A 69,711-nucleotide genomic window follows, 5' to 3' on the forward strand; every position below is an offset into this window, starting at 1 on the left:
CTACCAAAAGGGCAGAGGGCACAGACAACAGATTAAAGATTTAAATGCTCAGTTCCAGAGAAGGTGAAAGTAGTATTAGCATCTTCGATCGACCTCTCGTGCTGAAATAAATCCTGCTTCATTGCCATCGGGGGCAAAGATGTTGACCTGTGTGGCCGGGACAGCCACTGTGGGCAGACAATGTCTGCTGGCGGCTGGAATGTTGGTGGAAAAGTTCTCTCCCCTTTCTCCACCTTCTCTCCTCCCTCCCCATCCACATCCCTGCCATGCATAATCAGCTGCTTGTAGGGCATTAGATTTTTCATGCCATTAAACAGTTAGCTGCTCTTACCTTCAAAGAGGATATCTCTTCTTGTGAAACATGCCTGCTGCTATGGCGGCGATATACGAGTTCTTGTGGAGAGTGCTCTCCCTGTGGGGTCTTCAGTCTGCGGGTCTTCGCGCAATAAACTACCTCGTGGGTATGCCAGTGCCCCAGCTTCCCTTATTCCTCCTCTCTTCCCTAGGCAAGAGGGGGTGTACTCCAGTTCCTTGAGTGGGAAGGTAGCTCGGGGGTTCTGCATCATTGTGGACATCATCATTATCGTCATCATCAATCGTCGTCGTCGTCACTGTAAACCTTAAGTGTTCTTGCAGACATTTCCTGCAGGAACACCAGAACACCTTTCTCCATTTGTAAATCAGCTTTACAATGTATATATTGTGTTAAGCAGGCCGTGTGGCTTGAACATGGATGTAAATGTAGTCAGACCTGGTGAGTGGTCAGGCCGTGGCAAGGTTTGGTTCCACCGCTCAAGATATTAAATATATTTGGAAATTTTCTTCCTAGCAGGCTGGTCAGCTGCTGCATCTGTCTTCTTCTCGGTTTGGCGACCAGAGCTGGCAGATGGCCTCATTCAAGGAATGAATAAATAAATGAAATTCAAAACCTGGGTCATATATCTGTCTTTATGAGGATATATGAAGAATATATTTCGACAATCAAAATATTCTAGCAGTGCTGCAGGATCCGTTTCATTTTGACAACAAAAACTTGTCTAGAAAGGAAATAATCTTTATCTATGATGTAGTGGCTGCTGATGGCTGTTGTGGGGTTTCTATTATTTTCTTTGTTTTGTTTTGTTTTTGCTTTCCGGTTTTTTTATTGTTTTTGTTTTTTCTTTGTTTTTGTTTCTTTTGTTTTGTTTTTGTTTTTTTGTTGGTTTTTTGTTTTGTTTTTGTGTTGTTGTTTTTTTTTTTTGCTGTTTTGTTGCTGTTGTTTTGGTTTGTTTGGCTGGTTGGGGATTTTTTGTGTTTTTGTTTGTTGTTGTTGTTGTTTTTGTCTCTTGGGTGCGGTGGCGGTTTTGCTGGCCGATGGAGCAGACAAGAAAAAGGGTGTAAGACACCCGCTTCCCCTCACCCAAGGGGCCGAGTTTGGCCATGGTCTGGTGTTGGCACTACCTCAGGGAATAGCATCGCCTGCTTCCAACAAACAACCATTTGTTGTGTATCAGTTCTGTGTCCAGCATCGACCCCAATCCCCTTGAATTTTTTTTCTTATCTGCCTTGTCTACCCGGAGAAAAGTTTGTCCCTTTGTTATTACAGCGAGAATGATGACCTGACCCCGGAAGTTCTCTGTCATCGTGACTATTTTCCCCCTCTTCCTCTCTCTCTCCTCTTGCTCTTTCATCTGGCACAGCATGCGCCATGCAAGACCACTCGTGCGTGACAGGTGCCGGCAGTCACTCAGCCGTGACCGATGTCATGTCGTCTTTTTTCTGGGCACGCGCACTGACGACCGGCGATATTGACTTGTGGGATCGATACAAGCGATGGCAAGTGAACCTGCTGCCCTGCCCCGGAGACGCATGCGCAGTTCTGGCCTCAGCCTCGGTGCCTCGTCCTGCTGATAGTTCATGGGATGAACTTTGACTGGCATCAGACGCGAGCCTGTAGTCAGTCATCCGCAAGACTTTTTTTCACGAACTTTGTTTTTCTGGTTATTTTTTGTTCCCGTCCTCGGCACCATCCTCACTGTCCTATCCACTCAAAAGCGGCACAAAACAACAAAGAGCTAAAAAATAACAACGAAAGCAATCATGTTGAGTGGTTAAACAAGGATAACACGTGCATATCATTACTTTTTACAGAAATTACCATTACATGCCATTATTTTTACCGAGAGCTACAAGACGGGTCTTGGTCTTGTCATGAATGGGGAAACCAAGCAGAGATGCCAGAGAAAAGCTAGTTGATGCATCTAGTATCCCATGGTGCTGCAGGACAAATAGTTGTCACGCTCACTGATTCTACTTTCTCATGTTACCGACACTATAGTCTCAATCTGAATGCTTGGTAGAATCGAACCCAGGAACACAGCTAAGAGGACATGACTCGACCCTGACCTCTCTCCCCACTGTAAGAACCTCCAGGTGAGTGCAGGTGCTTCAGTAGGCTGCCAGCTCGGTCTCCCCCCACCCTCAGTCTCTACCCTCACCCCGTGTACCTGACGGCATTCTTGCAGCGCGCGGCGGTGTGTGTTTAAAAGAGGATGGTTGTGGTTGTGGTTGTGGTTGTGGTTTCACTTTTCAAGGTGTACTTTGCCAGGACAGAGCACCCTGCCCATCAGATAGTCCCTCCCAGGGTGGCGGCACTCATTACCGACTCCACAGACGATTGCGAGTTCTTCTCTTTTTTTTCTTGTTAGACCGGGGAGGTGTTGGGGTAGGGAAGGCAATCATTCCGGATGGTTTGAAGACAGCAAGGACAGCCACACAGGGTTAGCACAAGATTTAGCAGTTGAACCGCTGACTACCTGAGGTTAGTGCAGTAAACTTGTCTTGCCCACCTTGCGAGTACACCTGTCTTTTTTTTTTTTTTTGTCCTGGAGAAATGTTGCTGAGGTAGCGGCTTGACAAGTGAAGCGTCACGTGCATAATTATAATAATTATCTCTTGAATGCTGTTTCCAATTTTTCTTCTTTTTTTAAGTTTTGGTTTTCTGTTTTCTATTTCTTCTGTCTCTTGGAACCCCACTTTCATTATTTCTCCTTGTCTTTTTTTGCACTCTTCCTCTCTTTATTAGCTCGTGTAGTCTTTCTCGTTGATTAACACGCGAGAATGTATTTCTAAAACTTAATTAACTGGAATATGTTTACAGCTTGTGTGAAGGTGGCATGTGTAGCGATGCTATCACCGTGTGTTAGTGTGTGTGATTGCACTCTCACAACCCTTTCTTTTGTTTGCTAATGGACGAGCTCTCTACACCTGCACTACCTGTAGCTACATTTATAGCTAAGTACAGCTATTTAGCTCCTAGACTCCCAAGATGCAATTTCTTTTCATACACTTTAAACAGGAGTATGCAAGCGTGCACTCTCTCTCTCACACGCACACACTGTTGTAACTGCACCCAGGGTAGTCTGCCTCTACCCATCACTTATTTTTAATTCCTGTTCCCAGTGTTGCTCGTCGTTAAAGTGTTGCTCACAGGAATATTCCCAAGGTCGGTGTAAACAAAAACTGTTTTACTATTGGAAACCGCGCTGTTGAAAGACATTTAAATGTCTCGCGAAGGAACTGCTGAGCTTCACGGGTTGCAGATGACTAAGCATGCATTAAACCACGGGGATAACGAGCATCGCTGTACCCACCTCCTTCGTCATCCCTCCGACCTCGCAGACTGCACCGTGTTGCACCTGATGTGGAGGCAACGGGTCTGAGCGATCCACACACCTGAGAGAGAGGTTGGTGTGCAAGAAAAGGTGTGTAGAGATACAGACAGCCAGCCAGACAGACAGATGTGCAAGAAACAAGTGCTAAATGTTTTTCCGCGGACTAAAAGCCTTTCTCCCCCCACAAAGATCCTCCGATTAACGAGAAGGTGCGGCCCGTCTTGCGGAAACCCAAGCCCGGCAAAATCCTGCCTCTGCTGTAATTCCGGAATTACGGGTACCTGCAGCATCTGCAGGTAATTATCACCTGTTGTGTTGAAAGCCCCGAGGTCCAGACTCAAGGCTGCAGGCTGGGAGGATCGTGGAGATGATGTGTGGAGGTTCTGGAGGGTCCCGCTGGCTGAGGTTCTTCACCTCCGTCGTGCAAGAGTTCCTCGCAGACAATGAGTTTCCGCCGCTAGGGACAGTGAACCACTTGTTTGTGTCCGTACAAACTGTTTACACATCAGTACAGGATCTTTGTGATGCTGGTTTATAAGTAAACAGTTTTTGTTCTGGCGAGTGGTTCATGGCTGTAGACGAGGGTTGAGTTGCTCGGCAGTAAACTTTGTTTGTGGCTTTGTTTGTGTAAACTTTGTTTGTGGCTGTCGGGTATTGAGTGGCTTTGTAGTGGTTATGTCTGCGGTGATGTCGGGTGTTCAATAGTTTGTGGTAAAACATGAGTTTGTCCCGGTTTTCACTGGCTTGCCATCGGTAAATACACTCGAGACTGTCGAGACTCATGTCCAAGGTGAGGGTCAGGGTTTGGGTCAGCTGGCACAGTCTCCAGGCACTGATGTACAAATGTAAAGATGTTGGACTGACAGACAATGTGTAAGAACACGAGGACCACAGTCAGTGGAGCAGGGACACCCCGGTGAGGCTGAAGAGGCTGGACATCAAATCTGGTATAAATATTTGCAGAAATGACCCCTGGGTTACATCAAGTGTGAGAACCTAGGGTGTAGATAGGGATTGTTGACCAGTTACCTTGGCAACGTCTTGTTGACAAGTTACTTCTCTTGGCGACATGTTGCTTGGTCAAAGCATTGACAAGCTGATTGCTTTGATGAAGACTATTGACAAGTTGCTTCGTTTGATGAAGCCGCCATGGTCGAGCTCCTTGGCTTAGCCATCCTTCATCCTTACTTTGCTTGGCTAATCTTATTTGGTAGGTTACATGCGGACATTGCTAGAGACCCGGATGAACAGGATACACGGCACAGCATCATGCATCGCTAGACACAGAGAGGATAAGCAGGATACATGTCTACAGCACCATGCAGACATCGCTAGACACAGACAGGATAAACAGGATACACTGTACAGCACCATGCATCACTAGACAGACAGGATACACCGAGGGCGACAAGCAGACATCGCTAAACATAGCCATGATAAACTCTGGATAAACGTCTGCGGCAACATGCAGACATTCCCCACCACCACCGCCTCTCCATCCCACCCTCATCTGCCCACCCCACCCTACCCACCACCACCATCGGCGCGGAACTGGCGAGCCCGGCTTTCCGTTCCGGCGGGTGGACTAACGACTTTAACACACCGGCGGCCCGCCGCTCAGCCTCCTTTTGATTTGATGTTCAAACATGGCGGAAACGAGAGAGGTGCTTGCGCCTCAAAATATGATAACGATGTTTCAAGTCCTTCTGCTGACTTGCAACTTTTTTTTTCGTCCAATTTTTTTCTTTATTTTTGAAGCATCCGTCTCGGCGCTGGCTGTTATTTCAGATCCGTGATGGGAGTGCTGCAGCAGGGACACCGAGCGTTAGTGCGAGGTGCTTGGTATGTTGTAGGATCGTTTCCTGTCTTCCTTTCTTTTTGAGAAATTTTTTTCTTCTTCTCTTTTTTTTGGCGTGGGTTGTTTGGAAGTTCAAATTCCGGAGTATGAGCGACATTTAATGTTTGTTATTTAGAAATTTGAGGGTTTATTTGATTATGTTGATACACTCCTGGGGCTGGTTCTCGTGTCAGTCCAACGACTGATTCTTCCGCTGCTGTTAATCGTTGTTTGTCAAGCCGTTAATTACTGTCATGGCAGTGGCTCCCAGTTAGAGTAGTTTCTCTCAAAACAAGTCTGGGTAACATTTTCAAGTGTGTCGAAGAGAGGTCACGTGCTAGCTCATGCTTATAACACACATACAAACGCATGTGCATCACTTTCTGAGTGCAGAGAGTTCGCATCCTGTCTCCACTCGCTGACCTTTTCTCTCTCAAGTCATCTTGACTTTCCTCTCTCCACTTTCTACCCGGGTTGCTGGCGTCCATAAACATGACAGGCTGAGCTCGAGACACCAGGAAGGTTCGTGGCGACACCTCCAGGACCAGCGAGGCGTGGAGACCGCTCTACGTGTACTTCCGGACATGGAGGAGGGCAACTTCCGGTATCTGATTGCCTTCCCTTGTGGGTGGTGCCAGTTAACAGTGGATAAAACAGAGCTGATGGCAAACAAATTCAGTTAACGGCTCTGTTTTTGTTCTCCTGCAGTTTCGTTTTAAATATTTAGATACCGCACATACACACATGTTACGGATAAGCGCATTCACATGGGCAGTCACGTGATACAATCTCGACTATTGTTAAAGTCTTTTTAAACGATTAACGAGGTGTAACTTTTGTAATAAAATATAAAACAGTACAAGATGCTATTTCCAAAAATCTGGATGAACTATTGTCATTTCCTTTCTGAAGTGACCTCTTTCAGTTCATAGTTTTGCTTTGTTTATCTCGAGAACAGAAGGTGGGTAGTATTCACCGAAATTTGGAGAAATAGTATCTTGCCCTGATACTTTGCTCGTCCATTAGGAAAAAAACCTTACTGGTCCTTTCAAAGATCTCTCTCAACCTTAAACCATATTTATGAAGGGGTGGAGGTGAACGGGTGCTAGACACCGGAAACAGAAAAGCTGACTCGTGAGTTGACCCCGAGTTCGCCATTTTTGTCCCGGGGAAATGACTTTTTTCGCCTCCTAACTGTAGACACTGAGGGGGAATGCGACTCGTCCCAGGGGAAAGGAAATGTCAGAGTCCGAGGAACAAGACAGGACAGCGCGAGATGGCGATGCACCACCGAGACTGCGGCTAATCGATGACGAGGCTACTTCGATCCGGTGGCGCCCTCTGCAGGCCGTTTGTCTCAACAGCCAACTACTCTTGCCGTTAACACACCCAAAACTGTTTCGATGCAGAAATACTATGCTTCCATTGCTCCACGTTCGCCAGTGACTGTCTGCTGTCTACAGTAACAACCACAGACAGTGTTTATATAAGGCTACGTCTCCCACCCCGGGTTCAAAGCGCGGTACGTACACGAAGAATACACACACGGGGTGGAGTGTACCCAGACAGAAACCACCAATAGGTAGCCATGTAAACTGTCTCCAAAGCAGCAGACACTTCTGAAGAAAGCTGTTCATTGCATGTGAATGTCGACTCCCTGCACGTCAGCCACAACCTACAAGACTCACTCACCCATGGAGACAGTCAGGTCTGGAAGACATGAAGGAAGAATTAATGAGTGGTTGACCAGCGACCAACAGAGGAATAAAATTGTAATGGTAATCGATAATCAAACATCTGAGAAACAGAATTATTTCTTATTCACCATCTCAGACATGGACCTCGGTCACTGTGTGCTCTCGATGGCAAAGCATGTCGGACCGGAACTGAGGGGTCGTGAGTCACAAACTCTCCTCATCTTATGTCAGGATGATCATTAATCCTGTTTTTAATCTTGAACACCATACTCAGATTTATATCTTCATTTTAATGGCGGTTTCATTCATCAAATCACCATATTGGCTTTCTGACAATTACAATATTTGTGTCCTCATGGTCCTCCGCCAACATCGGACTGTGTTTCCTAGCCTTTGACCCCGGCTGTAATGTGTTGACCCTGCTTTGCATCAGTCGGCTGAGAGTTTCAGTTTCCGCATCAGTCGATGGGGCAGTGCTTGGAGAATGGCGGCACTTCCGGTGAGAGCGACCCAGCCGTCCTCACGTCATCTCTCTTGTCTGGGTCACTATACTTCTTGGCTTCTCGCCCTCAACAGCTCTTCCGTCGTTCTTCGTCTGCCCGATGTCACTCCTAGAAAGTTCGATCAACTTTGAGATAACTTTCTCTGAATAATTTGGCATTTCTCCATTTCAAGTGGACAGTGAATCATTCGGGATGAGCAAATCGAAAAGTTCTATTCACAAAGCAACACTCGTTTATATGACAAGAGTATTCCATGACCTTTGCCCTGTTTCTTACCTCAGTTATGGAATCTAAAAATACTTACAGGCACGTTTTATGGCTGCTGAGTACATTCTTGGCAGGAGACTGATTTAGCTCAGCCCCGGTTGGAGAGAAATTTAGCCTCGACACTATTTCTTGAGGGTGGAACAGCAGTAGTGCGAAATGCGGGTACATAGAGGATACAGAGGGTACATACAGGATACAGCGGGTACATAGAGGATATAGCGGGTACATAGAGGATACAGCGGGTACATGGAGGATACAGCGGGTACAAAGAGGATACAGCGGGTACATAGAGGATATAGCGGGTACATGGAGGATACAGGGGTACATAGAGGATACAGCGGGTACAAAGAGGATATAGCGGGTACATAGAGGATACAGCGGGTACAAAGAGGATATAGCGGGTACATAGAGGATACAGCGGGTAAACAGAGGATACAGCGAGTACACAGAGGATACAGCGGGTACATAGAGGATACAGCGGGGCTGAGTGACAGGTTCACATGAAATATTGTTCCTCTTGATGTCCCTCCCGCAGCCCTCCGTCCTCCTTGTATCCTTACACGTACATTCCCTTGTCCTCCTAGCTACACTGTTCTGTCCTGTTATATCCTACAGCTTATCCTATTGTATCCTCAAACTGTCATAACGGCCATATCCTCCTCATGTCCTAATACATTTGTAACCTATAATTTATCCTCTCATATCCTGACTGATGCTATTTATAGCACAAGGTTCATCTTCAGCTCACTGTACCGATGAGGAGAGAAAAAATATCTGGTCCACCCTCTGTGTGTCTGTCCGTGTGTCTGTCCGTGTGTGTGTGTGTGTGTGTCTGTCTGTATGTGTCCGTGTGTGTGTGTGTCCGTGTGTGTGTCTGTGTGTGTGTGTTGCTACTTTCCTGCGTGTCTACCTGTAAAAATCATATTTCCGTTATGACTTCATATCTTCCTCCCTCACTTATTTTTTCTCCTCTTCAAACTCTTCCTCCTTATCCATTCACTCACTTCTTTCATTTCGTCGCTAACTGGCTCTTCGCTAGCCTTATAACCTGGGGAACCGGTGTGGAGCCTGCTAACCGCCTGGCAGGGCAGAAAGTCCGGAACGAGTGTCTGAAGAAAGCAGGTTCTTACGTCAGCTTTGCCGAGGCGGAGCGAGGGAGGAGGACGGGGGGGATGGAGGAAGACATTAGAAACACGCGCGCTGCAGCCGCCACCGCGCGCTGTGGTGAGGAGGGAAGCGATGAAGATGTAATGAGATGACGGCGGGTGGAGGGTATGCTGCAATATTACAGTTAAATCTGGAACTATAAATCACACCATAATCTGCGACCAGCAGACGCTGTGAGCACGGAGCATGACGGGCATCTGCAACACGCACGCACGCGCGTGCATGCACAGACACACACACAAAGACCTTTTCTTCACTGTTTTTTTTTTCCTTCTTCTTTTTTCTCTCGTTCGCGCCGCGAAGTGGGGAAAATAAGAGACGAGTGGGGTTTGATGGGATGGGACGGGAGGGTCAAAGATGTTGGGGTAGGGGGATGAGGCGCAAAGTTTCGCGAGGTTGCAGGAGGATTATATTTAGCATAGTCGTCTGCATCGTCTGGTTGGTGATGTGTTCTGCGAGCGGATACAACCACTTTCTCATCCCCCCAGCGTCGTTAGGAACTGCACTTCGTGTGTGGACTTTTTGGGGGGATGGGAAGGGAGTGAGGGCTGGAGGGGAGGGGAAGTGATGGATGATGAAAGGGGAAGCGCGGATGTGGCGAGCGAGAAAAGGAGAAAGGGAGATATGGGTGTGGGGTTGGGGTAGAGGGGTCTATGCCCCTGGAGCTCACTTATGAGAGCGTGTGTGTGTCTACGTTCACCTGTACAGGTGCGTCTGTGTGTGTGTACGTTCACCTGTACAGGTGAGCCTCTGTGTGTGCGTGTGTGCCAATAGCATGGTGGGTCATTACAATGAAACTGAAATGAAAGCTTCACTGCCCTCAGCCCACACAGTCACACCACAAACATCCTGCTCACAAATGTCAAAATATTTTACTCCGACATCGCATGTTGTGATGGCGGAGAGCTGACCCTGGCTGACCCCGGCTGACCTGACTGACCTGCGACAGAACCACGTCAGGTGGTCTGACGCCAGCGTTCGTCAGGTGTGACATCTGACAAAGTCCAATGATCTGACCCCGGCTTGTTTACCTGACTGACATCTGCTAATTCAGACGATGATCTGTCATCAAGGGACTCGGTTCGTTTGTCAACAGACTTTCTGTGACAGCCCGCTGCCTTTGATCTTCCCGCTGAGCATCTCTGCGCCGGTCTGCTGCGGTGAATGTCACGTGGTTTCGTTGACAGAGGCAAAAGGATCCGATGGTGACACTAGGAGAAACTCTTATCATCGATTGTGACATTGTGATAATTTCTTTAGGTTCTTTTGCGACTATGAAGTAAGATCGGGTGGTCGATCTGTACAGTAGGACAGGTGGACAAGTCGATCGCGGTCTCGTGATAAGTTCCTTTGGGGTTGGTGATGTCAATAAACTGTTGTCTTGACCGTTGATGACGATTGAATAATTTCTATGGGTCGGTGGGGACGGGTTCTGATCTCGAGAGTGTGCTCCCTTCAGTCAATGGCGACGATAAAGTATGTTCACTGGTAGCAATACATATTTTCTGTGTCAATGGTGACAGTCCAGCCTTTCTTTAGATAGATTGCGAGAATGGCATGTTTCTTTTTTTTTTTGGCTTCACGTGGTCAACAGGATACCTTCGATGGATTACTTGGACAAGGTTCGATCCCCAACTGTTAATACATCCTGACCTGTCATCCCCTAACCTTTTCATTCAGTCAGTAGGACTTTACCCTCACTCGATTCCCATGTCCTCTCATCACTCAATCACAAATACCAAGACAATCCTTCACCTCTAAAAACACATTCTCCAGCATGAAAATAACTCACCCATAACCATCTCGATAAAAATAACGCCCTCGACCGGAAAGGTTGAAGGTGATGGAGGCAAAGTCCACCGCCGCGGTGCTAATATACATTCTCCTCTCATTGCCGGCGTGTCGGAGGAACGCATCGGGCCAGACATCCGTCCTCTCCCCCACCCCAGCCAGATACCCGCTCCTCCCGACTCCCCCCTCGGCACATGGCATCCGCAGCCAGTCATTGCGTCAGGGCTATTTATGGCACCGGGCAGGCAGAGCATGAATGGACCAGGCCCCCGCGTCTGGGAGGATGCTGCGCAAAGGGCTTTCCCGATAAGCAGCCAATCACAGCCTCGCTTCCGTACGACTCCGACACCGGCCTGCGCGGCGGATGGGCTGGGAGGCTGGAGATGCTCGACTCGTTGGGTTTTGCGAGAGGAAGCAATGGATGAGTGAGGCTGGAGTCGGCGGCAGAAGGGAGGAAGTCGTCGCAGGCTTGACCGTTGCTCCGAGTCCCGGGTCTTCGTCGTCAGTCAGTCAGCGAGCGAGACAAGTGCAGGAACCAACCTTCGGTCGGCTTCGAGTGACAGTTGGTGGGAGAGGCTGTCTGTGTTTCAAGGACGAGGGATGTTAGACTGTTGCAGCATGGGTCGCCTCAGCGAAGCTTGAACTTGGAAACCACTTGTTCTGTCGTTTGGATACTCTTACCGCCCTCAAAATTCCTCCGATTCTTTCATTATTTTGTTTTGGGATTATCTTCTCCCTCCCTCCTACAATATTTTTCTGTTCACCAGTCTCACCAAAGCTCGATGTGTTGGCTCTCACAGCATGTGGGGCGCAGAGACTTCAGAATTAGACTGGCGTGAGCATTTTTTTCTTGGCCGCTGAGCTCGCTCACCTCCCATCGCCCTCCTCGCACTTGTGAAAGTTTCCGCAGCTGGTACCACACCACCACCTACATCAGACTGGGGTCTGCGCCAACCTCCCCGCCAGTCTCGGCTGCTGCAACTTCGAGCTAACTTACCACCAAGGACTGTGTGAAGTTTAAAGATTCTCGGATAAATTCTCCTCCTCCCCCTTGTCGTGGATTATCCCCCAGGTTGTGACGGTTGTGGATTTACTTCTTCATTCCAAGACCTCTTCATTACCCGTTAACCCTTTCAAGGTAAAATTCTGTCTCGAAAAGAAAATGAATCGCAGGAGATTTCTCGCGGAATCATCAATCAAGAAGGGACAGTGCCGAGCCACCATCGCAGCTGCTGAGGGTTTAGCCGCCCGATCGGTGGAGGTGCTGGTGTTGATGCTATGGAGAAAGGCGTTTGGTCGCCATCGCCGCCCGCCACCCATGATTGTGTGATTGTGCCAAGGAAATCGTCGCGACTCGCCACCCGTGATTGTGTGATTGTGCCCGCCAGATCGCCGCTACCCGCACAGGCAACGCGAAGGGAGCTCGTGGCGGCGCGAGGTGTCAGAGACGCACGCGGGGGCAGTGACTGACGTCGTTGTGGTTGTCGGCGGTCTTTGTTGACGAGTTCGAGTAGGCGGCCGCCCCTGGGTAATGTGATGTGGAGAGGGCTGAGCTTCGGACTGAAGGGAATTTTTCACTTCATGCTGCTTCTGTCACTAGGTTGGTGCTGCTACCTTTTTCATATCTCACCTTCTACTTTTCATTTTTATTTATTTTTTTTTTTTTTTTGGAAAGGTTGTATCTATATAGTATATCTGTCACACACTTCATAATCTTATATTCAGGCGTGTCTGTCACTGCGTCCGTGCCGATCGTTTGCATATATCCCTACGGGTGTGACTGTCTGTCTGTTCGCTTGTCATCCCGGGTATCATCTCTCCGTTCGGTCTGTATCCCCATCCCCACTCACCCACCCTCCAAAAGCGAGGGGACTGTGACTAATGTCACACCCACACGATCAAACTCACATACAGTTAACGCCCTCAGTTTAATTTGCTGGAAGTGTGTCTGAGACCCGAGGGCATCACGTGCTGGGCGCGGGGAGAACCTTTTGCAGTCCGCCCACACTTGCAGCCAGCGTGTCTGCGTGCTGTCTGTCTGTCGGTATCTCTGTCAGTATCTGTATCTATCTCTGTCGGAATCTCTGTAAGTCTCTGTCAGTATCTTCGTCTGTCTTTCAGAATCTGACTTCTGTCTCGCAGCTGCCCTGTCTACCGACTTCTGCTCAAGTCTTCATCCCCTCCACCCCACCCTTGCCCACCCCTCACCCCGATATGATTCATTCACACTCACTAAAGGGAGTTCAGCGAACACAAAGATGATGAAGGATTATGTACTCTTGCTCACTTCATATTTATTGTTGTGTGTTATTTCTCCATCATCATCTACACAACATATTTTCGTTTCCGAGGCTGGATCCCAGCTCACCACGAGGGTTGAACCATCGCCTGGTTACACGTGTGTGTGTGAGTCTGTGTTCTCTTGGCGCGTGTGCATCCAACCATTGCAGAAAGTTCTGGAACACGCACCGCATGCTGGTACATTTTCTCCCGTACACCGGGAATGGCATGGCAGTCTTTGGCATTGTCTGGGAGCAAGTTTCCAGAGGCTGGTAGTGGTCGCCTCAGATGCTGGGCTTGTTCGAATACCTGTGGGATGAGTGTTCGAGTGCCACGAGTTGTAGAGCGGGCCTATGAGGGTTCATTCCCTCCCACCACCACCACCATCTTTGTAAAATAGTTTCGTGATATTACATCTTACCTGCAAATGACTTCTAGGGAGAGTGAGCGAGCGACTTTAACGGGTGGGAGCTGTAGAAAGTGAGCGAGTGGAGGGTTGATAGGATCAGGGGTGAATGGGTTCACAGGTTAGTGCGAACGAAATTGTCTAAAGTCAGAAGGGTGATCGCACCTGTGCACCCCAATATGACAGAAATAAAATTTGTCTTGCGTAACGAATGTTCTACAATGCACCAATTACCCACTAACCTACCCACGTGTCTCTAGTCCGCGTTCTCAGTTGAATATCCAACTGTTGTGTTTGTATGCGTGCGTGCATGTGTGAGAGAGAAAGAAATTTTGTCGACCCTAATCTTATACTGACTTTGATTAATCCTAAAAAAGAAATTCGCTAAACACGTTTAACTCTGTGTTATGGAACGAGCGAAGTCGAGGGACGAAGGATCCGGAATTTGTAAGATTGTCCTCGGCGCCGCCTCGCCTCCGAGGGTTTCTTGGCGCATCACGTGCAGCATTGATGCTGCGCCAGGATCCGTCCCTCCGCGCCGCGCCGCTCTCTGCTGCAGCAGGTGGCAGCACACCTTCATGCTGGCGGATGAATCAGCACTTTGCTCTCCCCGCGGTCTACGAAGCTCGGCTAATCTCGCAGCAAAGCGAGACTTGCTCAGCGTTTGATTAGTGACTGAGTCGGTAGACTGGTGGATAACCTCTTCGTCCTCAGGTTTCGCTGTCACGTGGTTTTACTCAGACTGTAGAACAGGTACAAACGTGTGTGTTCATCATCGCCGACTTTTTGAAAAGAAACCACTTTGGGTGAGACAGAACAGGAACGATTATTCGTGTTTTATTTTCTTTTTATTATACCAGGGAATCTTCGTCGTTCTGTTATTTTTATCCACACCCATTACCTTCACGCAGCAAAATGGGATTCTATTTTAAGAGTTCTAAATAACCGAGAGAGGTTAGAAACGAGCTACAGAACGAAGAACGATAACTGTCTGAACTGGGTTGTCAGTTCCTAGTCTGTGTGACTGTAACCTGTGTTTTTACAAGGGCTGGTGGTTCGGCTCATGCTCATTAAATCGTAATATCTAGCAAAACATTATTTCATTTGCTGTCATTTCCCGTTTCCTCGTTGTGGCTGCCAATGACCTTTTTGCAAGCCACCTCGGTGGCAGTGCAAGGTTAAATAACACAAAGATGACATCAGCCAGCCGCGCCCACTGCCACAAGGTTTCACGCGCCAAAGTCTGACAAAGCATCCCTTGAAATGTGAAAAAAAAGTTGGAAAAGATATTCACAGAAGGCGTATGAACACTTTCATTAAAACACAATTTATGTTTCTTCATACTTGTATGTTTATGTATGTTGTGCTTGTTTGTACTCCATTGTGACGACTACATCACACAGACTCACCCCGCTGCTCATCCAGAACCCAAAATCATTTTGGGAGTTATAAAACAATGTATGAAGAAAGGTTATTAGAAGTAAAATTAAAAATCTGAATGGTACGACAGTTTATTTTTAAGTATTTAGCGACCTACCTAACGAAAAATAGAGGAAGTGAACAGTAGCTCTGTAGCTTTAAGCACCTCTGATGACATAAATACTGATACAGTTGATAAAGCTAGCCTGGACGAGGAAGAATCCCTAGGGAACATAAATTCAGATATACTTCTAAGCAAAATGAAGCTATCGGTGCTCTAGGTAATTGCAAGGCAGCAAGACCTGGTGGGCTTATTGGAGAATTCTTTAAAAATTCCTTTACTTTAGCCATTACGTTCTTTACAAAGTATTTTAATGAATTCTTCTCCACAGGCAGCTACCCAAGCTCGTGGGCTAAAGGATTAATTCATCCAATCTGAAAAAAGGGGAATAACTTTGTTAAATATCTGCAGTAAAATTTACATCTATATACTAAGCAAAATAAATAATTAGACAGACAAGAATTATCAGATTCTTGAAATCGAATCAGGGTTTCGAAAATTTTAAGGACAATAGAACTAAATTTTTACATTATTAGTAATTGCCCAGAAACAGCTTTTTTTCAGCAAGAAATTATACGTTAAATTTATTGATTTTAAAAAGGCGTTTGACTTAGTCATTAGATCAAAACTTTAGAGAAACTTCCAGAAAAACAAATTAAAGGCAGAATTATCGTGCTATAAAAATGTAAAACATTGTAAATGCTGAGGCAAGGGTTGAAGAGCACGTGACCAAGTCATTTTTATGTTCTAGGGGCTTAAAACAGGGCAAATTGTAGCCCTGTCCTTTTTTCCTCATTCATTAATGAGTTAACCACTGAGATTATCAATAGCAGCAAACGGTATTCAGCCTCACCCTGATATTGAATTTTTAAAAACTGTTTGCATATGATTAAGCGTTAATCTCTAATACTGGCAGTAGACTTCAGAATCAACTAAATATCTTCAGAAATGCATCTATCAATTCAGGTTTTGAAGTTAACTTAGATAAATGTAATATAAATTTAATGTTGTATCTCGGAATGGGAGCTTTTTATATGCACATCAGAAATGGCTGTATGAGAGCCAGGTCTTATCTGTTCTTACTCTGTGTTATATGCATGCCCGTCAATAGACTACCTAGCAAATCATACAATATATTGTTACATAACCAAAACAAAGTTGCATGAGCCTCTTTTTTCTATTGTTTAGTTATGGTTTCGCACATGTTTGGCAGAACTAAGAGGTTGGAGACCCAGGCCTCTGGAAGAGAAAGAATGCATGGTTGTGCGTCACTTTCTCAAAAATACTTATGTGAGGATTGACCTTTTATTGACGACTGACCGTGACCTTTCGTTGGCCACTTCTTTGACCTAACCTTGTTTCTATCTTCAGGGCTTAGCATCAGTGACATCCAGTCTCGCGATGTCTTGGACCTGCTCTTGTCTCTCAACACCACGGATACCCCCGCTGGATTCCAGTACACGTCAGGACCTAACAACCAAACACCGGCCATACTCTTACAAGGTAAGGTTCAGCGGTTTGTTGACCTCTTACATCTGACCTCGTCTTTTACAGTTCTCGCACGTCACACATACACCGTACGCCAGTCACGTGAGATGTAGTTTAATGTTTAACCCCTCGTGTTGCGGACTCAAGGTACATATTGTGAGCAAAGTAAAATATTAGATGGCCAAGCAGGTTTGCTGTTTACACAACCATTTCGTCTTTCTCGGGGCGATGGCTGGCTCCAGACAGCTCAGTCCTTGGCGCCGATGGTCAACCACTTAGCAGGTTCATAAATCTTCCCGTCATGCAGCAGAACAGACCGCCATTATCTTCTCACCGGCCATTGTGAGCCCTCTCGTCTCGTCTGGCAAGCTGAGACCATTTTGCCTCCATGGTGACTAGCTAACACTCAGGGTACCCCTAAAGGACATGTCCTCGTGATTGAATGACCGATTGTAGCATGACAGTCGGTGTCTGCAGATCGTGATGGTCACGTGGTTTGTTGTCAGCGTTAGTTGGTCTTCACCTGTCGCAACACCTGGTGCAATGGCATCGTAAGATCCGAGATAAGATAACCAGGTTATCGACTTCCGTTTGACACAGATACAATTCTTGGTCTCTACAGGTGATGAATGTTCTCAAGGAAGGTCCATCTGTCCTCTGCATGTAACGGTGCTGTGGTTGTTGTCTCGACAGGTGAGACAGGTGTGTTGTCAAGGGCAGACTATCTCTGCCAATGGCACAGGTCAGGTTGTTGTCTCTACCAATGACACAGGGCTTGCTCGTGTCTGTGCCAATGCTATTATTCTCTAATGTCTGATGAGTGAATCTTTTTTAGGAAGGTTGTGTGAAGAGGAGAGCAGACTCCACAGCAGGCGTCTCTGTCTCGCGATATTGGCGCGAGCGCCCGACTGTTTCTTTGTCGATATGATCGCCAGGCAGGAGTCCAAGAACAAGAACCGGTAACCAGAGGCTGCTTCCCTCGAGACTCACACCGAAGGGGTGGGGTTAGAGCCAGGGAGCCATTCCGGAACTGCGAGAGCAGGTCAGAGGTCAGGCTGGAAGTAGTGTCAGTCAGGGAGAGCGCAGTGCAGTGTGGAAAGCTGAAAATCGCAAAGGTGAGCATTGGCGGAACTTCAAAGACAAAGGTGGTGCGTGCAAGCATGTGTAGTGTTCGTGCGGTGTAGTGATCGACACAGACAAGGAGAAAAAAAATGTGTGTGTGGGTGTGTGAGTGAATGTGTTTGCGTGCGTGTGTGTATGTGTGTGTGTGTTCGCTCACTGTGTGTGGCTTGAGCTTCTTAAACGGTCACCATATGCCGGAGTCTGGCCGGGCTGCTCGCGGTACACTTGCCGCCATCGCACCTTCCAAGACGTGGTGCGGGCACAGGACCAAGACATCTGCTGCCAACATGTACTAACTGTCTCTTTTTATCCAACTGTCTGACTTTGTCTGTCTGTCTCTCTGTACCACCGTCTGACTTTGTGTCTATTTTCTGGATTAGTGCGTCATTGTCCTTTGTTTTTTTAAAACAAACAGTTTACACGAGACTCGAGTCCAGGACCTTGTACTTCATGGGCGGCAATGAGCCTCGGTCCACGATGATGACAGCGATGATGAAACAAACTGCGACCACACTAAGGGAGTTAATTAAGAATGATGTCACCGTGTTTTTGTTGACAAAGATTTGTTTTTCCCAGTCCACGCTGGTTTGTTTTTCCTATTCCGTGTCACGTGACACTTTTATTGACGAGAATTTGTTCTTCACCGTCTGCGAGGGTTTCTTTGTTCACTTCCTCCTGGACCTACAGTCCTTGTCACGTGACACTCATTTGTTGACCAAACGTGTTGATTTGTTTTTTCCCAGTCTCTATGTGTTGTCCTCCTCCCCCAACCCACTCCACCACGTGACCAACGTTTAATCCTGTTCTGGACTTTTTCCACAGAGATTTAAAAAAAATTTTTCTTTCTCCGCTATTTTCGATTGTTTCTGCATCAGGATTTCTTTCTCTGTCAATCACGGTTATCACTGAAACTATCTTAACATTGTTCACCTCGGGTACATTTCACTCCTTGGCAAAACACTTTGCTGTTGGCAGCAGGCTTGGCTGTCTGGCACCGCTGCTCACTCCTCCATACTCCCCTGCACTTGGCATCACGGCTCGGAGGGGAGGTCATTCGAACTTCATTTAGCGATCAGTTCCGGACTGGCAGCTGAAACCTGCTTCACTCTGTCTTTAAATAAGTGGAAAGTGGAAATTAATATCTCGGTCACACTGTGTAATTGAGGTGTGTCTGTCGTGTGTGTGCGCGCGCTATTAATAACGCAGACTAAAAGACAGTTTCATGGAAATCGTGAAGGAAAACAACCTTTATATCCTCCATTTCTCGCTCGAATTATCCCGTTTTCTTAGAATTCCTAAAGAAAAAAAATTCTTCAGTTTCATATTCTTTCAGAGACTTACTTCGCTTACAAATTACAAAGCAAGTCTTTGTGTCAAGAAGTTTTTGTTGATTTAATCCAAACCATGCACAGTCTGCATGATTCCAGAAGCATACTTTTCCACTTGGAGAGGATAACTACCTATCACGAAGGATTAATTGATAAGTTCGATTATGTGATTAAAGATCTTAGCTCGTCGGTTGGGTTCCTGCCTGGAAGATGCATCGAAGACAAACTTGAAGACTGAAACTTTATTCGATTTTGAAAACGCTTTCAACGATCAAATGTCAGTGATCCTTCAGGATCTTTGAGGAACTGCTTGTTTCGGTTGACTGACAACGATAACCAGACAGCTGACCTTTGCACCTGTATCAAACAATTCTGTTGTTAATGAAGAAGTGTTGGATGTACAGCAGGTTGGAGGAAGGGAGGACATCAGTCGAGTGCGCCATCAGGTATTAGAGGCGATAGCGAGTGAGAGAGAGAGAGACGGAAGGGTAGACAAAGCAACGGCATGAGTTCTTTCTCTCGTTCTCGTTCTCTCTTGTGTGTGTTATCTTTATCAGCGCCATTCCAGACAGTGGAAGGACCCCGGCGCAACGGGAAGCGTGTGCCAGGAGGTATGTAGGTCATTCTGTCGGTATGGGGAACGGCCGCGTGCCAAGTGGTGGTATAAACCCCTTCGCTCACTTCGGGTGGGTTTTTTTTTTTTCTTTTCTTTTTTTTTTTTTTTGTTTTGTTGAGCTGTTAGACCTCTCCGTGCTTGGTGCCTGTAATTACCGAGCAACAGGTATGAACAACCTGCGGGCGCATTCCGCTTTGTCGGCAAACGAGACACCGGGTGGAAATGAATGCCGACCGTTACTATTTCCTGCTCACCTTTTGTCTCACAGGATTTTTTCGTGTGTTCGTCGAAATCGTTCTGGGTGGCGGCAAAAGAAAGCTTGGAAAAGTGTGCGGAACAGATATTTTTCAACATTGCTTTTTTTCAAACATTTTTTGAAAAAAAAAGAAAAGGACAGACGAGGAAAGGAAAGGTGACTTTCATGGAAGGTCTCCAGAACTGTGTTCAAGTCTGGTTTCAGTTGGAATCACCTTCGGAATAAGAGACAGTGAGTCCTGTCTTGTATCTTGGTGTAATTTTAATTCATTTCATCAGTGCTGAAGGAATGTCTAAGATGTGTAGGATGTAGGAAGGACTGAGCCACCCTCAGCAGGTTGTCAGGGTGGCCTGTGGATGTGAGAGAAAGTGTGATGGCCGCACGACAGTAAGATAAGTAAGTGTCATCTGCTCGGGTGAGAGATCGCTTTCCCAAACCTCAGACATGACCTGTGAACTTGCGGAGTGTCGGTCCTTGCTGCTGTTGTCGTGTAGAGTTGTCATCCTTCAGCTTCAGTAAGAAGAAAGTTTCTGACTGTTCATCCTTTCCTTTTTTTTCTTTCTTCTTTCTTTCCTCTTTGAGTGGGTCTGTTGAATAAAGTATTTACCTGTAAGTTTGCACCACGTTCAGAGTCGAAAGGTGGTAGGTTCGGATCTGGTCTCAGGTCGCGAGAATGTCTCTCGTCACATCTGTTCACAGGGCTGATCGTCGAGTGTTTTTTGCTTTGTCAGCTCTCATTCCCTCGGTAGAAACACTTTCCTGTCAAAGAAAACAACCAACCTGATTTTTCTTTGTTTTGTCTGTCACCTGAGATCTCACATTTCACTCAGTACTTTACATTCATGTTTCAGTCAGTCAGTACTGTCAATGCACTTTTCACTCTTTTACTTGTCTTGCTAGCATTTTATTTTTAAGAAAAGACGATTTATTTTTTGTTTACATTTGTCATTCCGTTGTAAACATTGTTCGTATCTCTGTCGTTTTCTCGCTTTTTAACATCAGAGAAAACATTTTTAAGGAAACAGGATTCGGACTGACAGAAAAACGATCTTAAAACGCGGCTGCATTGTAAAAGCTAATGCTAACAAAATTTTCTTTGGGATTAAGAAGAGATTGTCGCTGTGGATGGTCTTACTGAATAACATCAGGATAATAAATTTCATCAAATTTCACATTAATGACAGAACACATTCTCTGACTAGTTTTTTTTAAATCCTGGTTCGTGCAACGCAGTAGAATTTTTTATTCTGTTTATGTGGCCATTAGCATTGCAGGTCGCTTACCTGACATCTGTGAGGCTGTTGTAGATGTCGGTGGTGTAGTGGGATGGGAGGAAGGTTTTGAAGGTTGGCATTGTAGGAAAGATCCGGGTTGGCGTGCTGCTGTTACTTCCCCTCCACACCTTTCCCCTTGCGACAACGAGCTGGCGAGAAAACATACACTGTCTGCTTGTCTGTTTTGTCTGTCCGTTTAAACGACTTGTAGACATCATATTTAGATAAACATATAATATTACATCGTCATTTTCATTGTCGTCGCCGTCATTATCGTCTTAAAAAGTAGATGATTATTGAATTAACACGGGAGAAAAGATTTCTCGTACATCTTTTGAATTCTCACCCACCCGAGAGAGAGAGAGGATTCGGTGATGGGTAGAGAGAATCTTTTCCAGGGAGCGGGTGAGGTCAGGGTACATACAGACTGTCACGTGGTGCGCGGCTGCTCCTCTACAGACAAGATTATTTTGTTCTTTCTCCGCGGTTACTGAGCTGACCAAGTGTGTTTCTCATCCTGGATGCCATTTCATTTCTTCCTTTCGGCAAAGTTCATCCCAGGTAAGGCGCACGACCCTCGAGGTCAAAGGTCAGACGCTGGGGGAGCAGAGGTAAAGGCGTGGGAGGCAGGTAGGCGAGGCTCGGTGCTCGTTGAGAGAAGTTTATGGAGCTCAGATAGCCAGTGCCGGGTATGCAATACCCGCGATAGCTGCGGCTATAAGGAGTCTGTGGCTGAAGCCACCAGCATCAAGGGGCCGATACCCACAGCGGCGGGGGAGATAAAACATGGCGGACACCTGCTCGTGGCCTCACGCGAGATCTCACGTGACAAGATGCTGAGTGCTGAAGCTCACTGTCGTCTGCGATCTGACAGGTTGTGGTTTTCTGGTGGTTTGGTTTTTTTTTTTTTTTTTTTTTTTGCGATGCTCGGCGAATGGTGAGCACCACAGAAATGCTCGGAATTTTTTTTTTGTCATTCCTGGTCTTTGTGTCGAGCTGGCAGCTGTGTGAAACGTCCTCGGGACATTTACGGTTACCATGAGTGGGATGTAATGGTCGTGTAATTATCTACAGTTTTTGTAGAGATTATTACGTGGTCTTGTAGGTCTTAATGACTTCATGGGACTGAGCACACATATATATATCTGCCCCTTGAATGCCTGCAGCTATGTGAGCTTGGTGTTGGGGGTGGGGGAGTGGAGTGAACGAGAGAGAAAGAGTGAAAAAGAGGAGGGAGTGTGAGAGACAGTGAGTATGATAGTGTGGGTGTATATATATGTGTATACGATAGTATGCGCGTGTGTGTATATCTATGTGTGTGTGTGTGTGTGTATAATAGTATGCATGTGTGTACACGTATGTGTGTGATAGTGTGCTCGCGAGTGTAAGTGTGCACGCACTTGCATGGTCATGAATCCAATGAGTCAGTACGCTTTGCAACTACAACAGTTTTGGATAAAATGTTAACCAGGTCTTTATTTGGACTGTACAACATTCTAATTTCATTTGTGGACTGAATGTTGATGATGATAAGGCTAGAAACTACTCATTACTCACACACATACACACATACACACATTGGTCAAGTTTGTCTGCCGTCTAAAAAACCGTTTCAATATCATCCACGGACTGAATATTCACACTGATGTGTTCTCAAGAAGTCGATCTTTATCTAGAAACGAGGAACACACGACACAGTGAACATAAATATTATTATTAATAATGATAATAATGATGATAATAAAAGACTACAACACGACCTACGAGCAAGCTCACGCACGTGGCAGGAAAGTTCTTGCTTCCGTCGCAGTGCCCGGATGTTCATCCCCTCAGGAGACAAAGAATCGTTATTATTGCGACATCGTCCAGCCTCCATCCGTCGTCTACCTAACCGCTGTCATCCGTTAAGGTTTTTTTTTTTTTGAATCCTGTGTTGAACTGCAGTTTGCGGACGACAGGCAATCGATTCTTCTAGAAGCCTTTCCACTTCGCACACTCTAAACAGCTCGTCCACCAGCCCGTCAGGCGCCTGCGTCGTCTTTAGAAAGGACCCTCAACCTCTCTGCAATTTAAATCGCTGGCATTCTATTGGACCGCGTATTGCGCATGCTCAGGCCGAGCATAAAGTGCTTGAGACCTGGACAAAGGACAATTACTGGTCAAATTATGTTTGTGGCCCTCAGGCTAACACACAACAATCGTAGCCAGGTCCTCCATCGCCGCCTGTGGGTGGAGCAGAAAATTTGCATTTTGACCAGCTCTCGTCAACTCTCGTAATCTCGCGTGACCTAGCCGAGATAGGGTCAGAGCTGCTGTTGTTATTGCGATTTGTGCTGTGTTATTTGTTTATTGTGTTTTCTTTTTGCATTTCTTGGCTCGTGTGAACCTTTTTTTGTTGTTGTGTTGGAAATTCTGCGCATCCGGGTGTTGGTCAAAAGCCAAACCCTTGCTGACATTTTCCTTCATTACGTCATGTTGTCCTCAAGATACGATGTGGGAGGTATACAGAGAGATCTTACACTTCTTTATCTTCCTCCAGATGTTGTGAGTTCAAACTGCTGTCTGCGCTCGTCAAAGAGTATTTCAGTCGTGAGCTCGACATGTAGTTGTTATGGTTACCACATTGGCGACTGCCGCACGTGAACCTCCTCCTGCGATGGCGACAGATTGGCGCAGCATATCCGGTCTCGTCGACTCTTCATCTGTGACACTGGTTAGTGTTGGAGCAGATAACAAATGTCTGAGGTCGAGTCCCAACCCCAGCAGACATCTTGTGAGGAACAGCGCCGGGTCTGATGGGATCGCACACTGCCATCTTTCATGCCCGGCCATCGGGGCTGGTCTACAAGAACAGGACATGCAACATCGGCACCATCGGGCTTTCAAAATAAAACCGCCTCCACACATGGGAGTTATCTGCCGCTGTCTCTTTTTCTTATTACCTCCCTTCTTGCTACCTTGAGCAGGACAAGTGTCGGCGAGAGAAAACGAAGTATTGTGCGAGAGTTAACAGACCCTGGATTGATGACTGCAAACTTTCTCACCCAGCAGGTAGTGAAGGCTGAATCTGTTTATTTCGGGTATATCTCGGGTATCTGGCGGCCGGTGGGATCTCAGATTGCTCGCTCTTTCAACGTGACAAGTGCAAGCTTGTGCAAGCACAACTCGTCAATGTCTGTTGTAACAAAGTGCGGACGACCCGACACCAGTTCAAAATAATTTACTGAAGAAACCTGCACAGAGGTGCGGGTGGTTATACCCGTAATAAAATGTTGATACTGGCATCAGACTGATCTGGTTACATGTGTGTGTCTAGGTTTGTGTGTTCGATGACTAATAGCATCCCTCCTCCCACGAATCAATGCCTGGCGAGGAGACAGCACTCGAATTATTTTAATGAAGTGAATCATCACGTGATACCACGTGACTCATGGTTGTGGTGGACAGTACTAACCTGTGTTTAGCTCGCCGGGATAAAGACTGACTGGTGTGAGATCTGTGGTGGGTCTTGTACCTGGCCTGCAGCCCACTGATAGCTGGCAGAGGGCACAAAGGGATGCACTTTGACCCCATGGGAAATCTGCGCGTTTCAAGAGCCGTTTACCAAACATAAAAGTCTTCAATATTTAGAAAACTGAAGTTTGTGTCTCTTTGAGAGAAAAAGTTCTTTTTGTTTGTGTTTGTGTGTAAGAGCGAGAGAGACTGTGTTCGTTGTGTTTGCGCGCGCGTCTGCGCTCGTTCAACGTCTCGAGTGGGCGATAAAATTTTCGAAAAAAAAAGTTTGGCCATGAAAGTGCGAATGTGTGGCACGAAACTTATGGCAAAATGACAGCCTGCGTGCAGCAAACTCTCGTTTTTATGCGGCAGAGAGCACGCCGGAGGTTATTCTCAGCCCTCACCAAAGGGCAGCTCACTCTCACTGCTAGCAGGGTGTCATCACAGACAGTTGGAGTAACTCTTCTCGTGAGTTATGTCCCTTTCTTTTTGAAAGCCATCGTCCCTTTTAACCCCCATGTGGTTGACGTTGTGTCGGTGTTTGAAGGTTTCTGTACCTGTGGCGCCATCTGGACGGCGTTACCTGAGGCCGTTACAGCAGGGGGCAGAACTCTCCGTGACCAACCATTCTCAGTTGTAGACCGGGCTCGGTGCTGTCATTCATCATACATCACATTCATCATCCCTTGGGCTTTCACCAACATGCCTCACAGAAGACTGGGTAGACAAGAGAAGACAACCAATAGACTTCTTGTATTTCCTTTCCTCCAGTATGCACGTGGTCAGTGACTTCCGGTTGTGTGATCTTTGTACTTGCAGCAACCTGAAATAGTTTAATTTTACTCAACGGTTTTAATTAAAAAGATTATTTTGTTTCACGAAAATTGGTGAATGAGAATTTAAAAACAAAGAATGGGGTTAATGTGACTGTAGGAGAGAAGAAAGTGCAGGAAGTAAATTTTTTTAAATGTCTGACAAAGGAGTGATTTACACGAGTAAGTAATTAATAAGAGGTTAATCACGAACTTGTTTGACTGGACTGCTGGCAGACTTATTTTTTCCACTTAACTACTAAAACGAGGCTGGTGTGTACAAAGCTTCCTGTTTAGTCACATTCATTGTTAAGGCTCGCCGAGACTAACAGCGGAGAACTTCGCAAGATTAAACATTGGTCTTGGCAGACAGACAGCAGTCCACCCATAAAGTCCATGGGTTAATGTTGTTTAAGTAGTCGAGTTGATAAGTTACAGTATGACCCACTGATGTTCAGTTCCATTCCATTTCCCGGGCTTGCGCATGCGCAGTGGTCCAGTCACAGGTGGATGAGCTCAACGCGGCGGGTGCAGGTGAAACGTGTTTTCCGATTGGCAATAAAATTTGATTCCTTGTAAACAACAGTTCATGCTGATGGCAAACCGATTATAACGGATTGAATTTTTAAACGACATATCTGCAGAGATTGCTAGAAAACAAAGGTTGTGATTTACTAGCTTGTTGTTGTTTGTTTCTTTTGTTTGTTGTTTGGCAAGGAGTATATTTTACTTAATGGATTCTAGTCATTTGAAAGGAACAAAACGTAGATTTTTTTCCTCTCGCTCTCTCACACACTAGACTCCATTTTGTTTATCCGTTGACCTTCCTGAGGACGCCAGCTTTCTCACGTCTGCCATGGTGTCGGATGTCAGAATATGAAGACCTAACTGAAAGATGTTTGTCACAGTTCAGGTAACCCAAACAACATTTGTAACATGACCCATCTACCTGTGCGTCCCGACAAAACGTTAGGAGCTAGCGAGACAGAGAGCCTCCGAGTGCTTTTAGTCGGGTGGCTGCCCATGGAGGGTAAGTGATAATAACGCGCACATAAACTTTAACCCCTCGTTTCACAGGATGGGAGGGAGGGAAGAGAGGGATAGACAAAACAAAATAACAACCAAGTAGGCTCCCTTTAAAGGCTGTATGAAAGTATGAACGCGCACACACACACATTTGTCGGTGTGTATGTGAGTTTAACTGTACACACCTTACGTACACACCGACACGTGGGCAAAAATACAGACAGACGAACAGTCGCACACACTCGCATTGCATGAATTATCCGAATGCGTGAAAAGGTGACACGCTATAAATTCTGGTCCTAAACTGTAAGAAGAAACCGGACACGGCTTTTACGGGTACTTTGCTTACAATAGCCACCCATAAAATGAACATTAATGCTTCTCTAACACCCTGCATCCAAGGCCAGGCATGGCGAGAGGGGTGAGAGGTCAGGGAGGGATGTGTACCCGGGGCCGCGGATGACATCCCACATATGTTAGTAAACAAACCTTTGTTGTCTGTAATCTTCGGGTTTTTGTTTGTTTGTTTGTTTGTTTTCTGTTTTTGTTTTTTTTTTTTTTTTTTGTTGTTTTTTTTTTTTTTTTTTTTTTTTTTTTTTTTTTTTTTTTTTTTTTTTTTTGTATTTTTTTTCTTATCTGTCGAGTTTTTCGTGTCCTCTGGTAGCATTCCTATGGAAGGGTTTGATCATTTTACGCCATTTTCTCTCATTTACTGACCAGTCACGTGTGCACAGCTCTAAAATATTCATCTCATGTAGTATTGTCGATCCTAGCTGTGGACATATTGCGACTTGTATGCTGATATATACTGGAAAATAATAATTACAGTTAATTATTAATGCAAAGAGCTCGGAAAGGTCGTGTACCTTGGGGCCCGTTGTGTCTGTCGGAACCTGCCCCAAGGCCCTCTCAATTTATGTTGGTCTTTTTTTTTTTTTCATCCATCCCTCTTTAATCACTATCTCTCTCTATTTTGTTTTGTAAAATGCAAGCAACAGATGAGTTCTCTGGAGTCTGCACTTTCCCACACTTGAGTTCGTGGAGTCTGGACACAGTTCCTAGCGCCCTCTAGCGCTAAATAACTAAATAACTCACCTGCCAGCAGGTGTGGGAGGAGGGTGGCCTTCAATCGCAGGGATTGCTTCCCCTTGCGGTGGGGCGACGGCATCTGGGAGAGTAGCCATTGAGGTCAGCGCAAAGGTCGCGATGCCGGTGTCTGCCGAGTGTAGGTGGCTGGCGAGTGAATGCCAACTGAGCAGCTCTCCAGCCAAGAAGGAGGAGAAAGAGGTCACAGAGGTGGGCCAATTGGAACCGACATTGGGCGCACAACTGTTTCAGACGTGGAGGTGCATGGAGGGATATCGAAAGGACGAGTTTTCCGGGAAAGAGATCATGAAGAAAAAAATTATTATTTATTCTGTAAAATGCGATGTGGATTTATTATCACGGACCATGTATGGGATATTAATGCTCGTGATTTGCAGGGTTTGTGTTATTTCAAAGGTCTAGTGGGATGCAGATCTTCTGGGCTAAAACACAGTACAAGTCACTATTTATCCAAACCTGGGTTAAACCTCATTCTTTAAGTTAGTCGCCTACAAACATCACAGTCTAATGACATTTGTGTATTTTGAGAAGGCTTTTGACTCCGTAGACAGGGAAACATCAGGAAACTGATTCAGCTCTACGGATTTCCACCAAAGTTCATTGCCATCATCCAGCAGCTGTATGAGGACTCGACATGCCACGTGACCCACAACGGAAAGCTGACTGACCCCTTGGCAGTGAGGACTGGAGTGACGCAAGGTTGTATGCTCTCGCCAACAAGTCGCTAGTCTAACGAGTGAACCCGTGCATCTAGAATATTCTAGATGGAAGGAATGTGCTAAAGGATGTCAGTCTTCAAGTTGATGACAAGAATGACCACTGAGATGTGATATCACTTCATGCTAAACCATCCGGCATTGACGGCAAACAGCACATGATGCACAAACCATTCACGTCCGCGGAGGCCACGTGACGTAACGCAGCATCAATGCCTGTAGGGGGCGCTGCAGCAGGCAGACGGAAGAGCCCACGTTACGTCTCGACACCATCTCCTCGCCGCAGGCGTCGTCAGCGTGAAGGTGGTGGTCCCGCCGCTGCCTCTGAATGAAAAGCTGGATGAAATCTTATCAGACGGAAACTCAGGTAGACAGGATAAGGCCTTCGTCAAAGAGAGAGGGTATACATATACAGGAATCGAAAATCCCATCCCGATACAACTGAACGATGAAGAGAAGTCAGGTGACTCGTTGGATAGCATCTTGATCTTTCTTCTAAGGTGGCTGCAGTGCGGCAAGATTTTTTGTCATCAAAACAACTTCAAAGAAAATTATTTTTGTAATTGCTCAGAAGGGGTCTGCACGGCTTGGTTCAATGACCTGAAGCTTATTACAATGATTGGGAGGTGAGGTGGTTGGAAGCCTTCACTCGTATCGATACACCACCACCCGACTGACGCACTCTCTCCCCCGCCCACCACTTTCCCTCCTCTTGGTGTGGCTACCCTGACATTTAAAAAGTAAAACCCCAATGGGGGTGGGTTTCAAAGGAGCAAGATGGCTGCATGGTCCTTATCAGTGGCCACGCGTACTCCCGCGAAGTATGGAGTGGAGCATGGCTACCCCTCGTCTGGCTCACAACATTAACACTCAAGCCGTCTGCTCTCTACCCTTCCACCCCTCTACCCACCCGGTATCTTTCTGAATGAGTTGCCGGGAAAGCTTACTGCCGCTTCCTAAGTGTCGGCTTTACTCAATAGACATCCTAGAGCAGAGGGAATATTTTATTGCGAGGGTTGGGGAGGGACAGACAGGTCCTTTATACCTGCAGGTTTGTTTTAAGCAATCTTTTGTTGTTTCTTTTAAAACTGTTTGCGGGTAATAGGCGGGTGAAGCACCAGACGTAATGGCAGGTAAACAAAGCCATAAATCATGAAGTTTCAACATTTCTCTAGTCATCACATTATGATTGCAATATTGTCTTGTTCGCGGTCAAAGCTGCTGAGTTTGCCGTGAAAATCCTCGTGAATAATTGGGTTGATGGCCTGGGTTCGTTTCTCTGCGTGCATAGGTTTCTTTCGGCCATGTGAGTGTTTGTGTTTTCAGGACTGTGCATTTCATTTTTACCATCACCAGAAGCTTTTACGATCTTTTTGAACAAACTCGTACTTTACAACCTTGAACTATTTGACCCTAACCCTCCCCACTACCCGCTTTTTCTTCCCCCAGGTCTCGTCCTCGACTTTGGCAGCCACTCGGTACAGTTTATGGAGAAGAAGAAAATTGTGTTTTTGTGTTTCGTGGTAAGGTATGAACATCATCTGTAGGACTGTGCATCTACCCGAGCTTTTACCTGACAGACGAGAGAAAGGGTCATACGGTTCATACCGGCAGATGGGAGGATGAGGAGAAGAGGGGAGTGAAAATGAAATACCCGGCAAGGTCGCAGACGGCTGCTGGTGAAGCTGGAGGGTGTCCTTAATGTCTGGGGCGTCTGGGGTGAAGGAATGCGTGAAGATGCATGCACATCTAGTTAAAAGCTTTGGAAATGCTTTCCGGCTTTCAATTTTTTTTTTCTTTCATCTTGCCCTTGCAGCTTAGCTTCCAGTTTCACTCACTCCTCAGTGCATCACAGAAACATTATAGCGAATATTACTGCGAAACCTTGGTGCTAGAAGGTTTGTCTATTTTTTTTTTTTGTTTTTTTTTTGGACAGTTTACTGAATTTTCCTTGGAAGTTAAAAGTTTTTATTAGGGCCGATTTACGGATGCACAATCTCTCAGGTAACGATGCACCTTAATTAATAACTGGTGGAAGTGCTAATAAAGAAAGGGGAAAGGGTGTTTCTTCAGGTCTGACCCGTCGTTCGCCCTTGGCATGGAAGTGGAGAGGAAACCCAGAGCCATCTACAGAGACAGCCTGCAGGGGGCAACAGGGGGCAACAGGGGGCAAGTTCTATATATTGGAACATCCAACTTCTCAAGTGCCTCCAAGTCCCAGTGTATCGGCGAATAATTCTGCACTTAGTCCAGCATTCTCACCAAAGTTCTAATTTCCCAAATATTGCCCCAAAGTCATTGGTCTCCCATGAACATCACACAACTTTGCCAGACTGGGTCAAAGGTTGGACGGCATTGTGGGAAGAGTTTTTTAAAAGTGTGTGTGTAGACCAAGATGTAGAGGACTGGCCTGCAAGCTGACCCCAGTTCGTGTCGGACCACTGATTTCAAATTAAATTTGAGACGGCAAGGATCGTTTAGAACCTGGTACAGACAGACAAGCTGTAAAGATGGCTACAAAGTGTTGGACAACCTGCACTTGAAATGCTTTTTATGTTGACAGTCAAATCCACCTGCAGGTGTATATGGCTCCCTGCAAATGAGTGGGAACCGTGGGTGGCTCATCCTGTCTGTGACATAGTGGAATTGTTGTCACGTGTAACGGACTTAGTTGTGTGTTTTGTGTGGTGAGTGGTAATTACAACATGCCAGAGGTGTGATCATAGCACTTTGGGATATGTTACTGAAGATGTTTTCCTTTAAAAAAAAGTCAGCCCAGTGACTTTGAGTCATCGTCTTTAATAGCAAAGTTATTTCTTCTGTAAAATGGTGTGGATGTATTATTTACAGACCATGTAGGCCGACATTGGGATATTATTTAGACTGGACTTGTGTTGATTGCTAGTCAACGTACATAGTCCTGAAAATCATGAACCTGTCTTGGTTGCTGCCAGAGTTCATTGTTGCGGGTCAAAAGTTCAAAGAACTCCAGTTGATATTCTTTCCACAAACCACAGTCCAAGATGTGGGAATGGAAGCTACAACATTTTTTTAAACAAACTTTAAACTTTTGGGTGGGTCAAATAATAGTTTGGGGCTCTTGCCACTGTAAATGTTGGACTGGGCGAAGAGTAAGTTTAAGTTTCTGTCTGTGTCCAATTGTTGAGGTGAGTGCGCCACTACGCATTCTTCATGTGAAACATTAAAAGTTCTTGTAAGGCCTCAGTTCACATGGGTGCGCACCTGGCACCACAGGCGCCACCAACATGTTTCCTTGTGGAACTATTCATGTGTTGCAACCGCACACAAGAAATACTGTTTACCGTATATAATTCCAACACACCCTCGCTCCGATTTTTTTTAACCAAAGCCACACACTCAGGCAACCACAAACACTATATTCACCCAATCTAGACCAAGTGAGGAACTAAAAACACCTTCAACATCCCAAACACACTCTCGCCACTCAAAGAACGAACTTTGCGACTTTAACACACCACACAAACTACTCCTGTTCTAGCTGCCATTCTCCCATATTGTGCATTCCTCGCTTGTATCTCATCGCATGGTAATTTATTACATACAAACCCTTTAAGGATAAACATTCCACAACCAACGACGGCACAACTCAGTACCCTGCAAATGACATTTTATACATCTTTCCCTCATGACTTCCCCATCACACTGACTTCCAAATCCTACAGATTGCAGTCATTAAATATTATCAATATTCATCTTAACAATAATAACTGCTCTAGTTTTACATCTCACAATAAATATCATGGCAAAACTCTTCTTTAACACGGTTACACCCTTTTAAAATGATTGTTGCTTTACAAGCCCAATCCATTATCATCTTAAAACTTTGTATTATTTTTATTAAAGTGCTTATATTATCGACGATTTCATCTTAGGAGGGAATTTTGTCTTAGTTGTGACAAGGGATTGATGTTGTTACTGTGTTTTGTGACAACCAAGGATTAGACAATCCACCTGAACGTTGTCTCTACAAATGATCGTTGTCATTGTCTTAGTTGTGACAAGGGATTGATGATTGTTTGTGTTGCAGAGATTAAACAACAACCAACAAACACCAAAAAAACACACGGGGGGCAACCCCCCCCACCCCCTACAAAAAAAAGCAAAGATGCCGGAGGAGATAGCTCAGAAAGCTTTTAACACCCCACTCACTTACAACAAGAACACGATGAAATCACATTCTTAGCCTCGGTCCGGCAGGATCTGGGCGACTCCGGTAGTATCTTATCATTCTCATCAGATTTGTACAGGTGAGTCGAGCCTGCCTTCAATATACACAAAACTGCCACAAGTGACGTCAGCTAGACGATAAGGATCACGCCTGTAGACGACTGACGTGACATCTGACGCAACACTTATGTGACAAAGCACGGTGGGTCGGGTGGGAGCAACAAGGCAAATGCAAGTTGAAGACGTGTTCGTCTCTTTGTGTGTTGTAGATTATAAGCCTTTTGTTTGTGGACTTACCTCTGATTTGTTTATTTTATTTTTGAGGTTTTTGTAAAGATGCTGACACGATTAAAAGTCGAACACAGAGAGAGAGATGCCTGTTTCAGCAGCGGGGCGTTCATCAACAAAATCCACGACCAAATTGTTTCTGCCAGACCTTCCCACACGAATATTCTGTCTGACCCACATTTCAGTTTGTAAAAAGCCTGGCGGGTACCTTCAGACGGAGAAACATGGAAACATTTGCCTTGGTACAAACTGAGACAAACATCTCAGATCACACGGTTCGATCCATCCATCTCAATTATTCTGTTTGCCTCTCTCAGTCAATCGACGAACCCAGGGGCAAATAACAAGTGTGTGTGTGTGTAAAGGGGTAGGCAAGGAAATTGAGAGCAAGGCCGCTCAGAAAAGGGTGGAGAGACAGTTTACACCAGAAAGTGCTTCTGTGCGAGTTGCTGACCCTTGACCTCCCGGCCATTTCGCATCTGTTGCTAAAAGTTACATAGGAGGCATCCGGCTTGTCTCTCCATGTATCCTCCTCACTAACCACATGGCTCGGGCGTCTGATCCCTAGTAGGAAGTGGCGGGGGTGGTGGGACTACATTGATCGGGGGGGACTGCAGACGTGGAGAGGCTCAGTCATTAGGATAATAAATGAGCGGCGATAAAAGAAGAGCAATCGCCTTTTGATGTCGGGAGAAAATTTGTTTGTGCACTCATTTTGTGCAGACATAACAGACAGGGGAGAGAAGCCAGGCTGTCAGGACGGTGCCGGCCCTTGTGTGGTCTGCGGCTCCTGACAGGGGCGACCAGATCCCGGGTTGGGAGAGGGTGCTTTCTGTCAGGAGGGGTGGAGAGAAGGGTGGGTAGTGTGTTGTGGCGGCCCACAGGTGGTCTGACAATGAGCGATTGCCTCTTTTGCCAAAGGTAGCCATAAATTTACCGTTTCATCAAAACTGATTAATTCAAGCAGCCGGATGTTCTGTGGGTTGTGCATTGGAATCGGGCTACAGGGAGGACAAAGGTACAAACTTTCATTTCTGGTGCTTGTGTGATCGTATGGTGGCTTCAAAGGGAGGAGAGTCAATTTTCGGAGTTATGAACTCTTGGAAACCTTTCCCCGCAACTCCCCCAACCGCCAAAATCTGGTCGGAAGAATGGAAGACCATCTTGGCCAGTTCTGTACCTACCTCCTGCTTCTGATATTAAGACTTTGAAGAAATGTAGAACATGGAACTTCCATCTACTATGAACTGAGAAATTTTATTTGACTGGGACTGGAAGGTCTATGTTCTTGATGTGTGTGTGGAAATAATAAACTTTATAATACTTACACATCCTTCCGGTCCAGAATGACATTTTGAGTCGACCATAGAAATGTTGGCTGAACTGTTATGTACCTTCATTCAAGTAGAATTTTTTTTAAAATTCTGTTTTTCTCTCTCTCTCTTGCAGATTTCTTGAGATAGAAAGCAGTGGACGCAGGGATGAGGTTCGGTTCCACTATAACCACGACCAAGAGGCCCATGTAGAAACATTCCCTTACCGACTGGCGGACGGCCGGTGGCACCGGGTGGCGCTGAGTCTGAGCGGCACTCACGTGACCCTCTCCGTCAACTGCAGTCGCATTTATCAACGGGTGATAAAATCAGTGGATAGGACTTACTCTGCAGGGAAACTTTCATTATTCATCGGTCAGAGGAATACCCAGCACGCGCTTTTTAGGGTGAGTACGACCTCCGGTGTCTGTAAGACCGATATAAATCTTCTTGTGTAGTGAGGCGACTAGGAGAGAGAGAAGGTGTGTACGAGAATATGTATGTGTGTGAGTGTGTGTGTGAGTGTATGTGTGGGTGGGTATGAGAGAGAGAAAGTGTGAGAGATAGTGAGGCTGAGAGTATGTGTAGGTGGAAAGTATGTCTGTCAGAGATGATGTGTAGTCAGAGAATTGTGGTTATGTGAGTGTCAGAGAGAAGAGGGAGAGAGTTTGTGGATGTGAGAGAGAGAGAAGGTGTGTGTGTGAGAGAGATAGAGGGATGGGAGAACGTGTGAGTGAAAGATAGAATGTATATGTTTTTGAGATGGAGATGGTGTGTAAGAGAGAGAACAGGAAGGTGAGTAGAAGGAATGCGTATGCGAGAGAGCAAGAAAGAGGTAGAGGTGTGTGTGCAATACACAGAGAGAGACTGTGTTTGTATTTTTATGCGTTTGTATGTGTGCGTGAGAGAGAGAGAGGGTGGGCGAGTATGTGAATGTGGTGAGAGAAGAGTATGAGCTAAGAGTACATATGTGTGAGAGAGGGAGAGAGAGGAATAGAGTATGTATATGTGTATGTACGAAAGTAAGAGAAGGGAAGAAAACGAGTACTTGTGTGTATGTGTGAGGGAGAGGAGGGGACCGAGGGATCAGGTGTATGAGAGAGAGAAGGGCGAGTGCATGTGTGGGGGGGAATGTGTATTTTTGCTTGTATACTTACAAGTGACTATTTTATTTTCTGTAATTAATTTTATTGTGTTTTTATACCTGAACATTCTGTGGTTTGCACAACTCTCTCTCTCTCTGTGCGTGTGTGTTTTATCAAGATAAACCCTCACTCGCCGAGTGGCTTCAAATCACTACCACCCTCGATCCCCACCCCCTTCTACCCTCCCCCTCTCCCTCTCTTGGGGTCGTTGAGTGCTGCCGACAGTATATTTCTGCTTTCCTTCACACAGACATTTCGCTGAACTGGATCCTTCACCTCGAGCACCCAGATTACAATTAATATTTTATTAGCAGACATAGTTAACATCCAGCTCGTGCGGCTGTGTGCAGCTGCCTCCAGTGCAGCTGTCCTTACTTGCTCCTTGTAATGTACCTGAACACAACCACCACTTGCCCTCGCACCACTCTAACTTCCGGTACCGTTGTACGAGGACAGACCGAGGCAGGACTTCAGAAGCTGGGACCCTGAGGTTCTGGCTGGACTAACTCTACCATACATAACTCTGTCCGTAGTTTCCCATTCATCCCGTACAACATACGGGCACTTTAGGGAAAGGAGGAACAGACCCGTCTGCATCCCTCTCCTTGTGGTAGGAATGAAGGAAAAAAAGAGTTGAAACACCGACATGCTTTGATGGCCCGAGATGCTGAATGCAGGCGTTTTCTCGTCCGCGCGTGTTTATCCTTCATTCTATTTTTATCATTTCCTGGAGTTGGCGCAGGTTTCTGAACATTTCGTCTTCATGTCGTCTCTACTCTGTTGTTTCTTTCCATTTGTCTTGGCAGTAGTGGGCCTTGCCTTGGCATACCTCGGTGGCTGCCAATCGCATTTTTTCCAACCTTCTCCCACCCCACAACCTTCAGCACATCTACCCACCCCTTGCCCTCTCCTCCCCTGCCCCCCACAACTTGAAATGGCCGGCGATGAACTTTTATGTGTTCACACTTGAAGTCGACACCAAGGTTCTGAGTTTAGCGGCTGTTTTGTGAGGCACTTGGCTTCATGGCCAGATTCCTATTCCACTGAAAGCTTTTACACTTGATACATTTTTTTAAAGTTGCCGATTTATTTTTGACAGAGGACAGGGTGGTAATGTTAATCTGTTAAAATTCTTATCAGCACGAACATCGCGATGAAGTCTCATCATTTCACCAGCACGATATAACTACAGAAAACTGTTACTGTCACCAACAGATGAGTTGTGGGGTTGACTCCAAGACACCTCGAGGCTACCTGGTCTTCAAAATGTCGCTAAGACTAAGTCCTCCCTTAACGACTTATCACTTTAATGTTGATGACAGGAAAAAATAAATATCAATTTCCGGGCCGCACTTTGTGAAAGTTTGCACCTTTCCTCTCTCTCCATGTCTACGTCGGCTTCTCCCAGCAGAAAATTTTAAGAAGTGTTTTGAATGTTTATTTAGGTTTTTATGAAGATGTCCTAAAGTCGTCTCCCCTGTTCCGTGTAGTGTATGGAACCAAGGGAGGTTAGTCAGCTTCCAACAGTTGAGGTCACTGTGGCGATTACCTCTCAGGCTGTTTGTCGTGTATTTGTATTTGTAAGAAATATCAACCATAAAAATATCACAAATACAATGTTACATTTCCTCCATACCGTGTCTGATTTTTCAAGTCTGTTTATATTTTCTGTAATTTTTCGCTCCACATATTCTTGCCGCATTGTACAGGCAACATAAAACTGCTTACAATCTCGTAAAGAGTAGGATCCACTTGAATCTCGTCTATTTTCCTGTCTGCTCACGTGGAACAAGTTGAAGGTTTTGTAGCATGCTGTGTTTAATAAGAGAAATGACATAGGACTCTTTCGCTTGCTTCGACGAAATCTCGTTCTCCGTCACGTGACCTTATGACATGACCAAGACTGCTTAGCAAGTGAGACAGTCTGTTTTTATAATTTTTAAAACTGTGCTTTGAAAAGTTCACTTTAAAACCTAAATTAATCCACGAGACACCACCGAGCACGAGTTCAAACCCAAGCAATGACCTCAGACACTTGCTGTCTGTCTTGGTCCTACGTCACAAGTTCCGTCTGCTTCACCATCTCGGGAAGCTATCGTGGTTACTCGGCGGAAGGACACAAAGGTCGATTTCACTGGATTTTTTCAATTTTTATAAACATCGGCAACCGAAATAGTGCTAATAAGTGGTAATTAAGTGAGAAACGAATCATTTATTTCTCTTGCATTTCTCTCATGCACTGCAATCGAACTAAACATAATTTTAAACGTTTGACCATCACCACAGCCTTATCACAAGCCTTGAGTACACCTCTAAGTCTTCCATGGCCGCCATTTGTGTTGTGCCAGTCACAGAGAGCTTCACCAGATTCCCAACCGTCAGACAGAGAGCTGAGACTTCGCCAAGACAGAAGTATTGGCATGAACTTGTAGTCGCGGAGCTGATGGAAGATTGATTGCAGGTTAACGCCATCTAGTGGCAGGTAAAAGGGCGACGCAGTAGACGCTGGGTTGTCAGAGACTACACAGAGCTGGAACAAAGTCTGTCTGATGTACCACAAATATTAGTTTTGCCTACACCGACGCTTCTCTTTCACTCTTTCTTTTTTCTTTCTTTTTTGCGGGAGGAACGTGCATGTTTTTTGAGGGTTTTTTTTGGAGAGAGGGGGTTGTTGCTTTGATGTTGCACTTTAAAAAAACAAAGAGCCGGTCGAGGACGAAGGTTGCATGTTGAAGCCATGTGTAATCAGCGAGAATGCTGGCGCTGTAGCCGCTAGGGGAGAGCACTCCAGCGACCGCTAACGCTTAGCACTCAGCTAACATTCTTATCCACTGATAGAATATTAGCATTTAGCGTGCTGGCCTCGTCCTGAGAATGTTGGCCGGCGGACCACACTAGGAACCGTCACTCTGCCTGGACTCGCTGCTGTAGGTCGCCTGCAGCCACAACAAAGGGAGATAACCGCTTTAGACGTTATCGGTAATGGGGGGATCATCGTTTTATTGCATCATGCCTCGCGCTGAAAATGATTAACGAGTTCAAGGGGTTGTGGGTGATGGGGTGAGGATTATCTGCCCTTGTCGGCCTCTACCGCTGTCACGGCGCATGCGTCATGTGGTTTATTAAGGGTGGGAGGGGCCGTCTGGCATTTCTATACAGGGTCACTGAACCGGAGAAAACTTGTTTAGGTGGTTCGTCGGGTCCTGATGAGCTTGTCGTCTGAGCATCTAAATTATTTAAGGAGATTATTTTGTGGGTATTTCCGGTTTGACTGAGAGATGTGTGTTCATGGGTATTTCCGGTCTGGACTGAAAGATGGTTGATGTGTGTTCATGGTGTGGCTGGATTCTCTCCCTCCTCCTCGTCGTCGTCGTTGTCGTCTTTCAAAGAATATTCAAGAAGTGTAAAATGGTAAAAATGTTCGGCTTGCAATGTTGCAGGGAGCTCTTCAAGATGTGAAAATTGTTACACAGTCTCACGGCTATTTGTTACAGTGTCCAAATCAAAATACAGGTGAGCATCACAACAAAAATATTGAATTGTTATTTACCTTTGATGTTTGTTTGTGTGTGTGGGTACAGGTAAGCTTGGACCATCAACTAGCGATGAATACTCTGAGTAGTTAACCTTCGATCTCTTCTATTTTCTATTCTCCGAACTATCTTTTACTATCCATCTGTTTCTCTCTCTCTCTTCTGTCTGTGTGGGGTGTTTTTTTTTTTTTTTTTTTTTCTTTATCGCCGTCGTCTTCTCTTTAACAGCAGAAGAAGCATCATGTATCACACAACCTCTTTAAATATTTCTACACATACCTTTATATTTCCCCTCAAATGGTATCAGTGTTTTGTTTGCAGACTGTCCAACCTGCGCTCAGTACCAAGCTTTAGAGATGCAAGTTCAGAAAATGTTTAAACTCTATCAAAATTTATCAGAGAAGGTAAGATTTCTTTTCTAATTTTTTTCTGATATATCTTTAAATGTTTTCCTTATCTCACCCAGCATTGGATTTACACCCCCCTCCGTTCATGATCGCCCTATAAAGTAGATGGTAGACATTTGAGGATAAAAGCTTGATAAAAAATTTTAAGTACTATCTATCTTTTTATTCATCCATTTCTCTTTTTTTTTTCTCCAACCACTTTGAGGTTCTTGCAGGTTGGATTTAAATCATCTCAGTATATATATATTTACTGTCAAAGTTTACCGACAACTACTGCTTCCTGTGATACTACAGTCCCCCTCTACTATTCACTTCCACCCGTATATTGTGTGTTGCATGCAGCAGTCCTTCCTTCCACTCACACCCGAGGTCTTTAACAAGAGTCTACCCCAGACCTGGTTTAAATCCCTGCTTCAGGGAGATATTCTCCTTGGCTCTGCTCAGTCTTTTGAATTCTAACTGAAATTGCGGGTGGTTTAAACTGTTGATACTGCCTGCCGCTGTCAAGATTGTTAAATAGCCAGCGGCTGGTTTGCTTTGGGTTGGTAAGAAATACCCGGCAGACTGTGAGAGATAGGGGTGATGGCTGGAAAAAAATCGGTTTTTAGTTGAGGGTAATTTTTTTTAATATTCATCTTGGGACAACGATGGCTGTAAAGTAAAGACAGGCAGACGGTAGGAAAACAGGATGAGAGATCGTAGGGAAGGTACATGGCAAGATTGTAGAGGTGAGGTAGCGGGTGGATGGATAATTGGGTGGGTAGTGCTAGTCGTGTGCACGGCTGCATGTCACATCATATAGCCTAGAAGATATATTTCAGAAATCGTCGACTAATTTCTTTCCCTACTGTTGTTTATCCCATCCGTCAGTTCTAACAGTTACTTGTTTATATTTTGTTAACACTATACAGACGCACGTGCATGCACCGTGAGAAGATAGTCCATCCACGTGCTGACGCGCGTGCACATACACAAACACAGAAAACGAATCTTAGTTTCGTTTCTCTAAACATGGATAAGGTTTGCGAACTGCATGATGGAACACTATCATCTTTATTCTTGTATTATTCCAGACCAGAGTAAGAAATTGGTCTGTCGAGGGTTTTTCTACCATTCTGTACAAAATTTTGACAATACTTAATACCGAGTTCAAAACACAGGTCCTGACCTTTGACCTGTGTTGTAACATGCTGCATGGAAGAACCTTTCCTGTTTTCCTCCACCCGTCTGCCTCTCTGTAGCTGGACGCGCCTGGTAGAAGGGTTTGGGTACAATGCATGGTGTAGTCTTCATAAAATGCATGAAATATTCTCGGTGATATGCATGGTATACTTATTAGTTATAGATGCTATACACGGGTGTGGTCTGCTGCTACTAAAGACGATCTGAATGTGCGTTGCTTCAGGCTTTCTAAACAGTTCATGCGGGGTCAAGGGTCAGGTTATGCAAGTACAGTAAACCAGTCTTCACAGACTTCACCACTTTGTCCACTTCAGGACATTTCAAAAAGGATGACAGTTTAATCTCTTCATATAACCAAACCTTAGCAAACCTGATTTAATATGTGCATTAGGCTGAGCAAAGTGGGTTGACTGGGGGAAGGGACCTGGGCTACACGGGTATCGAACCGGCGCGCCACTCAGTTCGAATGCCAGCGATCTAACCACTCGCCCTTCCTACCCCGCGCAGAGAGAAATAAAATTATTAAAAATCAATTCTGCTATTTAATAATTAATATCAAGTTCCATATCTTCTCAATATTCTCCTTTTTTATCTCAGAAAATTTAAAAATGAGCAACACTTATTGGCTTTGACCTTTTGGTCGGTCTTCATAAAATATTGCGTCCTCTCGGGTACCAAACCCTTTAATACGTTTGGACATGGACATTGAAACCTTCCACCAGCCCACCATTATCGCAATGATTCCTAGTGAGTTGTGTTCACTGGAATAGAAGTATGCGTTCACACTGACGAAAGAAACAGGGTGTGATGAGTGTGTCAGCGGGTTCGCATCCCAGGGTTGGTCTACCGAGAACTGCATCTGTCGACCTCTGGTCTTCTTGCAGCTTCTGCGGGCGGAGGAGAAAATATCGCAGTTGGAGCAGTGTCAGTGTCTGCAGAGCTGTTCCGACAACGGGACGGTGCGCACTGAAGGCGAGGTGTGGGAGAGGGATAAATGTTCTGTCTGCAGGTGTCGGGTACGTGGTTCTCTTCCTCTCTTCTTCTTCTCTTTTTTTTTTTTTTTTTTTGTTTTTTGCTGTTCCAATCACACTCACCCCTCCCTAGCCACGGGTCGTTGGCCACCGTTGGGCCGATTGTGGGCAGATGTTCATCATGGCTGTGCCAGAATCGGTCCGGCTCTGGTCCTAACACCTCTCTGGATTGGTGGGTTTCGTTGTCTCATTGACTCCTGTTGGTCTCGTCAGCTTCTTGTTCGCAGATCCATTTTTTTTTTTAATTTTAGTTTGTCCGCTATACAGTGATGTAACACCCGCCAGCGAACCGTTTGCTGATTATTATCTCAAAGAATATTATGGATGACAACCAGACTCTTTGGTGTCCCTCAATTCTACGCTTATTGTGCTGGCATTGTGTACTTGGTTGTGGGGCTTTGTTTGTGTTTGTTGTTGTTTTGCCTAAGATTTAAAAAGTGTGCTGTGTCAGACACCCAGTAGGAGATTATTGCCCAGTCTACATCATCAAACAGTAACAATTTCCTCAAAACAGTTTACCCCGCCAGAAAATTATATCACAGTTATATTTTCTGTTTTCTTGTTGAAGAAGGGCAATGCTGAACACTTGTCAGTCAGAGAGAATGATTTATTTATCCTGTTATGAAATGACCTGGGTGGACAAACTGTCTCCTCCACCCGCTCTAAATTAAACAAGAGCAACAAAAGTAAAACAGAACTCAAACAAAAATTAAATAATCTGTTTCTCATCTGTTTAAGATGCATCTGCTTGGAAACTGCATTGAGCCACATTATGCATGAAGCACGAGTAAAAAAATAATACAGACAATGTATCAGTTGTTTGATCATGTTATGCACCTTATTTTGCATGAAAATTGCAAATATTTGCCTAGTAATCTGTTTTTGTCTCGTCCTCTCCACTCGTCCTCTCCACCCTTCATTTCTACAGACATGTGATGTGAACATGTTGTGCACGTTGTTTGAGCTACATTAAGTTTCTTGCCTTTTCAACATCTACTTTTTGTTAGTAAAAAAAATTAATAAATTGTTAAAATTGGTAAGATTAATTGCAGTTATTCTATAGCTATTAATTTCCTAATTTCTTCTTAGGAAGTGTTTCTCTGTTCATCGATGTTATTGAACATGAAATGCCTCGGGAGATTGGGATGCTGTTTGAATGGGTGTTGGTAGAAGTCAATCAGAATGTCTGATTGCTAAGTTGGTTTATTTTGTATTTCAGAATGGTACGATTGAGTGTCGAAATGTGGAGTGCCCTCCTGCCGAGTGCAAGAACCCTGTGTACCGTGACGGGGAGTGCTGTCCCCTCTGTTTGAGTGAGTATTCTCGGCATGGACACAAATCTCTCTTTCTTTCCTTTTTTCTGTGTGTGTGTGAGAGAATTTGATCTGAAACTTTATTGGCCATAATTCCATTTCAAGGGAGAGAGAAAAAAACGATACAACAGAATTATTTATTCATTACATATGGACAGACACATAGTCAATTATTAATTTAAATATTGAACTTAGAACGCCTTGTTGATGTCATTTCCATGGTCTTGCTAACATTAGCTAATAACAAGGATAAAGACAATGTTGGGCATTTTCAAAGGAATATACTTCGTTCTCAAGTTATTGTACCTTAGAAAAACATAAAATCCTATTCTGTAACACCTGGACGAAGGGGACATAACAGAACATGAGATAGAAAGGGAGAGAAACTCGTAACTTGAGGCAGGAGCTCTTCATCTTTTGAAGGGAAAAAAATAGAGCGAACTGCGACTTGTCCTTGCTGCACTGGATTCAAAAGTAAGTGCGCACATCGGCACGTGCAGACCCGTGTACCTCCATTATCACGTGACTTGGCTGAACCACTAGCAGACACTGAGGGAGGTGTGTCATTGCCATACCCGCATTACAGAGCAGGGTAGCAGGGTGGGTGCTCCCTCCTGTCTGCTGTCTAACCGTGAAGTGAGTTACAACAGGTTAAAAGCTCATCATTTCTGCTCCTCACTTCCCGCGAGACTTTGTGTGATTTCTGTCATTCACGGTCATTACCTCCCTGTGCAATCACGTGAACTTGAAAGTCTGCCCAACGAGCTGCACAGGAAGTCAATAAAATTGAAAGAAATACAAGAAATTATATATTTTTTAAAATGCCACATGATTTTTTTTGAGCGATCACGTGATCACTGTTGGTGCATGACCTATGACCCCAATTGAAATACTATCGCAGATATCTTAATTCTAAAAAAAAATGTTTCGAAATTGTTGGAATATAAGATGTCCTAAATTTTAGTGAATAACTCAGATCCGTCAGAAAGAAACAAACTTTTGTACAAGCAGTTCTCAACGGTCTCCTTGGCTGGTTGTTATGGCAACGCCTCGTTAGCATGAGTTCGACATCGGAAACGAAAAAACCTTGCGTGCGATTTGCTGTAGAAAAATAAATAAACATTCCAAACAAAGTTCCTTGAAAAACAAACAGCACGAGTGCCGTCTTCATCCGTCAGAAACTTTGCGATGAAGTTCGTGTTTGATTCCAGCGCCAAGCACGCGAAACATTTGCGCGTGCCAAGGTGAAAAGTGAAAGAGAAAAAGAAGGAAAGTGAAAACAGGAAACAAGTAAAGTCACAGCTGATTGAACTTAAATATCCCAGGAGGCCATGGGACTGGATGGAGAGGGAATCAGTGATGCATGCTATGTGTCCTGCCGACACTCACAGGGTGGGATCCACATTTGCAAATCCCAATTAAACCATTCTCTGTTTCTTCACACTCTCAAGGGACCCACCCCTCCTACCTTCTACACTTCGACACGTAAATATAAATACTTATATACAATTACCTGTGGTCTTATACATGCACGATATACATCAATATATCTATACTCCACCTGAAGACATACTCAAGCAGGCAAAGATATTCATCAATTCCACACACGTGTATATAAACATACAAACTCACCTGTCCTCATACACAAAATTTTATGTACATACATATAAACGTACACACGTGCGTAAGGGCCCAGACTGCGCATGCTCAGTGAAGTACCTACGACAAGACCAGACATCAACAAGGTGACGAATGTCAAGAGTTCATAGTTCATCCCGCTCTTCTCACTCTCGCAGACTTTGCCCTCCGTCTTCGCTCCGCAACGCTCCTTCCTTCCTGCCAACGGCTTGTGCAACAGTTTGATGTAAGCAGCGAACACGGGGTACGGGTATCGCCGCTTTCAAGCCGCTTGGTGTAAGGGAAGGAGGGTTAGGGGAGGAAACATTTGTTGAATTCCTCGCTTCTTACTCACAAGAGGCTGCTTTGGTGCCGGAGCTTGAAGACAAACTCAGCCTTGAAGGCGGTCTACCTGTTGGAAGTACGGAGCGATTTCACTACCCTCCTTTCACAGGCAACTGGTCCTCTTGATGGGGCTCTCTCTTTTTTTTTAATGGTTAGATTTGTCTAAGCCAGAGGACAAACAGCTTGCGGGTTGAATATTAAAAGAATGCGTTAAAGAGGTGCTTTTGCAGATAGGATGAAAGTACGGATTTAGGATGAAAAAAAAAGAGGTTAACGAAAATGGCTAAGGTAGCACACAGAATGATGATCTCCTGACCTGCGCTGGCACCTCTCTTTCGTCACACCACTCGCCCAACTCCCATAATGCTTCGCGGCCGGAAACCTTCACACCGATGAGAGCGTCATCAGCTCTCACTTCCGTAGATCCCGACCACCCGACCTTGCCCGTGTCCTCCCACCCACCCACCACCTCTCAAACCCCTGTCACCTCCCCCGTTACGTGCACGTGGCGAGGGACGGAAGGTCAGCCTGTACTTGACCCTACCTCGCGTGCGTCACGTGCCGCTTTGTGCCCCGACAGTGGTTGTGGGACGAGAGTAAAAGATTTTATGTATGGCACTGGCTTAGATGATGCAGTTTTAATACGCAGACTTGCATAATTTATTCCCGTTCTTTGAATCCCGAAGTGGTGACACGCACTTCCCCTTTGACCTTACGTCACGTAGGATCCTTCAACAAAAGGGACGAGAGGTTAATAAACCGGATGGACTTTAGTTTGAAACATATTCACTCGAAGTTTGTCCGTGATACTGAAGGTATTTTTACCTTCCCATGGAGACAAAGTTTTTCAGAGGTGTTTGTATATATACGAAGTGTGACTCGTCACGTGTTGACGTCCCAGGGTGACGTGCGCGTGCTGATGTTGCCGACCTGTACTCCTGTGACGTACCATCAGCCAGACTGACTGTTGACCTACCTGCAGGAGTATTCTGTTCGCAGACGGATCCTTCTCGCATCAGCACATCCAGACGCAAACATCAGAAATTGTTTACGCTCGTTGCCCTTTGTGCACGGAACTCGGGTGCGATGCCCCTTGTTCTCAGCAGCCTCCCACCCCACTACCTTCCCTCCGTGAAGCTCCACACACACTCATCCACCCCACAAATAGTTTGTTATAAACCTGTGTGTGTGTGTGTGCAATGGTGTGTGTAAGACATGATACGAGTTCCTCCGACCACCACATAATGAAAACGCTGCAGTCTGCTCCCAGTCCGTTTCTTGTTCTTTCACGAGGTGTTGAGTTTGGGCTGATGCGTCGTCATGGAGAAAACAGTTGCTGCAGTTGGCTTATTTAGCCGGGTGTGTGGGCGCTGCAATAACAACTGCCAGTCGCTACCCGGCCTCGCACGCGCGCCATCCCAAACAGACAGAAGCCTTCAAATAAGTGTTTATCGAGCGAAACATCTGTTGATACTAAGCGCTTTGAATGCAACATAACGCTGAAAGATCAACACGAGAGAAGATTGAACAAATAAAAAAAACAAACATTCAAAAATCGGAGGATGGAGGCGGGGGAAAAGCCGGCTCCCCTGCTGCTTGCATAATGCCAGGGCCGACATTACGGGGGGACTGGTGACAGTCGCATGCAGATGGACTTGACACCTCGTTCTTTCCTTTCTCCCTTCAGGGACAATAACACATCCCTCCCCTAGCAATTTCTACTTCCTTCTTTCACTCCCTGTGGCTTTCCGGATACAGCTCCATCCTTTTTTGTTTTTACTTGGACATTTTGGAACCTGCTTCGATTGTGTGGGTTTGAATTTGAATTTGAGGGTTTGGATGCGGATGGCGAGTATGGTGTTCCGATGTTACCATAACCAGAGGTCGCTTCCGAGGAAAGTAAACCAAAAGCAAAAGAAAAATAAAAACTGTTCTAGTCATCACTTCCGCATGGTGACCCCAAGACCAAGTGTCGGACACGCCCTGCTGGATGCCCTCGCCAATTATTTGGAGCAGGAACGTTTGGTGATCAAGAAGTTGAAAAATTTTCTTCTTTTTTTTTTTTTTTTTACCATTTTGCAAACAGCGGGGAGAACGTGGGCCGGCGATTCCATTTCGTTTTATGCCCCCACGCAGACACGCTCTAGAAGCTGGGCCTTTGATCCCCCAAAAATGCAAATGAGCGAGTGCCCTGGAGGTTAACGTGTGTGTTGCTGTCAGTCCCCGCACGTGCAGCTGACAGTTACAGGGTTCAGGACATCACGCGCACCCTCACCCTTCTCAACGGGGGCAACCACATGGAAGTGGGAGGCAGAAGATGGGAGGGTGCGGGTGCAGATCGACTTTTAACATTTTGCTTTGAGGAAAGGCGCGTTAACCCTCTTTGTGTATAAATGAGAGAATTACATTGTTTATTTTGCTGCAAAGTGTGTCTACGTTGTTTGTTGTTGTTGTTGTTTGTGTGTCTGTGTTGTTTGTTGTTGTTTGTGTGTCTGTGTGTCGGACAAAAGTATTTTTACTTTGTGTTTCTGTGTTGCAGCGAACTGTTTCTACAGTGGGAAATACTATGACCACGGGGAGGTGCTGAGTCCTCGGGTCTGTGTTACCTGTACCTGTGATGTAAGTATGTCTTCTTCTTGCCTTAGAGAGCTGAATACCGCAATGCCCTGCCCTGTCCTGTCTTGTCCTGTCCTGTCCTGCCCTGTCCTGTCCTGCTTGTAGTTGTCACATACTGCTGCCTGCTGTTCTACAATAATAAACATTTTATACCTTTACTGTACACGACAACGAACACAGTGATGTCTGTCACTAAGTGAGATCTCATGAAGATAACATCTCAGTGTCAAAGGTCGTCACGCCTGGTTTGTTGCTGAAAAGAAGATGAGAGACTTTGCCCTGTAGGTACCGCTAATGCGGTGCAATATGTACACTAATAATAATAATACTCGTTGTCATGCCAACATCGTACACTTCCTGTCAGAGCATAGTACCGACCGAGGTCAGAGACATGTCAACATCCGCATCTCCATGTCATCGCGCCAATCTTTGTCTGGACGTCAGGTAGGAACATCGCCATCTGAAGACCAGGTCAACAACATCCTCGTGGCATGATAAACAGTCTTTTGAGGGCCAAAACCTTGCTGGACCTTACAACCAGCCAGTGGATTTCAGTCTGACAAAACACGACTTAGTCTCGATAATTCGCAACAGCTGACATTGTTAAAGTCTTTGATGGATCCTGACGAATACTGACTCGGTGTCAGAAGAAGATGGCCGGCTTGTGAGTTTGTCAAAGGTTTCACTCAGCGATACACAACTCTGTCTACAAAATCAGACCGGAAAATGTTCGACTTTCGGTGCACGAGAGGTTTGTGGAACTATTTTGGGGAGGACGCGACATTTCTGCCGTGCACGCACGAGGCTGGCGGACATCCGTCAAAGCCGCTCCACGCGCTGACGCACGTAGCCGCCAGGTACCCGACAGGCAGGTAAGATTACCTTCCGTCTGCCGCTAGCCTACCGTGCAGCAACTCCTTCTCCGCTGAAGCACGCGCGTGCATTACGCACCAGGTCGGAATTCAAGCGCGGCGAAACCTACCTTCGCGTGTCTTGTGCACAGACCTCGGCCACTTCCCCATTCCCCACCCCCATTCCCCTCAACCACAGGAGCTAGCCAAGCATGGTAAAGCCTCCTCTTCGCAGGTTCCCCTTACTCGGGGAGGGGGAGGTGTGGGGAGGGTGCGGGAGGGCAAGAACCCAAAAGGGAGAATGATGCTCGTGCTGGGTGGATTGTTAATGACTTCACTTTGTAACTGGACACGACTGGGGTGGAGGAGCTCGTGACATGGTGAAGGAGTTCGTGGGGATCTTAGACTCAAGAATGGACCTCAGACCTCGGTGGTACGTGCGTATAGACTGGAAACTTGTAGCCGCAGACACCCGGGATCGACACCTCAACTCCGTTATCATAATCCACTGACCGGAGTTACAGGTACCTCGGGTGGTATTGATGGTATCAAAGGCAGTGTCGGGCAAACAAAAACAGAAAAAAGAATTTTCCATTTAATTGTTTTTCATTTTATCATAAAATTATGAAATATTATTGACTTAGCTGTCATCTAGTATTTTCGAGTATAGAGGGATACCCGCTCACAATGTAAGGTAAGCTGTCAGATAGGATGAGGGGTGGGTCCTAAAAAGACATCCACACCCACGCTTGTAGTCATGGAAACAAGACGTGGTCTACCCTAACCCTTAACTAACATCACCAGTATGTTTCAACATTAGTGATTTCAGCTTGTTTCAATCACAACAGCTTGTTTCAGGTGAGTAAGGTGATAATTTTTCTAGGTGATGGAAACACCTGCGGCCTGCCAACATAAGCTGTCATTGGTTTTAGAAGGGAAGAGATTTTTTTTTTCTTTTTTTACTTACATGGCACGAGTGGCTTGGGGCCTGCCAAGGTATGCCGCTCATTAAGTGCTGAGACTGCGGCGATAATTGTAAATAAGCTATAGACGACTGCCTCTCAGGAGATGATCTGTTGTGGTTGTCATCGAGCCACACCGTCAAGGGAGGCAGCGGGCTGTGTTCAAGACCAGTTAAGCCCTCGGAGCCTGTTCCACAAGTTTCCAACTGTGTGTAAGCGGACCTGCGTGGCGGAGAGACAAAGGAGTGGGATGATACAGGGTTACCTTGCAGCACCCCTCACATACCTCCACCCCACGCCCACCCTCCATCCATTGTGATGTTCGCCGATAATCCACCCGGTACCCGCTGTCACAGAACTGGCCTGTCTGGAATTTGAGTGTGGCACTCCGCTTGCACCCCGGGGAGTCTGCCGTACAAGATTTGCCTCCAGGGGCAAGGACAGAGCACTCCTGGGTTGTAGGAGGCGGCAGAGATTGTCTGCCCTTGGCACCTTGCGTTCTGAAATTTCACGCTTTGTGTTTGAACCTCTACGCTCACCTGTGTATCAGTAAACTCACCTGGGGAACTAGAGCCGTCCAAGAAAGGAACGCCCTTTGGTACCCCTAGACGCCTGGCTCACCCTGCCGTGAACAGGGTGTGTGTGGGAATTTAAAAATACAATTAGTAAATAATAAGAAGTTGGCTGTCGTTTGGGGATGCAGCCCGTCCTGTATCACAACGAGCCATTGCTTGCAGAAAGGTTGGCGAAACAGGTTGAGAACATGGAATGTAGGTTGAGATGATGGGTGACAGGTTGAGAGTCAGTCATCTGTCCCGTGACCACCACTAATTCCTGTTTGGGGCAATAGTAAGCAGGTCGTGTACAGGACTCAGTCGACGTTCGTATTCCAGTTTTTTCCTCTGGTCCCCGTGTTGACCACCTTCCATGGTACCTTGCAGGTCAGTCTTCCACAAGGGGTCATACCGGGTCACATGACCAACCTACACTAGCTGACGTCACTTAACTGTTACAAATAAAAGTTCCTGGTGTGTTGTGATGGTGGCAGCCGTGCTTCGTACAAAGTCGTTGGTTCTGTACGAGATCCAGATCCGGGTGAGAACATGGAAATGGAGTTGAGAGATAAAGGTTAAGAACATGAGATGGATGGCCCTGACCTTTAGACTGTGTGGGTGAGGTGGGGCGTCCTCCTGTCGGTGTGGGGGCCATCAGTTGTGGGGTGCCATCAGTTGTGGGGTGCCACACAGTTGTGGGGTACACTGGCTTGTATGCAGCTTTGCACTTCCACGTGCTGGAAGGTCGTCTACTATAAACAGGAGCGCGCGCTCGCACTCACGTGCACCCGCACGATCGCGAGCGTACAGACGCCAACAGAAAAAAAAACAAACAAACAAAAACATCTTCATGATTAGTTGCCTTCCTCTGGTTTTCCCTTTTTTTAATCCGTCTTCTTCATCCTCTTTCTTTCCAATGTAGTTGTGCGTTTTGCGTGTTTGTGTGAGTGTCGATGTGTTTGTGTGTGTATCTCGGGTGGATGTAGATGTGTGTTTGTGTGTGTTCATATTTGTTGAGGTGTCCTCCCACAATAAAAACCTTCAAATAATAATACCTGTATTTTTTTTCCTGTACATCAGTACCGCTGTCTGTGTTTATGTCTCCTACTGGACAAAACAACAGTACTTCCACTCCTTCCTTCCCGTCTGTCTCCCCGTCACCATGTTAACGGGGTCGGCATTTTCACTTTCGAAGAACTCTCGGTGTTTACGGGGAGATGTCGGGTGAAGAAGACCTAACCAAACACTTTAAGGAGGTACTTCCTCCGCCGAGACCAAACACCTTCAGCCGGCACTCTGCAGTGTTATTAGTGGGCGACTCGTAATGCAGTACACAGATAACCTCAAACGGGGGAGACCTGGTCTGCTTACCATCCCACTGCTTTGAGATTGCCGTGTTTGAAAAGTACTGAAAGTCCTCCCTTTTATTTCTCCTTCTTCTTCTTTGCTGCAGATTGCCTTCACATTTCTTGAGATATCGTTTGTGGTGTGTCAATGTTTGTTTGTCTGTGTGGAGAGGGTGGTGAGTATTTTAATCTTGAACCTGCTGGCAAACAAGTTGGAACCTTCCTCAGAATCTCGACTAAAGTTCAAATATTTCTTACATTCATCCTCCCGTCTTCCACATACCACAGAATAACATTTCTCCAGGTAAATAAGTTTCATTGTTGTCCAAATATTGTTGATATTGCCGGAAGACATGAAGTACAGCGCTGCTGTCCATGCAAGTGAATGGAATGCGTCCCCGCTGGCGCCTGTGTCTTGATGGAGGAATCAGATGTAAACGTTGACAACAACAGGTAACGGACAGCACAGGTGAGCCTTCAAGGGCCCCCAGTCTACTCTTTGAAGTCTCCGCACAGTCTGGCATCTCGGTATCGGCACTGTCAGTCGTGTTGGAGAAGCTAGTAGATGATAGCAGCCTCCCCTCAGCTCTCCTCAAGGCTCGATCCTGCAAGTATCCCAGAGTTCACCGCGTGTCTTCCTCATGGTCTCACCTTTTTAAGACTGCATCAGCATGCTGACACAATCCTGTCATCAAGACCTGTAGTTTTCGCGAAAATGCTTTCAGAACTATCACGTGCGGAGTCAAACGAAACAAAAAAGAGAAGACAGGTAATTTTCGTATCAAGGCCGAGGCTGTGCTTTCGTCTTCCACCGGTTCGCCTCCCACTCGATCCGAGGTTGAGCGGTGCTCATTGTCCTCCTTTCTCTCCCACCCTGCCCGCCTCCCGGCATGGAGTCTGTTTGTTGAACTCAGATGATGCGCAATAAGTTTTCTTTAGCAAGACATGTCTACTGCAAGGCGATTTTTTATCTCCCTTTTTTTAATACCAGTTTTATTTTCCTGCTTCATATAGTTTTTATGTTATTATGGTAATGCTCTTTTACTGTCTTCTTTGTTGTGGTTTGGCGAATTTGATTTGGTTGGTTAGGATTTACTGTGTTTATTATATTGCGTTGTGTTTTGTTTGTGTTTTGCCATGCTTTGGCGCGTTTGATTTTATTATGTTTTATCGTGTTTTGTTTGTATTTCGCTGTTTTGCTGTGATCTTATTTTTTTTTTATTCTTTGCCATTTTTGTTTTTTGTTTTGCATTTTTGCTTCATGTTTTATAATGTTTTGTTTTTTAAGCATTGGTTATTATGTTATGTATTGTTGTCTATTACCATGTTAGGTTTTGTCTCGTTATTTATGTTTTGCCGTGGTTTGTTTTGTTTTGTTTTTTTTTTTTTTTTTTTTTTTTTTGTTTTTGTTTTTTTGTTTTTTTTTGTCGTTTAGTTGTGTTTTGTCGTGTATCACTTTAATTGTTGCTCACGAATGCAGACATTTTGACAAAAGAAGTGGAAATTCCTGTGTCAGACATTGAAAGCAAGCTGTAGGAGTGAGCAGATACTAAGTAGCCATATGCCTTTGGTACATGGGGAGGGGCATCTCTCCTCCAAGGTTTTCACATGGCACTCTTACTGACATGACCTGCTCAATACCGGATGTTTGTAGTAAATCGTCGTAGTGTCCCTTTACTAATGTATAAACATCGTTGACTCATCTTGACCTGTTTGAGGCCTCATTTGGTCTTCACTGGGTCTTTATCAAAGAAGTGTTTCAACTGCCTGTGTTATTCTGCGTTGAATGCAGACATCTTGGTTCCACTGCTGACAACAGAGGCGAGATATGTGTGATTCATCGTGTGACTCATCCGTAAACTCGCGACACTCGACCTCACCTCCAATTAAATCTGTTTTTAAAAAACTCAGAAACATTCTCAGGAAACAACTGGAATAAACACGTGGTTACTCAAAACTGCGACTTGAAGGCAGGAATTTTCTGCTGAAGCTTACATCAGTTGGTGGGCGGGGTGGTGGGGAGGAGGAGATGTTTCCTTCATGTCGTGTCTAAGTTTGGAATGTCAAGAACTTTGTTGAACTTTTAACGAGCGATGAGCATCGTCTAACTATCACGTGACCTGTTGCAGAATGGCGGAATGGTTTGTCATCAGAAAGATCCCAAAAATACCTGTCCGCCCTCAACTGTCCGCCCAGCGAGCGCCTCCAGATCCAAGGACAGTGCTGCCCGGTCTGTAACGGTGAGTGACCTTTGACCTTCTGTAACACGTGAAGATGCTGGATCTTTTGTTGTTCCTTCCTGTAGGTCAGGAGTTGTGTACAGACTCTCTGTCACCCAGTCTCTACCTGAAACACACACAACGAGAGCGAGAGAAAACTTTATATACATTCTTTTTGTTTTTGTTTGTTTAACCCTCTTAACCCTCCATATAGATATTACAAAGACAATAACTGATGATTGTGAAGTGGGTGATGCTTGTTTTTATTATTGCTGGTCTCTGGAAAACGTTAATCAATACATTTTTGGAAAGAAGAAAACCTTGAACTTTGCAATAAAAGTAATGAAAATTGCATTCTCATGATGGCGCTCTAAGGGTTAAAGACACGCGCGTCTTTGTGACTGAAAATAAACATGTACATCTTGTTGTTTGTCAACAAGAGACCATATTTATGACACATTGTGGCTAGACCTTCAGTCTGAACATCCATTGTTGCAGGCACTGACTTCTGCTCGCAAGGCCACGACTGTCACCGCAATGCCACGTGTGTCAACCTGGCCACCCAGTACGCATGTCAGTGCAACCCGGGTTTCCATGGAGACGGAAAATCGTGCGAAGGTGAGTCCCAGGTTAATGGATATATAATCTGTTGTTACCTACCAACTTGCACCTCTCTTTGTGGGGAACAGTAATTATTTTTAATTTTTAAGAAATGTCTTTGAAGAATTCATTATTTGTTTGTGCGTTGTTTTTTTGTGTTTTTGAGAAAGGGGTGGATTTCCGGTTACATATTTCCGCTTGTTGATTAAAAGCAAACACCTATGGTGCTGAAATTATTTTTTCAATGGGGAAAGTTTGACATTTTTATTTCTGTTAGATGAAAACTGCAACCAGCATAGGCAACGCTCAGCTCTTGTACCCGGGTTTATCAACCATACCACACTTCGGGTACCTGGTCAGGCGCAGAGAAAAAATGATTCCCCTTGATGTAGCTACTAGGTTGAGTCTTTGCTCGGCACCAGTCCGACCTGAGAAACTGTGATGCATGAATTCCCACAGAGACAGGAGCGTTATCAGGTCACGTGACTCAGCAAGTCCCAAAGATGGCGGAAGGCAACAGGCGAGACTATTATCCTCCGTGCCACCAGCGGATTTTCCTCCGCCTTGATCGAAGCTGAGATACCTTGTCGAACAAGCATCGCTTTCTGTCGAACTAGAAAAAAAGAGAGATGCGTGTCTATGGCGCGATTCAATCATCACTAACTAGACTCGACATCGCACAGCGGATCGTCTTACCTGCACCGAGGAGCTTGACCCTCCCGGGACTTCCGTGTAGAGCGGAAGTGACGTCTACTAGTCTTTCATCGTCCACGGTGTGTTGGTTCTGGCAGCTTCCAGAAACTGTCAAGTCTCATGCTTCGTAAACGGATTTTGTGTAGCGAGAGTTGAGGTTAATTTTTTTTAGACTTTCACGCCTTTTGTGTTGGAGAGTTCCTAGAAGCCAACTGCTTGAAGTTCACTGTCTCTCTTGTAAATCTTTCCATCTGTGATTTTACCTTCACGAGGAAATACCGACGCAGCTTCGAAAACTCTCCCCTCGACCGTGCGTCACCGAGAAGGGTAAGACGGCGGAAGTGACGTCACGCTGCTGATCTTTCTCTATCGGTCGTGTAGATACACGGCTCTCGCTGCTTCCTAGCTTCGTGTGGCTCGGTCCACCTGTACGCCGCTGGTTGTCTCGCGATTTTATCACCTGCCCCAGCCAGGCGTTCCTCGCCCGTCCAAAAGGCCAGGGCAGGGCAGGGCTTCGAACAGGTGAGGAGAAGGGGAGACTACTGGGTAGAGAGAGAGATGGGGGGAAGGGGAGGATGTTTATTACAGTCGCTTCTAGTGACTCCAATGTTTGGATGTTCTCTGGCATTTGCAGGCGTCTCGTGCACCAGGTACAGCTACCTGCGTCTCTCTCTCTTTTCTCATGTCTCCCTGGCAGTCTGTCCGAAGTGCCGTCGGTTGTTTCCCCTTTGCTCGATGTATGTCCCGGATGCGAAGGAGGAGGAGGGGGGGAGGCAAAGGGGGTGGGGTCTAGGGGTGGTGTCTGTTCCTCACCCTGGAAAGTCTGAGCGGTGGTGAAGCCAGTTCATTCACCTTCAGCCTCATTCTGGTTCCAGCACGCGCTTCCACCCCACCCCACCCCACCCCAACTCCCCACCCGCCAGCAAGTCCTTAATGTCCATGCCAGCGTCTGCCGCAGAACATCTTTTGTGGCCTGCAGCACTTTGTGGCTGCCGACAGTGACCCTTCCTCTCCTCACTCGCGAATTTATTTATTTCTATTTTTTTGTTCGCTGTTCATAGCTTATTTTCGTGTTCCTAGATTGTTCCTGATATATTTTTTTAAACATCTTCCTGGAGTTTTTTCCCCTCAGCCATGTTTTGTTCTCCCTTCATCTTCCCCAGTCCCTAAAATATGGTCACGTGATACCCACTGATTTGCATATCTCAAAGACAGAGCATCTCATTGCTAAATCAGGTTAAGTGATTTAAGATTTTACATAATTTGAAAACATTTTATAGTATTTTTTCGTAAAAGTAAATGCTAACAATACATGTACAAGCTAAGTCACCTCCCATCTTTCCGCCACTCGCTTACCCAGCAATCCTCTGTACCGGAAGTGCTGGGCACTGCGCCATCAGGGAGAAGTTCATCCGACGATCCTCCACTTGTGTGAAGATCTGAAGGTCGCAAACAATGGGTTTCCTTTCGCAGACAAAAATATGTTTACTTTCTCGTGCATGTCATCGAGCTGCCCAACCCACACACCCAAACAGACCCCACCCGAGAGATAGCCCGGGTCTGACGTCTTTCCGGTGCTGCGTGGGCCTCACAAAAGAAATCAGCGACTGCGCATAGGTTTGCTGTTCCGGAAGTCAGGCCTCGGCAGAACATCGAGACGATCGCAGATGCAGGACAGTGATTGCGGAGCCTGGAGTACAGAGTGCAAGGCGATGAGAGCAGGCGGTGCTCAGCCAGATGGGGAGGCTGGGGAGGATGGGGAGGTTGGGGAGATGGGGGAGCCACTGCCTCATAAAGAAGTCGAGCAGAGGTAACTGCTTGGTGTCGAGACTCGCGCGGAAAGTGTCCTGAACTTTTTCATCGCCAAACCTTTCCGCTGTTCAGGAGAAGGCGGGCATGTGGAACCAGCCTTCCTTCTTAACTCCCTTTAAGTGTCCTCGTAATTTCCGGTGCGGGGTCGGGGGTCAAACTTGTTGCAAGGTTGTAGGGCAGGCTGAGTGGGTATTTTTGTGGCCGGATAGGTGAAAGCGAGATGGTGGGCTTCAAGAAGCTGTTCGGGAACCGGAGACTCTCTGCACTCATTGTTAATCAGTGAATTGTTCTACCATTCCTCCTATAAAACTATCGGGTGATTGGTGTTCATCCGAGTGTTACTGATGTCTTAACGATTCCAGAAGTCTTCTACTTCCTAACCGAAAGTCTTATATTGAGTTCATCCCTAGAGTATTTTTAAGCGGTGGAAAAAATCGAAGACCAGTCCATCACTCATCAGTCGGTCCTTTACTGATGCCACTAATTACATCACTCGGTGTCCCACTAATCAAATCATCAATTTTTGAGGTAGGATTTAAAACAACCACTCAGTGCCCAGCTGCTCGAGGTACCCACCCGCTAAAGTAACATGCGTGTATGTCAGCACCCGGATCACCTCACCCTTCATCATGTCACTCATGCTCGTGTCTTATCTCGGCTTGAGACCAAGATGGACGTCCTGTCGGGTCGGTGGTCTTCAAACACCATTCTTTCCCTTTGAGATTTTCTGAAAGGCATTGTTAGTTTTCACGGAACAGGGGTTTAAGATATTCAGTCGTCTGAAAGATGTGCTTCGGCTAACAAATCGAACTAAAAAGACTTTGCGGAGGGGAGTAGGGGTTGAAGGACCATTATGTAAGTAAATGTAACAAAAGCCAGACCCACCTCTACTCTCACAATCACTAAAGTGCTTTGGGACATTGGGATCGGCGTGCGGATGTCACAATGAATTACAAAATCCACGGGTGGTGGTGGGTTTGGGTGGATTCTTTTCTCCATCCGCCTTGTTTCTGACCACACCTCTCCCTGCACCCTGTCTGAGTAAGTTTTGTCTGTGTAGTGTAGGGGCTAACAGAATTGAATGGATGGCCTTTAACCGATTTCTATTTTTAAGAGTTAGTGAGACACACTAGCTAATTGCATCAGGAAGGACGAGTTAGTAAGTATAAAATAATATATATGTAATATATTTAGCAGTCAGAACGCTTATGAAATATCAAAGGTAAAGCAATCATTTAGAAAGCTTATAAATGTCAGTAGTGGAGGGCGACTCTGCACCCGGCCCCTGTACAACCCTTCAGACCCTCCTCCCATTTCTCACCTACAGTTTGTGGATCGTCTCCTGACCTCGCGAAGGCCATCAGCAAATGTTTGGATTGTTTGAATTTTTTGTCATTTGTCGAGATGGAAAGTCGGCTTTCTGGACAACATCTCGGTAACCTTGAGCTCACTACCTGCCATTGCCAACTGCGTTCCAGGAATCTTTTGTTTTTACCTTGGCTGGCGATGTTGTCTGCTGTGATTGTCAGGGTCTCTGGTTTTTCTTGGGCATCGGTGTGTGAGAGAAAGAGAGAGAGCTTGGATGTGTGTCAACAACAAGAGAGAGAATAAGAACAACCGATAGAAGGGATCGTGAGGGAAGATGGGTTGGTAGCTTACACAGTAACAGTCACGATATATAAACAGATAATTACAGACCAAATAGAAGCTTGCAGGGATAGTATATTGGTTAGACATTCTTATTCTTGTGAAGAAATTCTTGACGAGTTGTTCACCTCCGACTTTTAGGTTTTGTGTTTGTTTATTTATTTGTTGTTCTTTTTTTCAGATATCGACGAGTGCACTACAGAGGGGGGACGGTACGGGCACCACTGCCACAAGAACACGGTGTGTGTCAACACCATCGGCTCCTACCAGTGCAAGTGCCACGACGGCCACAACCGTCTCGACGCGTACACCTGTGCAGGTACGCGTCTCCTCTCTGCGGGGCCCGTCCCGTGGGCTTTTTCCATTCTCTTCCCATCGCTACTTTTTGGCTTTGTCCTTGCTCAGTGCCTTATCTCCGCTTCTTCACCTGTCAGCTAAGACCACAGAGGACGAGACATATTTTTTACTTGAAAGCTTAAATGTGGAGAGAAAGACACCCCCCTACCACACACACACACTCACACACAAAATTTTTTTTTTTTTACTGAACAACATGACAATTGTGTGAGGAGTGGAGGGGGTGGGTTGGTCGCAGTGATTTTTCAGTGGGTGCGGTGACAGTGCGCTTTAATAATCGCATTTTAAAGCGAAACATTTTTTTTTTCAATATAATAAGAATGGAGAGAGATGTGAGAGTGACCGTAAGAAAGAATTTCAAAGAGGTGAGAAGTGTAGGTACGATGTTTTCGTGGTGCTGAGCTCAAAAGCTGTCCACCTCTCCTTCCCTCGAGAACGTGCCGTTGATTCTCAGAACTGAAACGTGGGCCACTCTACACGTGCGCCTTGTCTCACACCCATGTCCGTATGTTTGAGAGAAAGATGGAGAGAAAGAGAGAAGCGGGGAGAAATATTTTGTAAAGGAGTTGAAAATATTTCACAAGAAAGGATGGACGTGTTGTGGCTATAGTTCCATCACTCCCCTCCTTCCCGCAGGTTTATTTATTTATTTGTAAAAGCGTTTGACTTTTACAAGGCTGAGATGCTGGAGCCATGTTTACTGGCGATAATAGGCAAGAGGAAAAGTTTGATAGAGGGTGTGTGTTGCACAACGGGGTACATGAGGGTGGCTAGAAAATGTCTGGCACTCCGGTGAGAAAGAGTTGTCTCTCACTGTGTGAAGACTTAGGAGCATCCAGCCTCCCTGACGGTCCACGTGGTTCGAACAGCCAGTCTCATGGCTGTGTATATAGTATGATCTATTTTGTTTTCAATAATAACTTCTCTTGTCTGCCAGCAAGACCCACAAATATACTTTCTGTGTCAGCTTCGTGACAAACTATTTCTGTGCCATCTGCTGCTCAAATATTTAAATAATGTCCTCATACCCTGCGGCGCCAGAACTGCTCTGTCTCGCGCCGACTTCGCGAGAGAATTTCAGGTGAGGTGGTCAAGGGAGGGGTGGGTGAGGTGAGCTTAGGTAGGATAGATACCCAAGCAGGATGAGGATGCGATAGGACCAGTTGAGAAACAAGAGCTGACAGATCCCCTAACGCAAGGGTCAGTTTACCTGACGTCACCGACGAACTGTGACCCCTGACCCCTGTGACCGACGCTGATTATTTTGCCTTTTTGTACTGAGGACATTTTAAGACCCTCGGTACCTCTTTTTTTTATTTTTTGCAATGCATCATATTAAGCACCACTCTCTCAGGGGATGATGTTGACAGTATTTGTTGCTTTCATTGATGATTTTTGATTTTGTTGCCCCTCGCCCCTTCCCCATTTTTTTACGAAAAGCAAGACATCCATCCCGATATTCTGCTTTTTCAAGTGAGGTATTCATCCACGTGTACATGAGGTTAACAGTTCGATGAACTCACGTGTGAAGGAAATGCAGAGTACATTAGGGAAAAGGTGTATTATATTTGCCGCCATTGCAAGAAAAAAAATCCAGTCTGTAAAACTTGTAAAGTGTAATTTCTGCTTTTTTTTTTAAATTGTGTTTGTATATTTGATCGATTATTAATTATTGCGGCCATTTCTACGCTTTTTGAACAAATGATTTTTTTGTGGAAATAAGATGGATCATTATAATGGACATGTCCAGCCTATGTTACCAAAACCATTTCATTGATGTTATGATCTTGTCATTATTATAGTTGATGAACACGTGTTATTGTTGCATTTCAGCTGAAGCAGCTGGGAAATAAGTGTACCAATGTATATAATCAGGTCAGGTCATGTGACAGACATTATTTGAGACAGGCTTGACTTTCTGTAAAAGTGGTTTCCTGCAAGTCTTGTTATTTGTCATTATGATTTTTTTTATTTATTTATTTAATTTTTTTTTTTTTTTGGTTGTTGTTTCGATCAGTCATAATGTTTCACGTTCGTCAGTCAGTTTTCATCGATGATCACAGTGATAAATATTACATTTTTAAGATGCAATGATATGTCTTTGTTCTCACACATTTTGTGCTACCTCTTAAGAAAATAAGGTTTAGTTGTACAGAGATTAAATAAATCCCATTTCCTAAAAGTAATCGTTGTGTTTTGGTGTTAGAGGGATGCAAGATCGTCAGTGTCCAGCACTTAATAATAATAATAATGATAATAATAATAATAACAATAATATAATAATATACCTTGACACAGTCATTGTAATGCTAACAGACTAAACTAAAATTCAAACTGCCACTTGTCTATGAAACCTCCGAGCCCTTGGTATTGGGGTGCATCATGTAAAGTCTTGCTGTCTCGTCTTCTGTAGACGACTGTAAAGCTGAGTCTCGGGACAGAGCTACCACCGTTAAGGTAAAGGTTAAGGTCGTCCCATGACCTTTTTTCAGGTGGTTGGGGGCAGCTTTGGGTGGTGCCATCTCTTCCTTCCTTCCTGACAGCTGGGTGGACTGAGTAGGGGGAGGAAAAATGGGATTGCTTTGCTGTCCCATGACGGGCATCGAACCTGCCGGCTCTTAGGTGCTGACTGCAGTGCTCTAACACTCATAATCCGCTGTCCTGTTAGCACAGGTTTAAACACAGTTAGGACAGGGCTAACACCTGCCCGCAAAAGACAATCAAATTAACCAATTAACCTAATTATTTTTGTTTGGTGGTTTTTTCTGAGTAATTTTGTTTTACGTTTGGATGTTTGTCTTCGTATTTTATTGCATTTGTTTTTTTTCCCGATTTTTATTCGGTTATGTTTTGTATTTCCTGTCTGTGCGCCTGTCACTGGTAAGAGGATTTTTTAAATAGTTTTCCTTCCTTTTTTTTTCTCCTCTCTCCCTCCTTTTCTCGATTGATTGCGCGTGGCGTGTCGGGGGGTGGTATGAGGGCCAAGGCGGGTGGCTGAGGGTAGAGTTTGATGTCTGAGACAGATACCGACAGGAGATGAGATACAAGATGTTGTAGAGAATGTGCGCCTGGTCTGCTGCTGTAACCCACAGGTGACTGGGCTCCACACCGGTGCTTGTCTCCATGTCACACCTCATCACCTTGGCAACCGCGGCCTGAACTCGCCTCACGCAGTCCACCCGTTACCCTGGCAACGAGGAATGGCGTCGAGGCGCGTTAGACCCTCGAGGGTGGATGGTTCAGGCTTGCCTGCTCTGTGGGCCTGAGGACGTGTGTGGAAGGAGTGGAAACTGTGGCCAGTGTATCCTCTCGTGGCTCTTTCCCCAAGCCTAGTCGGGGCTTCAAAAGGTAGATTGCAGGGTAGGGGGGTCAGCTTGCCAAAGCTAACAGCGCAGAAGGAAGGTAATGTTTTCCACCCTCGTCAGCTGCGCAGAGTAGGATCGACCATTCTCATCGCATTTATCTCTGTACCCGGGCTGCGAGAGATCTTCTGAAATACCGACAGCTGTGTCGACTTCTCTCTATCCTAGCTTGCTGCATTTTCTTGAGAAACCCTACAGGTCGCCTTTTTTGTTGTTGTTTGTTTTGAGCTCGGAAGGTAGGGGTGAAGGTGTAGTCATGAATCAGAAATAAGGTTACACTGAGGGTTAACCATGGAACTGGAGTTGTTGCAGTGTGGTGTAACTAGAAACCAAAAGATCTCCCTTATGTTATCTTATTTTTCTTTGTCGCTCGTATTGAAGCAAATCTTAAAAAGAAGAGCATTTGACCCAGAGATAGTTAAAAAAGTTAGTTCTAGGCAATGAGCCGGAGAAATCACGTGATCTGAGTACAGATGGGAGGTTTTTCTTCTTCAATGTCGGCGCTCGTGCTTTTTCTTGGTTGCACCCACAGTTATTTCTTCTTGGAGATCACTTGACGAATTCAATCAGTATACTTTCAAATCTCTGACAAAAAAAAAAGTTTATTGCTGTAGGTGAAATATTCACGGTATCAGCTTTTCAAATATTCACCTTTTCCTGGACTTTGCTGTCAATTCCAATTTTCCAATTTTGGAATCTGGACTCTGTGGTAGCTCATGACTACAGACGCTTTGTAAAAACTGCTTTTCTATTCACATCTCCAACTGTTATTCCTCCGAATTTTCGGTCCTCATTCCAAGAGTCGGTGCAGGGCCGTTGGACGCGCATGCGCACAGCCGCAGGAAGTTACAGTAATTGAAGACGATCAAGCGAAGCGGCGGGTGTAATTTCTAGCAGACGTCCTTGGCGGCTCGGCAAGGCCAATGAAAGTTCAAGATCTGGAATATATTGTTGCCTGCGATGGAGGCCGGTGCGGGAGCAAGAGTGTATATTTTGTTAGCATAGGACCTGCCAGAAATCACACCAACCGCAAACAAAACATAAAGTAACCTCCCAGTCTGCAATGTAGGAATGATCCTCAGACATTTTTTTTTTTCAAAATTTGCGTTAATAAAGAAAAAAAAGAAAACAGTCTTGGATAGAATCGGAACCGAGATGGGGTCGTTTTGTGGAAAATCTCAGTTCAAGTCCTTCCTTCTACGGCTTTTTTTTTTTTTGAATCTTTCTAACACTGCTTCTTCCTTAACAGTTTGGAATTTTAACAATTCTTGCTCGCACTTTCTAATTTTTTTTGCTTTTTGTCGGTTGCTGTAACAAATTATTCTTATCCTCTGCTGTAATGAAGGCTTGGATGTTAGGTTGCTGTATTTGTCCTTTAAACTGTCATGTTGTAACAGTTGTAAACTAATGCAACCAACAGGGTAAAACTACAGAGTGATGCACACAACAGGGTAGATTAGACTGACAAGAGGGTAGAACTACCCGCTGATTGAACTCCATCAATGACTGGATGTCCTGGAAACGAGCGATGTCGACGATACACCGAAGACTACATGGACGATGGGGACTAGTCATCTACTTCAGACATCCACACATTTGTGTCTTGTGTTGTGAACGAATGAGTTTCACTCACTATTTCTTTCTCTCTCTCTCTCTCTCTCTCTCTTTCTCTGGAGGAGTAACATTCTTCCATGCAACGGTGTTCCTGTATTTTTGAGCTTACAATGTAGACTATTTATTTGTGTGTATAGTTCAATGGAAAAAAATGTCCTGAAAATGATCCACCTTATCCACACCATTTTTATGCTAAATGAAAAACAATGAAACTTAAAATAATTGACGGCAATATAATACACCTGCATGGCTTTGTGTTCTTCTCCAGTTCAGAAATGGATATAGAGAGATATGTAATTCCGTCATCTACTTCCTATGATCATCTGATCGTGGAATGTCATCTCACAAAGCTGTGGACCAGACGGATCCAGGGACGGACTGAATTAATGAGTTTTAATGACCAGCCTGTAATTACTTTTGCTTTCTATTGTATTTTATAAAGTTTCCTTCCTGCTCTAAGATTTATTCTATTTCATTTATCCTATTTCTTTTAGGAGAAAATTTGAACTTACTTGTTTTTCCTCATGACTGCTGATCATGCTGGACGAAAGAAGGCATCAAAAAAAAAAAAAAAGAAATTAATTTGTGAGCATATATTTACTTGGCAGATGTACCTGTATGTTTTCTAGAAGGGATTAGGACATGCTGACAACGGTTTTAGTTGTATTGAAAATGTCAGTCTAATAATCAAAGAAGTAATCAGATCAACAAGATACTTAGTTTCATGGAAAAAATTAATATAATGTCAAAAAATGAATTTGAAACTTGAACATAATGATAATGAAAATTTAATAACACCACCTGCTTTCATATTATCTATCAACATTTACATTGTCTTACCTGTACATATAAATATAAATAACCAAACTGTTATTTTACTTGTACTACAGCTTAACTCTCTTGTTTCGCGAGTCAACAAACCAAGTGGACCTGCTTTTCCTGTTTCAAATCACTCGTCCATTTTATTTTCTCATTCCAACCACGTGTTTTGTTTAAAATCTTTCACTCCGTGTTTCTAAGACCATTTCCTCTTCTGTTTCGCATACATCCCCGTCTTCTAGCTCCCTCCATCTGTTCGGCATAATGGCGGAGAGAAACATGTAAGATTTTAAGCCCCAAACCCAGGTAGATAAATCACCAAAGATTCCAGTTCAGCTGCGACTGTTAACGCTTAAGTGGGTAGATAGGAAATAAAAGCAAACCTTGGCACACCCCTGTCCGGACAGGAAGTAGGAAACACTTTCACTAGCAAAGGGAAGTAACCCAGCTTTAAAGGGCCAGTACCTGTCTCGTGCCCACCCTTCCACCCGTTCTAGCAGGGCGAAGAGAAGTTGCTTGCTCGACGCATTTCGTGGCGGCCTCCACCTGAAGACGGGAGCAGACGAGAAGAGGAGGCCACCTACCTGTGAGCACAGGATGGTGGGTTACCTTGGAGAGTGCACGATGATTCACTGTGCTGCTCATCTCCCCCTCCTGCTCCCTCCTACCCACCCTTGGGGCGTCTGGAGTCTGCTCACCAAGCCCTCCTCCTCCTCTGCTGCTGCGGAAAGGCAAGATCAGATTTGATCGTCTGCTCATTCGTGTAAACTGGAAGCCACTTTTCGTCGGCAAGAAAGTAACAATCTTTCAGCCTTTCTCTCTCCATCCATCCTCATCCTCCCAGCTTCCACACACACAGTTTTCTTAGTCTCGTTTTAGTTTTGGGTTACTATTGCGCATGCGTGCGCACGGATGACAATTACACTACGCATGCGCGTACAGGTGGGCGGAAAATTCTTTTCTGTCCTGCTCCACATTTTTGGCTTTTTGTTTAGAGCCAGACTACCGCCAACAATGAAGTTCTCGGGGAGAGAATATTAATGATGACAGTCGTTGACGAGACTAGACACAATGTGTCGAGCTTTTCTCCATTGTCATGCGCACGAGGGCATCTGTGATGTAGTCTGTGATGATCCCCCAGCCTCCACCCGACACACACCAATCCCATTAGCAGCCATCAGCATTGTTATTCTAGGAAGAAGATAGCAAAGGAAAAATAAAAAGCTCGAGAAGTCCCTTTTCATCGGTGTGAGTCATCAGAAAGAAGTAGTGATGGCAATGATTATGTGGAAGTATAGTCTTATTGAGAAGAAAAATGTGTTGAAAGCAATTGCTTATGACACAGACCTCCTTATCACCCTCCAGACAGGAATAAGTAGCGAGCTTTGTCAGCCCTCCCCTGTATCTACCTGGTTCCCCTGGCCACCAATACAGTAAACAGGTACGACTCAAGCAATGATTAAATTACATTCCGGAAAATAAAAAAAAGTATAAAAATGAAAACGTTTGGTATAAACGTTTGCCTACAGCCAGATAAATAAATACATGTCTACTTTGCCCTCGCAATTAATAAATTATTGCCTTTATAGCCTCGGACTAAAGCTTGTTGCCATTTACATTAAAAGCTGATTGAGATCGGAGTTGTCCATTGAATTCATGGGGTTGGGGAACATTCTGAGGCCTGCGACCATGAATATCAGCCTACACTTGTAAGCAGGTGAGATACGAGGAAGGGTAGGTCGGGTAGGTCGGAGTGGGGTGAGGAAGCCATTCACACATTACTCACGTGCTTGAAATGCACGCTTGAAGTCGGGTACATTACCATTACCATGCACCAGCATCCATTGCGGGGTGGGTACATTACCGTACACTACTTCCATACGATGAAGTTCGATCGCCACTGAATGGTTGTACTTGATGACCTGCTGCCTACTTTTCACAATTTCTTACCCTCCCCACAGTATCTTATCAAAGGTGAGCAGTCATCACCTCTGGGTGATGGCATGCAGGCTAGAAGTGGGGCTACCATCGGGGAACAAAGCCAGCCAGGGGGGAAAAAGAAAGCACTATTTTTGTCTCCAACCAGAAATAAAAGGACATCTCAGGTTGACTTAGCCAGTTGCCCGAGGACAGGAAACATAAAAGCTATCGCCTTCTCTTACACAATTATCGCAGTTGTGATGGTACAGAGGTCGCCACGCGGGCAGTGAAGTGGACGCCTGTCGTTGATGGCTAATGTATAGCTAATATATAGCTAATATATAGCTAATATATAGCTAATACATAGCTAATACATAGCTAATATATAGCTACAGGGCGAGCTGCTCAACCTTCTGTGCAATCTCTTTACCTTTTGCATGTTTAAAACCTCACGGACGAGACCATCATCTACTACTCTTTCTCCTCCTTTTGGATTTTTTAAAAGCCTGATTAGGTGTATCTAAACTAGGTATTTAATTTTCTGCTGGACTGCTGGCACTGATACAAGTTTCGTTTTTGCGAGAGGTAATTGCCACTTCCGGTTTGTTTTCACCTTGTCGGCTTATATTCCCTGTTCTTTCTTTTGCATTCTAAGAGCATCCCGGTCAGACTTTTGGGTTTTCGGTGATTATGAAGCAGAATGTTTTGTAAAGACAATTTAAACAAATAATTTGTTCCTAAATATTCTGATTTATACATAGAATCGATAGATCGCATATTCAACAAGACTCACGCACGCACTAAAAATAGATATTCTCAAAGCTTTTGACCGATTTGAGACTGTGGACTAGAGCTTGAAGACAGAGCGAGCAGGGAGTCAGCCATCCATCTGTGGATGAGTATCCGCAATCCCAGAGTTCCTCTGTCTTGACGTCCTGCGGCGATGAACCGTCAGGAGCGGGTGCAGTGTATCAAGTGGAAGCACTGCACGCCGGGTAGTCGAGTCCCAACCTTCAGGCCGCCATCGTCTGCCCCATTCAGCCCTACCACCCACTCGGTGGTGTACGCATGCCGTCTGACAGAGAAAGACTACTTCCGGTTGGCTCCCGTCGGTGGGAGTCTTGCTTCCGGTATGTAATTGACCAACTGACTAATTATGTCGGCGCAGCTTCTAGCAGCCAGCTCGCCACATATTCGTTATCTTCAACTTGAAAAAAAGTCAAGCAGTGTGATTGTCGTGAGAGAAAAAAAACGGTTCATGAGAAAAATGTTTTTGCCTGCAAAGCAAATCCAGGTACCCGCTCTCACCCACCCGGCCCGCGTTAGTGACTGCTGAGTGTCAGTCTTTGGGGCAGAAAATCGAGATTGAAGGTTTGTCACAGGATTCGTACATCCTTCTGAAAAGAGGAACTACAGCTAACAAACATTCCAGGGAAAAAAAAAACATTATTGTAATACAATTATGAATATACTCGCTTATTTCCATTGCAGTAATACTCTTCCCTCCTTTCTCTTCCTTTCTCTCTCTCTTTTCTTTCCTTCCCTAGTCTTCTTTCACACCTATGGGAACAAAAGGACTGCCTTTTTCTTTCGATGTTTATCTTAATTAAGAAAAACAGCTTACTTTACTCCTCACCAGTGGCTGTGAGTAGCACAGAAGTAAGAAATATGAGCTCCATCCTCCTCCGCACCCTGTACCCGAACACCCTCAAGTCTGGACTTTGGGTGTTGTCTGGGAACGGTTACCGTTGCTGGCTCTTCTTGTCGTCTTCTTCCTTCAACTCTCTTCCCACACCCCACTCCAACTTTATTTTTCCTTCGTCGATTGTATTGAGAAAGTGTATGTGTGTGTATGTACTTTGACTGGTGCGCGCGCACACACACAACACTTCCGGTTATGAGTTCCAGCCAACTTCACCTGTACAAGCTTGAGATAGACTAGATACTTTCAACCCGACCTCAGCGGCAAATAAAAGCAAAAAAAACCATGGTGGGACGGCTGTCGTCCAATGCTTATTTTACCTGACGAATGTTTTTGTAAATAAAAATAACAATAAACAAACGACCACACACTCCCACGTGCTTGCCTTCTGACATGCGCTCACTGACACAGTCGGCGATGCAGGGTGAGGAAGGGTGAAGGAGAGAGGGAAATCGCACATAATTTAATTTTTCGGTTCCCAACAAGGATGTCAGTCAACAGACTACTTGCAGGGGGACTGACAGGCTCGTGGAGCTGTTGTCAGCAACTCCTCGCTGTGTGCTTTTCATCGGCGACACCGAGGTTTAATAACAAGATGCAGACGGGCAAGATGGCGACTGGCGTCTGGAACTGACTCGTATTCTTATACACAAATCTTCTGAGACTAGCCTCCCACCCTCACCACCCACAACCCTTTCGAGAACATTCTTTTCCCGGAAAGCAAATATTTGGGAACAATAAGATTTGTGTACATTTTACATACACATGCGCACACACACACACGCAGGTACCCATGTACTCACATTCAAAGTCTGGCATAATCTGCGGAGGAAGACTGTACAAAGCAGGTTGTGAACTTCTGTAACCATTAATGAGAAGCTAGATCGCAGCATTTTTAAAAAACATCTCCGATCATCTTCTATATTATTAATCATCACTATCATCATCGTCGTCGTCATCGTCATCATCGCAGCAACGAAAGGACTGACAGGTTCCGTGTTTGAAACAGCATCATCACCTTTCCCCTCTACTATTCCTCTCGGTAACCGAGACTTGCCTCGCGTTAGCTCGCGCCGTTTGCGTGAGAGGAAGAGAGAGAGAGGTGGAACGAGGGAGAGAAGAAGAAAAAGAAAAAAAAAGCTTGTGGACTAATTATCGAGGTGACGACGGCCTGGCTGTTATATGCAGCAACTATGACCCCCATCGTTAATTGAGTTAGTCAGCCTCCGAGCCCCGCTGCTCAGCGCAGCAACTGCTGCTCCACGTACGCCGCTGTTTGTGCGGCGGGGCCGGCTATTTATAGCACGTCTGCCGCAGCAACTCTAATGACGCCGCTCTCGTTGCCGCTGACATCACCGATGACAGCATGATGCAGCTTATTGCTTCGCGCGCCACAGGTCGGCGAGTTCGGGGCCGAGAAGATAAATACGATGATGTCGGGATGCGAGAAAGACAATTACTAAGAAAATCCTCGCGGTTTTTTTTTCCCTCGCAGAACTGGGTTTTCTCTCTCTTTGATCCTCTTCTTTCTTTTTCTTTCATTCCTTACTTCCTTCTGTCTGTCGTGGAGTGCTCGTTGCTCTTAAGTGATGTCTAAGTCTGCTAATCACACCATTGCTTGGTCAGACAGGGTAGATATCTACCCGCTTTACGTCACACAGGTAATGGACATGTAATGTATCACGTTCTACAGGTGATGTTACAGACAACGTGATTGCTACGTTGTTGTGCGGACTGTTACTTGTTAGTGTTGGACCCACATTAGCTCATTGAGACAACCAATGAAACTAAAGGGCATAGGTCATGAAAGGTCAGTGGATGATGTGTGGGGTACTCAGTCGCAAGTGCTTTCTCGCCTAGGACACCTCTGGGATTTTATACTTGATAATCCTCTGCAGATTATTGATGCGTGCATCGTGTCTGTAAAGCCCTA

The 69,711-nt window shown here is 45.4% G+C and overlaps 1 protein-coding gene across 1 annotated transcript; it reads left to right on the forward strand.

Annotated features, from left to right (window-relative positions):
• The first annotated feature begins 30,419 nt into the window (after positions 1–30,419).
• LOC112566999 (protein kinase C-binding protein NELL1-like) lies at positions 30,420–60,543 on the forward strand. The gene is given in 13 exon segments (XM_025243432.1): positions 30,420–30,543; positions 30,901–30,933; positions 32,523–32,610; positions 34,268–34,538; positions 38,717–38,789; positions 39,131–39,213; positions 41,283–41,414; positions 42,649–42,742; positions 47,244–47,323; positions 53,163–53,208; positions 53,211–53,273; positions 53,751–53,870; positions 58,186–60,543. Coding segments are annotated over 13 exon segments (1,464 nt in total). The 3' UTR covers positions 58,443–60,543.
• The last annotated feature ends 9,168 nt before the right edge of the window (positions 60,544–69,711 follow it).

The sequence above is a fragment of the Pomacea canaliculata genome, linkage group LG6 (genome assembly GCF_003073045.1).
Source record: "Pomacea canaliculata isolate SZHN2017 linkage group LG6, ASM307304v1, whole genome shotgun sequence".
Lineage (NCBI taxonomy): Eukaryota > Metazoa > Mollusca > Gastropoda > Architaenioglossa > Ampullariidae > Pomacea > Pomacea canaliculata.